General features: G+C 40.2%; 3 protein-coding genes across 7 annotated transcripts; all 3 read right to left on the bottom strand.

Annotated features, from left to right (window-relative positions):
* Positions 1 to 4,728: 4,728 nt before the first annotated feature.
* On the bottom strand, positions 4,729 to 13,572 carry LOC124116529 (heparanase-like). Of its 4 annotated transcripts, none has more exons than XM_048394542.1 (9): positions 13,434 to 13,572; positions 10,679 to 11,645; positions 10,048 to 10,207; positions 9,749 to 9,799; positions 9,191 to 9,388; positions 8,560 to 8,671; positions 8,169 to 8,278; positions 6,841 to 6,984; positions 4,729 to 4,919 (listed from the first exon to the last, which is right to left on the bottom strand). In XM_048394542.1, exons 2-9 carry the CDS (start codon positions 10,932 to 10,934, stop codon positions 4,745 to 4,747), a joined length of 1,206 nt encoding a protein of 401 aa, XP_048250499.1. In that variant the 5' UTR covers positions 10,935 to 11,645; positions 13,434 to 13,572; the 3' UTR covers positions 4,729 to 4,744. The 4 variants fall into 4 exon arrangements, with proteins under 4 accessions (XP_048250499.1, XP_048250500.1, XP_048250501.1 ...); XM_048394543.1 differs by having other exon boundaries at positions 13,458 to 13,556; XM_048394544.1 differs by lacking the exon at positions 13,434 to 13,572 and having other exon boundaries at positions 10,679 to 10,852; positions 11,515 to 12,689.
* A 28,272-nt stretch (positions 13,573 to 41,844) lies between these two features.
* On the bottom strand, positions 41,845 to 49,024 carry LOC124116527 (heparanase-like). 2 transcript variants are annotated; one of them, XM_048394539.1, is made up of 10 exons: positions 48,804 to 49,024; positions 47,240 to 47,370; positions 46,547 to 46,720; positions 45,993 to 46,152; positions 45,556 to 45,606; positions 44,713 to 44,910; positions 44,007 to 44,118; positions 43,573 to 43,682; positions 42,463 to 42,606; positions 41,845 to 42,076 (listed from the first exon to the last, which is right to left on the bottom strand). In XM_048394539.1, exons 1-10 carry the CDS (start codon positions 48,989 to 48,991, stop codon positions 41,896 to 41,898), a joined length of 1,449 nt encoding a protein of 482 aa, XP_048250496.1. In that variant the 5' UTR covers positions 48,992 to 49,024; the 3' UTR covers positions 41,845 to 41,895. The 2 variants fall into 2 exon arrangements, with proteins under 2 accessions (XP_048250496.1, XP_048250497.1); XM_048394540.1 differs by having other exon boundaries at positions 48,881 to 48,992.
* Positions 49,025 to 59,765: 10,741 nt separating this feature from the next.
* LOC124125350 (heparanase-like) lies at positions 59,766 to 66,968 on the bottom strand. Its single transcript, XM_046488653.2, has 10 exons — positions 66,753 to 66,968; positions 65,759 to 65,889; positions 65,114 to 65,287; positions 64,354 to 64,513; positions 63,530 to 63,580; positions 62,825 to 63,022; positions 62,042 to 62,153; positions 61,510 to 61,619; positions 60,429 to 60,572; positions 59,766 to 60,000 (listed from the first exon to the last, which is right to left on the bottom strand). Exons 1-10 carry the CDS (start codon positions 66,938 to 66,940, stop codon positions 59,820 to 59,822), a joined length of 1,449 nt encoding a protein of 482 aa, XP_046344609.1. The 5' UTR covers positions 66,941 to 66,968; the 3' UTR covers positions 59,766 to 59,819.
* Between the last annotated feature and the right edge of the window lie 5,121 nt (positions 66,969 to 72,089).

Below are 72,089 nucleotides of genomic sequence, written 5' to 3'. Positions count from 1 at the left end.
ATGTTTCCATGTAGTGTCATATGCTTTTTCTAGATCGAAAAAGATAGACACTGCATGTTGTTTATTTATTATTGCATTTTTTACAAATGATTCTAAGCGAACCAAATGGTCGATGGTACTTCTGTTTTTCCGGAAACCACATTGTATATTAGTAATAAGATTATTGGATTCCAGGTACCATACGAGACGATTGTTTATCATGCGTTCCATGGTTTTGCAAACGCAGCTTGTCAATGATATTGGTCGGTAATTTGATGGGTCAGTATGATCTCGACCGGGCTTGGGTATCGGGACAACAATAGCATCACGCCACGAAGGAGGGAACTTCCCTGAGGTCCAAATGACATCAAAAATATTCAATAGTGTTTCTAAGGAAGATTCGGGTAAGTGCTTCAGGAGTTGATAATGTATGTTATCAGCTCCTGTAGCAGTATCGTGAGCTTGTTCAAGGGCAGTATGGAGTTCATGAATAGAGAATAGTTCATTATAATCTTCCCCATTATCTGAATTAAAATTAATAGGTTTCTTTTCTTGCTGTTTTTGATACTTTTGGAATTGAGGTACATAGTTTAATGAGGAAGAGTGTTTTGCCAAAGTTTCACCAATTTTATTAGCAATATCTGATTTATGAGTTAGGAGTTGGTCCCCATCTTTAAGATGGTGAATACTAGATTTAGTGCCCTTACCTTTGATTTTTTGGACCATGTTCCATACCTTGGACATGGGCGTCCGAGAATTTATTTTTGACACATAATGTCGCCAAGATTGGCGTTTACTTTGTTTAAATGTTCGCCTTGCCTTAGCATTTAATATTTTAAATTTGTTTAAGTTATGGACCATAGGATGGCGACGGAAATAACGCTCAGCCTTTTTCCTCGCCTTCCTAGCTTGCTTGCAGTCATCGGTAAACCATGGTTTACGTATGTGGGGAATTCCAGAGGACTTAGGAACACATTTTTCAGCTATATTGATAAGTTCATCAGAAAAACATTGTATTGAGTCAGTAACGTCAGTGAAATGATCAGGTGTTAGTTTTTCTGTACAGAGAATGGCATATAGAGGCCAGTTGGCTTTTGTAAAGTTCCATCGAGATGATGGAGGAACATCAGATGGGGTAATAGGATTTAATATGGTTGGAAAGTGGTCACTTCCACAGAGGTCATCGTGGACCAGCCACTCAAATTCATTCAACAGTTTTGAATCAGTAATAGACAAATCCAAAGAAGAGTAAGTGCCTGTACCAGGATGTAAATATGTGTTGGAATTATCGTTAAAAAGGCATGGATTATTGTTGGAAATAAAATCTTCTAAGAGCTTGCCTTTACTACTTGTACGATCACTACCCCAAAGTGGATTATGACCGTTCATATCGCCCATGATAATACAGGGCTTAGGAAGCTGGTCATAGAGAGCTTGAAGATCGGTTTGCTGAAGAGATGTAGATGGAGGAATGTAAAGAGAGCACAGAGTAAAAACAATGTGCATAGTGATACGAACTGCGGTAGCTTGTAGAGGGGTATTGAGAGGAACAGGGCTATGAATAACACCCTGCCTCACCAAGATTGAAGAACCTCCAGTGGCTTTAGCCCCTGGAGGTGAAAAGAAATGATAGGAGTCGTAGTGTCTAATGTTTAGTTGATCAGTAGTTTTAAAGTACGTTTCCTGCAAACAAAAGGCTGATGGCTTGAAATCTTGTGTTAATAGCTGCAAATCATTAAAATTGTTTTTTAGTCCCCTGCAATTCCATTGTATTATCAGGTTAGAACAGGTCATGGTGGTTCTACTGGGGTTCTGGAGCGGGAGGGAGGTCCACTCCCATGGCCTGTTGGAGAAGGAGTGACCTCCATCGCCAAAGGTTCAAATTGATTTTGAACCTTAACAGGTGTAGGCTCAGAAGAAGGCACCTCCAAGTGTTGGAGGGCCCTGGCCGTTTTTTTCAGTTTCTTTTTTTCAGTTTTAGTTAAAGGTATGTCTTCAATAATTGTAGATGATTTTGGGTCTGTTCTGCTGGATTCCACTAGCTCCGTCTGTGAAGCTGAAGTTGCTCGTGTTGTTGCACTTGAAGATGTTTGAGCTGTATTGTCCTGTAGCATCTGCTGATTACAAACCCAAGAGATGGTTGTTTGGCATCCTACAGATACTGTTGTAGCCTTGACAACAGGAGTGACAGTTGCTGCTGCTGAGTATGATTTTGTTGAGTTATTCGGAGATTGTGACTGAACTAGCTTTTTAGCATCATAAAAAGAGATATTGTTGGTGTGTTTAATTTTTAGTATTTGAGATTGAAGGTGAAAGTGTGGACAATTTTTGGATGAGGCCAAGTGGTCCCCATCGCAATTTGCACACTTAATGGCATCAGTGCACTCAGTGTTCTCATGAGAGCCACTGCAGCGCACACAGACAGTTCTGAGAGTACAGGTCTTGGCACCATGTCCAAAATGTTGACATTTATAACATCGGAGTGGGTTTGGAACATAAACTTCCACTCCGATATTAAAGTACCCAGCTTTGATAGATTTTGGAATTGTTGAAAGGGAAAAAGTAAAAAGATAGGTGTTTGTCTGGATGATGTTATTATCCTGTTTTCTGGTGAAACGCTTGACAGCTGTAACACCTTGTTTGGTTAGTTCGGTCACAATCTCATCTTCGTTCATGTCAGCTAAACATCGGGCTCTGTCTCTCACGATGCCTCGACACGAGTTCAATGTTCTATGTGCTGAAACAGCAACCTCTACATTTGCAAACTGGCTGATGGACAAAAGGTTTAGAGATTGCTGTTTCCTGGCACATTCCACAAGAATGGAGCCATTACGGAGGCGGGTAACATTGTCAACCGTACCACAACAACCATTGATGGCCTTAGAAATAGCAAATGGGTTCAATTTCAAAGGCTGATGATCAGAAGCCTCGATTACAATGAACCGAGCCCAGGAATCTAATTGCAGATCAGTTTCGTCATCAGATGAGCTAGCATCTAGATGTTTTCTTTTCGAACCAGAGTGTTTTTTTGACATAATGAAAGGAAGTGGTTCTGCACCCCTGCTCCCCACCCACCAGCGAGTGTCAACAAGGACAGTGTCTTATTGCATTGGATATCCAAAATGCAAACACCAGGGCTACAGGGGTGTTATACTCCAGCAAATATGACATAAATAGCTATATTTGTCTACTAAATTTATTGCCAAGCTGGTTCTGCGAATAACAATAATTTAGAGACATACAGAATTCAGCGGTCAACATTACCAGATTGGCCCATGAGCCACCGCCTTCTGGCGTAAGACTCTAGGCAATTTATTTCATCCAAAAGTGTTAATTCATACAAAGTATGCATGGCCAAGACCAAAATACACATTATAATACAACACAGGTGTGCATACACAATATTACGCACAGGGCCCGGCATGACCAGCCGATTGATAAGACCGGGCCCATCTTACCACCCGTCTAGGCGAAGTAAGGGTCGAAGTAGTGTGTTGGGCAAAGGAACACAGTTCCAGGAACCAGTGCCCTCAACTACCAGACTCCCGTCCTCCGCCGACACAGGGACGCAGCCCACGGCAAACAGGTTGCCCATTTTAGTCGCCTCATACGACCAGCAATGGGAGGCTGTGGAAATATTCTGCCCCGGTTCCACACGGGGGAAGAGCGATTAGCATTACCCAGCACTCACCACGAGGAGGTTGCTCTTCACGAGTGCCCGCCTTAGTTGAAACCGGAAAAGTGTTGGATGCCCGCAGGTTTCTGGTGTTTTGAGTTAGGTATTCCTTCTGCACTGTGCAAGTAGATGCATGTCGTTAAAGGCCTCAAATCGCCCGCATCATGCCGGCCAGACTTTTAGAATATGTCTCGTCACAAAACCCCTCGAACTTTCAAGTGCTGTCCTCAACAACTAATCACATTTCCGGGTACATCTTCACTGCAGCTGTTGATATTATATGAGCGCCTCAGTCGTTTGCTGCAACTGACAATGCCCAGGAATTAACCAACAACAATCTCTACTGCCACAAAACACTATGATTAATATGTGTCTATGCATTTCTTACATAAGCCTTTTGTGACTATTTCTTAATTTTCAGGTTTGCATTTTTGTCCAGAGTGTTTTATTTTCTTCTTTAATTTATTAAGTAAAAAGTATTGATCTGTCATCTATTGGCTGTTACCCTTTTACCTATATTTCACAAAATGTGAAACAAGAATTAAATTTCGAGCACAGTCTTTTTTCAAACTGTGTTTGCCTGATTAGTACAACAATTGGAAGCACACCAAACAACTGGTGTTTCAAAATATATATCCATGTTTTCTTTATTTTACGCCACCAACAACATTATTAAGCTTAATTTTAACATTTTAGTTTTAGATGACATCCGTCCCCATGTAGTTTCAAATAACATTCCCTAGAGCGTCAAACGACTCTTGCTCAAAAGTTGTTTAATCAAGGTAACAGCTTTCAGAGTGAATGAAACATTTGATAACGATTAATAAGCACAGGGTTATTGGATCCGCCCATCACGCAGCCTGTGAAATATGGAGGTAAACAACCGTCTTATGTCTTCTTTGAAACAGGAGATTTGTTTTGGAAAACCTTTTGTTCCGTAAATGTCAGCTATTCATTGGTTTGCTCAGTTTGCTATGTTTTTTGTCTAACATATTTCAACACACGCCTACATTTTAAAAACACAAACATCATGGCGTTTCTGAAAAAAACGTTTATTAAAACGTTGAGGAAAACAGAATGCTGGTTCAATTATCCGATAATGGGACCATGGCTTTGTGGGCGGCATGCCGCTATGTTGGCGTCGGGAATAACGATGAACCCAAATCCAGGTGCTCTCATTGTCCCAGTTCCCAAAGTTTTTGGTGTCATGTGTGGTATGTGGTTGTGGACAAGTTCCAGTGTCTTGCCATTGAGCTGTACTTTTCTGGAAAAAATAAATCAAAACTGTTTTATTTGTCAGCACATTATGCATTGATCATATTTCTGTTCTTTCAGTCGCCGCGATTCGCTGTGCAGAGTTGCGTCTCTTGGGCACGCAAGAAACCTGTGATTGTGGGTTCGAATCCCGATTTCTAGGTTTGTCAGCACCATACACATGCTCGTCGGTTTCACCAAAGTGGCAAACGTCTGAGACCTGCATCACTTCGGGCTTCCCTCCCACATTAAGCTGACACACCGTTATATAACTGGAATACTGTTAAAAGCGGCGTTAAACCCAACTCACTCACTCACTCATATCGTACTCCAAAGCCTAGCCAAGGGGAAGTTGCACATTATATCAATTATTTGTTTCATATGGACCTGCAGTTTGTCCTGTCTCCATGGTGTGTGTGTGTGCTCAGATAAACTTCAGCAACTCAACATACACTCACCCATGTGGTTTAAACATATGTATTTTCACAAAAATGTGAAAATGGATTGGAAAACAAGGGAAGCGCTTATGTTTATACCGCTCCATTACACATAGGACATATTACAATAAATACTTCAATGAAGGTTAGATGTAACAAATGAATTGTACATGTCAAGCTGGATGTGTATATACAAGTCTATTTGCAGTTTATATTAAGCAATTCATTTAACTGAACAGTTTTTAATATGACGTTTTGAAAAGAATCTAATATCAGAATTTGCTCTCCCTTATTCAAATACGAATTTCCGCATAGCACTGTTTGTAAAAAAAAACAATGTTGGTAAAAATACATTTCATTTCGAAGAACATAGTAATGTGTACACACAAAAAGTAAGTGTAAAGTATCTTCGGTATGATATCCATAGGGACAAGTTTTTGTGTCAAAGATATATCTATCATACTGATTTGCGATAAGATCGCTGCAGCCAAGCCTGAGGCGACTGTGAATAATTTGACATAATCTGCTTCCATACTTTAAATCCCAGTGTATACCATTATCTCCCATTACGTGAAGCAAATTCTTAAATTGTGTAACGGCCCCCGTCAGGTTTTCTGGTAACATCTTCCAAAGTTGTGTTGTAACTGGTATAAATGCATCTGTATAAGCTTTTGTTTTTTACACTTCGCTGTTTGAAGATTAGTTTTATCCCTTCAGTCATAATTTGTGTTTTCCGAAACTGTATTAGGAATAAGTCTACAAAGATATTCCGGGGAGAAATGGTTATTCATTTTGTAAAATATAACCACTTTTGAACTGTATCTTCTGTCTTTTAATTACTTTCATTGTAAATCTCCTGATGACTCGTACTTTTGACAGCGCCAAATATGGTTCTGAGAGCATGTACTTTTTCCAATACGTAAGCTTGTTCATTGGTACAGTTGTAACAATAATAAAAAATTGGTAAATTAAATGATTTGTACATAGTTTCTAAGGTAGTTCGTAATAGACGATATTTATAACTTCTTAAACAATTAACCAGAGGATAACATTTCCTAACAATATCATCAATGTGCATTTTCCATGTACAATTGCTTTGTAAAGTAATACCAATGTGCTTATGACTTTGCACATCATCGATTTGTGTACCTTTCATATATAAATTAGGTTTGCGACTTGGGTTTACTTTAAGGGTAAATTGAATAGATTAAGATTTGTCGGGACTAAATGTAACTTGCCATCTAGCAGCCCATTCCGAAATTCTGTCCAAGTCATTATTTAGACCATGAGCAGCTATACCAGGATCTCCTATGATCACATACAAAGATGTGTCATCAGCAAATGGTCTTATATTACTCACCTATGTCTGTGCCTCTTATCATTATCCTCGGCATTTGACAACATTCACAAAGAAATATTTTCTGACTGATGAGTTTGTGATACTTGAAAAATCATTAAGCTAAATGGTTGAAAGAAAACAAATTATATACAAACTGTGATTTCAAATCTCCTCCCTCTGGAGTCAGCCAGAATATGTCCACGCTTTTGATGTTGAGATCCGATATGGTAAGGATTACGGGGTCACTATTTAGGTTAAGGGCATACACTGTTATACTGCCAGGCATGTAGTTGTACACGCTGAAACATAACCGATGATGTCATAACAAATGTCAGTATATATGATTTTTAACATTACGTTCGTGAATTCCAGTTATTTGTTTTGCCAGCCGCTGTTTTGTTTACCGTCCATGCAAATGACGGACATGACGTCATTTTGTGTGATCTGACGTCATTTGTTTGTTAGGTCACAATCGCTCTGTTCACTTGCATAGTCACTATACGTAGATTCTGCTGGCAACCACAGGATTGTCACATGAAATAAAAACATTACATGGAAAAAGGGCTTTGTGGCTTGTGAACTCGAATGAAATGTATTCAGGACATATGCATATCCAAGAAATCTAGCCATTTGATTTGCCAAATTGCCATTTTGTGAACTTTCTGTACAATTCAGTTGGCGACATGTAAGGATATCATAAGAGTCAATGAGCTGAGAGCTTTTTGCAAAGGTGTAATTGTGTTGTTAATTTCAATGTTTGTGTCCATCTTAACTTTGATATAATGTTGTTGTTGTTGTGTTAAACATACATTTATTGCATGTAGAACATTCACACAATTAGATGAAATGCGTACCAGATCTATGAAGTTTACCTTGAATATTTTGGAATGTTGACTTTGTTTGAAAAGTATTTTGAAGTAGTGCTACGGAGGAGTTAGAATATTGCTTTTCTGGGATCATCATTATTTGTCTCTGAAAAACCAAATAGTACATTTACTTTAATTAAATGTATCCATGTCTTCCAAGCATGTCCATGCACTACTTTTCAGTGGAGGTACGGGTCTCGTGTAGGGCACGACAATTCTCTGTGCAGAGTTTCATCCCTTGGTCTCGCAATAAACCAATGATCGTGGGTTCAAATCCCGAATTCACCCCAATTTGTTTCTAGGTTTGTCAGGGCTATACCGGTGCTCGTGGGTTTCACAAGAGGTTTTAAACCTGCATCACTTTGTGCTTTGCTTCCATACCATAACACGCCGTGATATAACTTGAATAGTGTTCAAATTCGGCGTTGAACTGAACTCGATCACTCACTCTAATTCCTTGCTATAATGTTGGTTGTGTCTGTGATTTCTACTGTGATGTCATGGGTATTTCGTAAATTGTTTGAAGGTTGGAAAATGTCTGTGTGCAATTTAGGTGAACGCTTGCTAGTAAACTATTTCAAGAGGTTTAGAATAAAGTGTGTGACTAAACAACTCACTTGTTAAGGTTCGTGCAGTGGGCATACAGACGGAGGTTGTTAGATGAAGATGGAACATCAAATACCTTGTTGCCAACAAGTCTCTTGTAAAGAAGCGTCAACCAGTAGTCCTGTCAAAAGGCATTATGGTGTGCGTCACTATAAGAGAGGCAATGTTGTACTTTAAGCTGTCAAATGTGTCTTGACATGTAAACCAGCAGTTGATGCTGTGATAGGATGATGCAAGTCAAACAGCCTGCTCACCCAAAACCCAATGCAGTCGGCCTTTGCACACAGTAGGTGCAGTTGAATTTTTATGATGCGGAATTCCGACAACGGAGCACCGACACAATGACATTGGCGATCGTTAACGTGACCTAAGGACATGTTTACAGTACATACGTATACTCACGGGGGTAGGGTCGTTGTTATTGTCAATAAGTGAATAATGCCCTCCGAAGAGTGACTGGCGAAGGACTCTTTTTAAGCCGTATTTTGCTGATACACCAAGTTTATCAAGCCACCTGGAATAAGGATATGACAGTCAACATTTTTATATTACATACACACACAGTGATCCTTTCAAAACATGCCACTTTTTGCATCATAATAAAACGAAATATAATTGTTTACAGTGAGTGAGTGAGTGAGTGAGTGAGTGAGTGAGTCAAGATTTAACGTCACATCGGCAATATTTCAGCCATATAGAATTGTTTTGCAGAGGCGCTTCAGACATCAGCAGCAGCGTCATGTAATACCCGTGTAAACGTGAACTTCTACACGTCAAATCGACACGATTTACAATTATTTTTCATTATTTCGAGTTTCAACGGACATAAGAACACCAATCATTACCACCTATCAAGCATAAATTGACAATCTGCATCTACATCAACGTATGCTTGCACTCCCTCGAAGATGTTCCCGCTGACATCCGTATGCTGTATTCGATCTTTGATAGTTTTGTGTGAGCCAGAAAAAGTTTCAATCGAAATCAGAAAGAAATATAACTCGAAAATCAGTAGGATAACTAAAATGCTCACAGATTGCCAGCCACATATCTGTTGCCTATGCCAGGTGTGCCACCCCCATAGCCGGACGATGTCTCTCCTAACCACGCCACCAGACCATTATAGCTTCGGATCGTACTCATCACTGTCTGTAGTTCAGGTATAAGATGATCCATTATAGAATAGTTAGAAAAGTCTTTCAGTTTGGCGGTGTGTCCATCAAAGTAGTAACTGAAAAGATTAATAATTCATACAGCAAATCTCCACCGCGTTTCTGTACATGCAACAATCAGCTGTACAAATGCTCATTTCTGTCTTCATCCCTCTCATTATTTAGTCATTAACACATTCCTGTTCTTGATGATATAGAAGTTACACAGAGTGATCAATTTAATCTTTTCAATCCATCTTCCTAGAATTCTACCAACATGTACAGCAGTTACTATCCCATTGCTACCTCTACCTATTATTTCGGAATATATATGTTGTCATCTGCAATGTGCTGACTATGTAAGTTGACCCTCAATTGTTACACGTGACATTGAAACTGTATTGTAGTCAATGTCCCTGAAGTCCCTGAAGTACACTCACTGATTGATGGTCAATACGTCTATGACACTGGCTCCACCATGGGACAGGAAGCTGGAAATGCACGGCCACATTGGAGAGTTGGTATGGACAAAGAAAGTACTTTAGCATTGCCGTCGTTAGCATTTGTGCAAATAGCACATCTGATGTGTGATGTTTTTTCTAACATAGAGAATGCTAATAAGAGTACAAACTAGTCATAGATATGGCAACAACAAGATTAACAACAACAATCTAGCCCTGATCACCATGCAGCTTATTCCCTCGTTGTACAGGGTGTGCAACGTGGATTTGGTACACACGTTTTAATGTACTTGTCTTTATAACCGGCTATGTCAGGTCCAAGGATGAGACTGTCCTTATAGGCCGTTCCTTGAAGGACTTGTTTTAGTTCCTTGTAGTCGCTTCCCAGCTGAACATCACTGACAGTAGTATTCCAGTGACGATAGTACAAGTTTGGTTCTCAATGAAAAATATGTACAGTGATAATAAATACATCAAGCATGACAGGAAAACCTGTATCAATTGTGGTACATTTGTCGCGAAGTGAATAAATATACAAAATACAGTCAAACACTGTTGTACTCGAAGTATCAACGTACGCCCCTTTAACCTGTACACAACGGTATTTGACTGTATATTAAATCGTTCTTCAAGTATTAACACTGATGACAATATGCATGAAGCAGATAATCCTCTATTTATACGTTGTGTTTGTCTATTATCCAAAGCCGCAACTTTACAGCAATATTACAGTGGGATGAAGGTAATCGGATCAGACAGGCTAGGCTGTTGGAGTACGATATGAACGCTCGCAGATGAACAACCTGACCACCGATCTTTCTTGGTCATCTCATACAGGTCTAAGTTGTTGCCCACAGGGATATTATTTAGGTGTGGTTGATGCGACATACACATGGCTTCAAAACCTACCATTTCCCAGTTCAATCCCTGCAAAAGTGTATCCTTTGTCAGAGGAATACTTGAGCAACTGCTTAGCATTTGATGGGTTCCACTTAGTTCCATCGCGGAGCATCAGGTTGAGACCAATCACCAGTTTTAGCCCAATCTTGTGAACATACATGTTGAGATCATCCCAGGTGTTTACTGAAAATATGTGTTTCTCAATTTGCGTATGTTCTAAAAATACGTTGTTCACGTTCATAAGTTTCAATAATGAGTCAGGCATACTTGCTCATATCTGAATCTTAAAGAGTGACGGATGGAATAAGATTATGTAAATAAAGAAATACATCAGTCACATGGTTATTTGATACAGTGTCAACCAGCAACCTCGGCAAAGTTCTCTGTCAAGCAATGTCCGGATTAACTAATTGTGGGAACAAAGTACTGTTCCTTTCTATACATGTGAGCATCTTCAGCTGCGATGTTCGGAAAACGCGATTTCAATATTACCACGGTCCGCACAAATTAGGTTTCAATGTACAGCAAAATATATAACTTTTATTGTAAGTCAGATGTCCCTACAGGTATAATTCAATCCAACCTTCAGAACCCACTGTGCATAAAACTTCGGTCAAATTTCCATTTGTACAGAGAAAACCAACAGCTGTGGTAGTTTGATAGAATGACCAAAAAGCTTATTCAAAATGAATCGACTCTTGTTGGAGATTGATTATATATTTAGTTGGTATCAGGTAGCCCGGTGTAGCCATTATGGCCTCTGTAGTACCTTTGGGAAGTAGAGTGAAAGTCATTTTTATAAGCTTTTTTTCTAGGAAGATATAACGATTTTATACAGCTATCACCTGGGAGTTGGAACTGCTACCCAGTGGCTATATTGTGAGTCGGGTCAAACACCATGGCGTCCACTGATGAGCCTCCGATTCTCAGATACCCCGGTGCTAAAGCTTTTCCTAGAGCCAGCAGTTTTGGAGAGCTGTTAAAACAGGGAAGTTCTTGAAAATATACTGATGTTCAAATTATAGTGCCTTAGTGAGTTATATTTTATGCGTCTTTAAGCAATACTCTTGCAACATCACGACGGGGACACCAGAAATAAGTTTCACACATGGTACCCATGTTTCGAAACAAACCGGGACCTTCAGCATGACTCTTTAACTTACCACCAGCCTACCCGACAGCCCGGTCAAATAAGAAGCTGTAAATATCGTGAAGAAACAATTGCTATACCGATAATAGCATCCGTAGCTTTGCTATGGCACTAGACACCGATGAGTAAGTACATACTTTAGTGTATAACCAGTCTACTTTGATACATCACTTTTACCCATTACTTATGTCGCATGCATGATGGCTATCTCAACGCCATGTACAGTAGAATACGCTTATAACGAACTCACGGATATTACGAACATAATTTTTGGTCCCCAGCGTTTACTGCCTAGATGTATGTATGTTTTTAACGAAAGACGGTTATAACGAACTTAAAGTTGTGGTCCATTTGAGTTTGTTATAACTGTAGGTTACGGTATCCTGAATCGGGCTCCGAACAAACATGTGACAGTGAAATGGTCCAGGTTCTTCTACGAGATTAGGCATTTTCTGGGCTGGATAAGCTAGGATACTGATTACAATGTTTGGTGTATGTGTTGTGTTCTACGCGAACATTGCAACAATTGTTCGACCGTTTTGCTATATCATGAAAATAACTAAATATATATAAGGTGTCAGCTTGATGTGGAATGGATACTCTTTCAAACATAAAGCTACAGAGTGACAAAAATATATCCACAAGACTTCAACTGTCCAGCCAACAACTTGTCCTACATTTCGAGCAATATTCCAACAACTTCAGCCTTCGGTATCGACTTTTCTCAACTTTAGAGGTACAATCCCAGATTTCACCCATATTTTAAAGAGCGTCATTGGATTCAAAATTTGTTCTATTCGTTCAATGTTGCAACATTCAAGACCTAAGTTTGTTGGTTTGTTGTTGTTTGTAACGCCGCACACACCAATATTCCAGCTGTATGACAGGGGCCTCTGAATAATCGAGTCTAGACCAGACAAGCCAGTGACCGACATCATGAGCATCGATCTACTAAATTGGGTTAAGATGGCATGCATCAAACCAAGTCAGCGAGCCTGACAACCCGATCCCGTTAGTCACCTCTTACGACAAGCATAGTCGGCTTTTATGGCAAGCAATGATTGCTGAAGATCCATTCTACCCTAATCTTCACGGGTCAAAGGTCTCAAAACGTTTTATGGAAGACGTGTGGAGGACATTTCAAACTTTTGACGCATCAGTAACAAAAACTTCGCTATTTTGACATATGTCCCCGTGTTTTTCAGGGAAACAACTGACTTGACTTTGCATGTGTTTGTGACGGGTGCCACCGATGGGGCAGGGTACGCTCACCTTCTTGCGAACACCTTGTATCATCACCATCTGATATTGACTCTTAAACACATACTCATGATATAGCCGGAATCGTAAAATCGAGATTATTGGTGGCTATGGAAACGGTTTATTGCTTTATGTATTCCGATGATCCTAAAAAGTGCATTCTCTGTTTATTTTCGTTCCAACCGACCAACCAGGATCCGCGAACACGCCCGTAAACCACGTTACATACTTCATGCAACAAACCGATCAGACGTAGTTGTACATATGTTATGTGTACCTGACATTGTGATACTTCAGATTGGACCTTAGTTGACTGCCGGCGATGGTGACGCCAACAAACATGTCATCAATTACCTGTAACACATGGTCAGTTTTTACCCTGATATGTTCTGTGTGCAGGGACGCAGTGAATTGCTGTATCCACGCCAATCCAATCAAACACAAGATGATCATATCCTGGAACATGCCGACTGTTACTTCATGTAGAAGTATATTATCTCTAATATCGGCCGAGGTGCTGGAAGACAGCAGGTGCTGCCAAGCCTTGACAACAGATAAGGAAAGTTGTGTATTTCGCAACCTGGAACAATTCTAATGAATATCTTGATAATGCTCAGACTATCTGTCAAGAATAGGGCGTGTGTGTATCTCTTTTGGTATCTAGTCTTAGCTTTATCACGCACTTTTGGAACTGAGTAAATTAGGGCTATACTACATGTTGAATATTCTGGAATTATATAGACACATCCCTTGTCGTTAATCTCATAGACTCACACCTTACACAGACGAGACCAAGGCGAAATTAATACAAACTTAGTAATTTACTCTCAACGTTTCATTTCACCAAGACCAGCTTTCGTGTGATGAGCACTCATCACATCTCTTGACCACTGTCGCTGCTGGGTGGATATATTATTATCACTGAGTTTTGTTATCGTCACTCTGTTTTGGTATTTGATACTGACCAATGCCATCATATTATATACTGTCACTGAATAGTGTACCACCACTCTATGGTATACTGCCATTGTAACTGCTTTGCAGTAATTTGTAAACCTAGTTAATTTTGTAATACATTTGTTGACTGTATACTACTTGTTGGTTGTTTGTTGGTTTCACACTTTTACGTACAGATTCTGGGTCAACAAACTGTTTCAGTTTGGGAATCAACGCTTAACAATATGTTGCGGCGAAACTATTTGAGAATATGCCACGACTGTGCAGGAAGAATGTAGTCCAAGATTATAGCAACATTGACACTTCCTAACAAGCGAAAAAGAAACAGTGCTTGAAAGAAAAAACGCACAGTGACATTGATTAATTCCATGGTAATTACTGAAGTAATAATGTACTTGTTGAAAGAAAGTAATTCAATTACATATTGACCTACAACTTCAACAGCCAGGTAATTATGATGTACCGTTTGGACAAATGGTTTGTTTCTTTGCTTAGGAAATAAATAAAATCGTTTGTAATTATAAATATGTGAATGTGAAAATGGAGTTACAATACACCATATTCTCAAACTATCTTCAGTAATGATGTTTTCTTCAATTCTGTGTGTCTTTGAGCAAGCGCAGAGACTGCAGCATCAACCTTCTGTTGTGTCAAGGCCAGCCTCTTCTGTTCCAGAGCCAAAGGATTCCCGACATGGGTACACAATGTGTGAAGCCCATTTCTGGTGTCCCCCGCCGTGATATTGCTGGAATATTTCTAAAACCATACTCACTCACTAACTCACTCACTCACTCACTCACTCCGGAGCCAAAGACCTGCCGCCCTTGCCACGTCATCGATCTGACATCCGTCTTGCCTTGTCCTACCCGCAGACTTCAAGTAATGATGATTTTCCCTGCATTACGTGTGTCCCAGTCGTCTGAGGCGTCGCAAGTCGCTGTGCAGAGTTGCGTCCCTTGGGCACGCCAGAAACCTATGATTGTTGGTTCGAATCCCGGTTCGCCCCGATTATGTTTCATGCTCGTGGGTTTTACCGAAGTGGTAAACGTCTAACCTGCATCATTTAGGGCTTTCCTCCCACATTAAGCTGACACGGCGTGATTATAAGTTGAATAATGTAAAAACCGGCGTTCAACTAACTCACTCCTCCAGATGATGATATTTGCAACCAATATTAACCGCATAAGGTCCTCCAAATATCTGTGTTAATAAATATATTTTTACACATTAATTTGACTCAGTATTTGTTTCGCTTAATACATATTCGTTTAATAACGTGCCAGAGACTGCATCCTTTGGCTTCTTTAAATATAATTTTTAATTACATGTGATAAAAGGTTAAATGTTTCTTATTTAATGATACAGATTTTGGAATCAATACATGTTTTTTTCATAGATTTATTAAGACCTGCGTATTCTCAGAAAATTTATTTTAAAGTATATTCCTTTCCTTTCCTAGTCATTTCTTTAATGTAACTTATGTACGTCAACTTTTGTCAGATCATTTATATTTGCGTTTAAGTAGTGTTTGCATATTATTGCTTCATGTCCAATCAGGATATCTTCCTTTCCCTATATATACAGTTTTGGTAATTCTGCGTTGTAGTTTGTTTGCCGCGACTGTGCTTTAGACCATGATTCATAGACATCTTTCCAAAAATAATTTTTGATATTAGGTGAGACATTTTTGCTTAAATATTTAGATCCCATTTCTGTTGGATACAAGTTGTATGATAGGTTTATTAGCTCAATGAGTGTGCAAAGTTTTTTTTATTTTTGTAAAGGTTCTTCATATCCAAGATACCTTTCAGCTTGTATTGTTTCTAATATAAGTGGTACCTTCACTTCTCCATATTCATATGTTTGAATAATAGTGGTACGTTTTATCTTCTCAGGTTGGCCTTCCAAATACATTTTATGTTTTTGGTTCATATTAGTAATAGTGTTGTAAAACGATGATTTAGAGGGTTAAGCTAATGATTGTGACTTATGCGAACAGTTATTCTAACAAAAGGGGGAGTTGGGACCACAGTGTCTATATTCATTTTTTTGATAATTGGCAAAGTAGAAGAAATCAAAGGAAGGTTCTACAAACCTCTATTCAACTGAATCAAAAGCTTTTTCGAAATCAATCAATATGGTATATTCTTGCATTCTGTATTATCCATAATTGCGTATACAAATCTGGAGTATTGATCGATGTATGTATCTTCCTTTCATAAAAACGCTTTATATAACTGCAATAATGATAAAAGCGGCGCTAAACCCAACTCACACACTCCTTTCATAAAACCTTTTTGATCGTCACTACTTATATAATGAAGGTCGAAGTATTATTTTATGCGTGGTGCTATTGCTGCTGATACTATCTTATAAGGCAAGTTCAGGGGGGATATAGGGTGGTATTTTTCATTTACTCTCTTGATTGATCTTTCTAAGGTATACATGCTAGGAATTTGTTAATATTTTTCAACATTGTTTTTGAAGAATTCTGCCGTGAATCCGGATGGGCCGGAACTTTTGTAATTTTTCATTTCTTTCAAAGTCCGAAGCACTTGTTTGAACATATCTTCTAAATAAACATCTGTTGTGTCTTTAGTTGTTTATAAACTGTGCTTCATTTGTTTATGAACTGTGTGATGGTATTTCTGAACATGATCAATAATATCTTTGACATCTGTGAAAAGTTTATTATTGCTTTCAAGTTTAGTAATACCCTCATTAAGGAACTTTTGTTTTTCAAATGATAGAAAGACTTAGCATTTCTCCTGCCAATTTGCATTAGCTCTCACTATAATTCCGTCAGTTTTAATTTTATGTTCCATTTGTTATTATATTTTTTTCAATCTCTTCTGGATTTTTCTGTCTTCGTCATTTTCCTCATCTCTTTCAAACTTTCACATTAGTTTCTTTTTCTTCATTAATTTTATCCCATTTTTTTATTTGTGAGTATTTTATCGTGCATCCTCATACATTGCATAGCAAAGCTTCCTAAAATAGTTTTTTTTTTTGATAGTTAGATGTTTTTCACCATTATTTCTTATTTTGTAGTATTGTTTAACTGTTTGACATATATTACATACTCTGGATCGTAGGGCAGACTATTATTGAATTTCCAAAAGGCTTTCCCCCTTTCAAGATTATATATATATATATACCACTGAATGATCTGTGCGGTAACCCGTTGTCATGTCAGTTGAAACAATTAATTTGTCAAGACTTCTACTCACTAGGAAGACGTCTGGCTTGTTTTAATGTTGTTGTTTTTTGTTTTGACCAAATATACACATGCACAAAAGTTAAGCGCCACCATATTCGTAGTCTCTGGATTTCACGTGTGGAAATCAGAAATCAGAAATACGCCTCTTCAGATATATGACTGAATAAGGCTTCCATAGTTTTATGAACCCAAATTTGTCCAGATACCACATGGAAAGCGTGCTTAACGTGTTGCTGCAGTTCCCCTACCCTGTAAATAGTGAAATTCAAGTTTCAGACACGTGTTTGCATTTTGCCCCTGTGTGAGATTCCCCTTCCAATAGAGGTTGAAAATCAGCCATGGCGAGGAGAAAGGTAACGAACGCTGAAAGATGGGAAGTGATAGGCATAAAAAATGCTGGCATGTCATGCAGGGCTATTGCAAGACAAATGGGTCGTCATCACAGTGTTATCACTCGTTTGATTGTCAAACATGGTCAAACCAATGATGTCAATGACAGACATAGGTCTCGTAGGCCAAGAAAGTACTCTTACAGAGAGGATAGACGTCTTTTCAGGATAGTCAGACGAAAACCATTTGCCACTTCAACAGATTTAAGACTGCAGTGGATTACCCATCAGAGACTCTAGACGATGACCGTAAGGCGTCGCCTCAGAGTGGCTGGTTATAACGCCAGAAGACCAGTAAAACGTCCTCAACTGACAGAGAGGCACATGTTGAATCGTCTGATATGGTGTCGTGCCCGTAGTCGATGGAATTTGGCCAACTGGAGAAGCATTCAATGGTCTGACGAGTGTCGAATGCTGCCACGAACTGTTGGTGGTCGAATACGTGTTTGGAGGCAAGGTAACACTCGTTGTGCACCAAGGAACATCCAGAAGACCTTAGCATGTGGCGGGGGCCTGTCATGATATGGGGTTGTGTTTCCTACGGCTGCAGACTTCCGCTGACAATTCGTGGAAACCTGAATGGCCAACAATACCACGATGCCATTCTTCGTCCAGTGGTAGTCCCCCATTTCGACAACCATCCTTTTCAGACAAGACCTGTTTACATGGACGACAATGCTAGACCATACAGATCTCGGGCAGTGTTGCATCAAGAAGCTGTTGCCACTCTTCCTTGGCCGGCCTGTAGTCTGGATCTTAATCCGATTGAGCATCTCTGGGACATTCTTGACCGGAAAGTCAGACATCGTGATCCCCCAGTTCTAAATCTTGCTGGACTTGAAGCCGCACTTCATGAAGAAGTTTCTAGGTTTGTCAGGACCATACCCGTGCTCGTGGGTTTCACCGAAGTGGTAAACGTCTGAGACCTTCGAGCATCACTTCGAGCTTTCCTCCTACATTAAGCTGACACGCCGTGATATAACTGAAATACTGTTGAAACTCATTGGCCTCCCATCACAAGGTCAACTAACACATACTGATAACATTCTCATACTTCCTTCCTTACACATAGTCATGTGCCACTTAACGGACAACTAATAGCTACTTTAGATTATAAATAGTGATGATACCAATGTTCCATTCTGAATGTTGCACTGAGGCCTTGAACGTTGTAGCCTTGATCAAACAGCTTTTAAGCAAGAGTCGTATAAGAAACTGCATATGTCAGGTGGACAATACAAAATTAAAATGAGAGAGGGAAAGAGAAAGTGGGATTCTTTATTTCCTCCAGATGCCATTTCGACAATTACAATGAAAAAATACTAACACAACAAAAAAAGTCATAACATATTTACAATTACACACATTTTATCAAATTCAGATACCTAAACGAAGACAGATATTCACTAAAAGATGTTGGTGTTGAAAAAAAACATGAACATATTTCGACACATTACTTGGCTGGTTCACTTCCAATAGTATTACATTGCAATAACCTGGCACACACGGGTTGATAAAAGACTGTTGTCTAAAATTCATTTTTGTTTCACATTTGTGAAATTTAGGCAAAGAGAAACTGTTCAACACATACTAAAGAATAGTTTAAAGAAGCAAAGAAAACACTCCAGCAAAAATGCAATTAGATCTATGCACAAAGCGTTTATGTAATAAATGCTAAGACATGTACCAATCATACTGTTATGTAGAGATGCCTGTGGATTAATTTCTGGTCATTGTCAGTATCAGCAAACGAACGAGACGCTCATAAACTATTGAAACCAGCAATCGCCGAGTTGCACCGTAATTGTGATTTATTGTTAACAAACATGATAGACTTCAAAGTTTGAGAGGTTCCGAACGTGACAGATGCTAAACGTCTGGCTGGCAAGGCGAGGGCAATTTCAGGCCTTTCACGAGCGCCTTTTATGACTGTCTCATCTATAGTGCAGACTGGATACCTATAAAAATCACCGAATTCCTGCCAATCTCCAACACATTTTCGGCGCACGTTCCTCTTCTGAACATTCGAGTGCACTGATTAATTTTATGAAACCTGAATCTTCTGGCTCTGCTACTTCATCCATCATATGATCTTTTGTAATTGTAAACATACGATAATGTAATTCTTTAATTAATCATTGGTCTTGTGTGGTCTTTAGCTGATTTCACATTTCAGTTTTGTACGAACCGATTTGCCTTTTGACGCCATTTATCCTCGTAATGGTTCCTTACCTGCAATATGTACAGCTTGTGACACCAGCCACAATAACCCCAAATTGTTGCTGAAACAGCCAGTGCTGCAATCTTATTACGTTATATTTCTCTCTAAATATACATGTTTGTTTGTTCGTTTGTTTGTTTGTTTGTTTGTTTGTTTGCACTCAGCAATAGTCCAGCTATATGGCGGCTAAATATACATGTATACCACTTTGTGTACAATACAGTCTGTGTGCATGTTCTGATGGGAAATAACTAGAAACTTCACCAATAACGTGTTCCCCATTCAGAAACTAACGCTTTAATCACAATAACGAAGTTGGTACGAAACCCATCCAGTTTCGGACGTCAAAGTGAATGATGACATGTCTCTATTGTAGAGGGTGCAGATAGCCTGTTTTTTCTGGTAGCTGTACATGTGACAGTTCCCGTGTGCCTGACACTGCGTGGCACAGTGTACCCCACTCCAGGCCTTGCACTCGTACAGCAGCCCGTCGGAGTATCTCCCACTCAGGCTCGCTACACCATAATGGGACTCATAGCCTTCACCTGCAAAGACAAATGTATCTCAGTGTGCGAGGTTAAGATAGCTAAATATTGCAAGACACTGCCATTGAACATGCTTATTATTCCCCTAAAGTGTTTTTTCTTTTCACTGGAATTTTCCAATATATCTAGTTTCGAGAGTCTTTATTAAAAATTGGATCACAGCTAAAAGTTCTCGTAATTGTCATTTGAGATAAGTGCAATGCAATTATGCATTACCCAAGTGGTTAGAATTAACAGAGTTCATAAAAATCTACTGATATGCTCTGTTGCAAATATCACTTCACCATTGTTTGGTTACGCCACCTGGGCGGCATTATTGACGTCACACTAGAAAAGACGCCATAGCTCAAGATTGTTGACGTCTTTCTACAATCGTGGTTTTGTGAGACAGCGCTCGTGATCAGTGAACATTTCTGAAGAGGAGTTTAAAGGGATTAAGAAATAATAGGTAATAAAGAAATTATAACAGTCGCACGTATATCATATTTATTTAAAGAAACTCGTTTAAGAATTCTGCACCCGGTTGGTAAAATCTCTATTGCACCCATGCTCGCAGAATAGTCTCTATATCCCGTCATGAATTGCGACCAATATAGTCAATACTGCAGTGTTACCGAGGTGGTTGTACCTCGAAATTTACATAGGAATTAGCCTTGCATTTAGGGACAGGTAAAAGTACAAAAGCGTGGGGTAAGCAAGCACCAGGTGTTGAGGTCTGATCCCGCTAGTGATCAGGTTGTTATTTCGCCATATACACCAAAACCCCAAGTGTCAAAAAGATGTCATCCTGGGCAAGTGGCTTTGTTCAACCGAGCATCTCTTCACCCAACAGGGAACGAGTATCCGATATGTGAGGTGGATGTAGAAACCCTCCAGGACTATAGGCACCTCCGGGAAGTTGAGAATGATACCTGGAATGCATACTGAGCCACTGATCGGGAAACAAATAAAACCCCATTTGAGCAGAGATGTCTGTATAAGCGCAGTATATACATGTACACTATGATAATACAATGTGAATTATTTACGGGTCACGAGTACTTGTCTGCGCTGTAAGACTCAAGTGTAAATTTTTATTCCAATAAAGTACTGGCACTCATTCTACATCTACTACTTCAACATAGACAACCAATTCAAAACCCGAATCACACTTTTCTGGTTGCTGTTTCATTACGATCTGTGCACACCAGTAGAATGATCAGGAAAATACACTCCCGCCCGAAAATATGGGAAATGATGCAATCACAGTGAGGGTGTACCGACGATAAATTTCTTGTAAATTATTTTCGGGCGTGTAGATCCATTTCTGGCGATCCATGAACGACATGTACATCTTGATGGCATCAGAGTGCGTATTTTTTTTTTTTTAATTTTATAGCCGCGCTCAGCAATACTCCAGCTATATGACGGCAGTCTATTCAGTGGCTGACTTCATGGGCAGCGATCTACGCAACTGAGGTAAGATGACATGCATCAACCAAGCCAGCGAGCCTGACCACCCGATCCCGTTAGTCGCCTTTTACGGCAAGCATGGGTTGCTGAAGACCTATTCTATCCCGGTAGGTTTGCCCGTGGTATTGGCCGTTATTCCACTTGTAGAGAAACCCCTACACGTGTACTTAGCTCTTTGCATTAGTGACTTTGAGTTTCCTATAGGTGCACACACTTTGGTTTCTATGTGCACGTGAACAATGTCCAGTACATGCGTGATGTGAAATTTCATATCTCACATCTACGCTTTTCAATATATTCTATGAGATAATAGCATTACAATGCAACACCAAGAACAATAACTGATCTGTTGGTAAATACATGAAGCCGATTGTATTGATCAGCCATTATGCGTGAAATAATAACGTCCCCAATTACTTGCTACCATAAGCCCCGAGGTGGATATTCTTGTTTTATTACACTGGATCTGTTCACAACAGAACAAAGTGGATCAATTTTGCGTATTGGAAAGAAAATGTTCAGAACACAGGGTGACTTGTGTAAATAAATGCAGTTTACTTAGTCATAAGGTAATGACGTACGGTGAATTGAAATTCGCCAGTAATAAAAAGGTGCCTACAGGTATTTCTAAAGTAATGTGTGAGACACTATGTGTCAATAAGATGTCACATTTAACTGTGTAGTCTGATGCTGAATTGCTTATTTGTTTCAGTGCTTTAGAAGCACTGAGGGACTCGCCTTTCAATATCCCCCTCAATGTTTGTATGTATGTATGCTTGTGTTTGTGTGTGTGTTTTGGCAGGGTGTGGGGTGTGTGTGTGTGTTGGGATGGGTGATGCTTACAATAGCACTAACATACCCAGAATGTACTCGACCGTGTATACATATGATGCCACCCTGAACTCTTCAATGGGTCTGTTGATTGGTTCATCAAACACAAGCTGCAAGCCAGCAATTCGACCTTCACCAAACTCCAGACGACCTTCACACCACCGGAACCAGAACCACCTGAAAACATCAATTGTAACACAACAAAAAAAGAATACGGAATTGAGACAAGTTTGTTCTTAGTTGTTTCGAAACCACTTCCTAAAGCGCCGAGTATCAAATGAAGTTGAAAACTCCTTTATATTTCACACTTTGGTAACGTTCAAACAAAACAAAAAAATTCCCATTTGTTCCTATAGTGTGCCTTGTCCATTCGTAAGTGGCAGTTACGTTTGCTATAAAAGATCAGGTTTGGTTTGGTTTGTTTGTTGTTTAACGCCGCACTCAGCAATATTCAAGCTTTATGACGGCGGTCGGTAAATAATCGAGTCTGGACCAGACAATCCAGTGATTGATATCATGAGCATCGAGCCACGCAATTGGGATCGATGACATGCATAAACGAAGTAAGCGAGCCTGACCACCCGATCCCGTTAGTCACCTTTTAAGACAAGCATAGTCGCCTTTTATGGCAAGCATGGGTTGCTGAAGACCTATTCTACCCCGGAATCTTCACAGGTCATAAAAGATAAGGAACAGGAAAATACGACATTAAAGTTGGTTCTGCCTAACTTACTTCCTTCTTCAACAAGTAACGTCACTAGTAAAGGCCTAAATCGTCACTGATGGATAGTGATTCATAAACACTTGCGTAAAATATAATCGGAATCGTACAATGGATTTCATATATTTAGAATAAGATGGTTCTATGGCTTGTGTTTACCTACATGTACCGTACAACTTACTGGACTCTTTGAAATCATTAACCATAAGTGTACATAAGACATTTTAGAACACTTGTGACGCAGATAAGTTTGAGAGTCACACTGAATGACGACTGCTTGAGATAATATGCATTTGTTTGTGCGTGATAAAGTAAATACTTTATTTAAACAGTTTGGTTCTTATGTGTATCAACTGTATTTCATAAGTATTTTGGGGAACTGGGTTCTTCCAAGACAATACAATTCAACAAAGTATGTATAATGTAATCCTAAGTATTGAACATGTCCACGTACCCACAATTCACTATTATGTGCACGGTGCTCCAGAAAACACATGGCTAAAGTGTGGTGATGAAATGATCTACAGATAACGTATATGTAAATTGTCCAGTTGCACAAACAAACACGCAGATAAATGTACTATGTTGCAAAACGAACAATTTTTAAACTTATCCTATCTCACACTATGCATTCTTCTTTCTTCTTTCGATTCTGAGTGGAAACGTGTCTGAAATAAAGGTTTCCAGCTTCTATAAAGTTATTCAACCCTGTCGTACCTCACATCGCCACGGTCACCTCCCAGATCTGGATCATGCACGCTATGCATGCTTGTTGTCCCTCTCACATTGATCACGTGTCTATCCCAGTCAACTCATTCTCTTTCAAATCGCCACGTAGTGGTGACGTGTTGTTATTACAGGAATACATTTTGGTGTTTTTTTCCATTGCAAGATAGCTTCATATTTTTGTTGTCTTCTTGCCTGCAAGTTTACCTTAATCCCTTCTTCATTATGGACGAGCAGTCCACTCGGAGATCTGTCTGCACTTTGTGCCGACGTGTTTTCTCTCCGTCTGACCCTCATTCTCAGTGTTTGGATTGTAGAGGATTATGCAGCTTTTTAGAGCGTTGCGAACTATGCTCATCTATCAGATGAATCATTCCAACTGTACCTGCATAAATGTCGGAGTCGGGTGTCAGATTGTATCTCTAAGACTGCAGAAAAATCCACGGAAACCAAGAAAACACCTGTCAAGAAAGCTAGATCGGGCCGATCACCCTCATCGGCGGGCCAGGATACTAGGGATCTCACTGGTCCCATGATCTCGTTAGACGATTAGGGAGTCTCTGACTCTTTTCTCACAGACGACGTGTCTAAAGTCTCCACGAATCCACCTTCAAAGCCGAATTTAACGTCCACATCCCGAGACTTGGACATTCGACGAGTCCACTCGTTAGACACGAGTGTGTATGACCGGCTTACGTCAGCCAACGTATCGAGCCGGACCGAGGTTCGTACTTTCGTCTCGTCGTGTTCTATGACTAACATGGAGCTCGCTCCTGTCATACATTCGGAGGTTACACATAGTACTGGTATTGCTGTCAACTCTACAAGTTCGGTCCGTCGTTCGAATCTCCCATTCGACGATCAAGAGTGGTATGACGACTTATCGGATCAAGGCTCCCGAACCTCCCATCCCCGAGAGTATTCACAAGACAATAGAAATAGTGAGCGACTAGCATCGACAGTCAGTGCACTTTATTCCGTGCAATCATCAGGGGGTCGGCATTCAGACCGGAACCAATGGACTTCTCACTCTCGACACCGAGATGATTCACCGGGCGACCCACCACGTACTTCCGAACACCAAACCTCCGAACTTGGACCCTCGAAACTCCGAACCTCCGAACCTCGAACCTACGAACATAGGGCCTCCGAACCTCGAACCTTGCACCCCGAACCTTGAACCTCCGAACATCATGGAACCTCCAAACATCGCCGTACTCGAAACATACATCTTCAGACAAAAAAACAACAACAGAACCTCGTCGAACCACTGAGGTTCAACGAACATAATCTGACTGAACCTCGAAGGACATACGGACTCCTAAGTATCGACACACTTCAAAGGAGGTTCAACGGGACACGAGAGATCATAAAACCTCCAAGGATCGGAGACATTCGAGAGATTCCCCTCAGATGCATCGTTCACTTACAGATCATTACTCGTCTTATGAAAAGGCGAGCAGATTATCACTCATCCACTTATTTTGTCTCACACTGAGACTAGTCAGACACATTACGTCTAGGCTCGGAGGATGAACGCTACAATGAGTCTATTAGTCATCCATCCTACATGTCTCGATCTCTCCTTCACTCATCAATCCGGATTTTCGACCAAGAGAGTACCCTCACATTTTTATATTTTCATCAACGTGATTACCCTTGGAACCCTACTTCATATAGTGCGTACGTACATGAGTTGGAACGATACCCACACTACAGGATCCCCAACCTCCAAGGCATGGGTATCCTCTTGATCCCGCTTTTCTGGATTACAGACCTTCTCAGTCAATCCATTTTTCCTCTTCTCGTCATAAGGATTCTCCTCGGCGAATAGAGATAGACCACTCCCATCAGCTACCGTTAGTAGATGCCCTTCACCTAAAGATAGGCAGAGTTCTACTTCAACTACTCATCGTTCCTGCTCCCCATCACCATCTCCGTTTCGATGCCCTCCTGTTTTTGTTGAATCAGAGACTCCTGATACATCACAAGCTCCACCTCAAGCTATCCCTATATCATGGATCCCTCGCGAGCTTCCACAACCGGCACCTGCTGTACCAACTACGGTACCTCAATCTGCATTGACAGCCACTAGATCCCTTTCAGTGGACCAACCACCAAAAGCAGAGTCATCAGACCACTATAGCTCCCTAGCTTCGTCACCTGGGAGCAACATTAGCTCCTAAGCGTCCGTACTCTGCTTCTTCAGTGGATGATAGGGACCTCGTTCACCTCGACACCACTGTTCAAAGGACCCTCCCGTTGGTCTCCGCTATTTTATCAGCAACTTAAGCACTCTCATTGGCTTTAACTCGTGCATCTTCCTCGGAAGAATCCTGTTTTCGAAGTACTGTGACCCTCATCCAGGATAAAACGACAGCTATACTAGGGCTCTTTGCTCACCATGAGGGATCTATCCCTACTCTTTGTAGACGTGGGGTGTTACAGCATTGCTCATGGGATGATCAATTTCAGAACCGGCTGTACCAGCTGCCATGGTCAACAGCCTCCCTTTTCGCTGGGCGCATACAGGAGGTCACCCATGAAGTCCAAAGAGACACTTCCCTGCATGTCACTGTTGACTTACTTAATCTCCAGCAAAATCAACTAGAAGAGCAAAGGAAAGTCCGAAGGCGACCAAACTTTACTCCCTCTCAACAAGACCTTAGAGAGGTTTTTAGTAATAGGTCTACTTCTTTTCGTGGCCGTGGCCTGGGATGCCAACATCAGCAAGGAAGGAAATCAGGCGGACGCACCGTCGCCTTTTCAGGCAATTAAGGAAACACCAACCCCAAATGACTCACTACAGAAGAACGACTGGGACTTTCCGACTTCAGCCATTCCAATTTTTTCGTCTCCTGTAGGCGGAAGACTAGGCACGTTCCCTTTAAACTGGACCATCCTAGACGACCCATATGTGTCTCGTCTCCTATAAACAGGTTAACCTCTACCTCTTGCCACGACACCTCCGACGACGTGCAAACCGCCTCAACATCTGTTACCGGCCAAACAACTTGCAGTTCTCATAGACGCCATAAGCTTGTTACTTGTAAACAATGCAATAGAATGTCTGGGTACTTGGCCAATGACATCACGGTTCTATTCTCCATTTTTTCTGTTCCCCAAGAAGGACAGTCCTCAACTACATCTCATCTTCAACATGAAAACCTTCAACAAACTATATCTGGAGACTCCTCAACACTTTCGCATGACATCAATCGCCCTACTACGAACGATTATTCATCCCACGACTTCAGGATCCGCCTAGCTCTACAAGACGCGTACTTCAAGACCCTATCATGCCAGGGCACCGCCATTTTCGAATTGTGTTCCTAGGCCAACACTTCCAATGGCAAGTGCTCCCATTTGGAATTTCCTCACCCCCGTGGCTATTCACTCGCCTCACAAGACCTATCGTCAAGTTCACTCGTGGCATCGTCTTCGAAACCTACATTTACGACTGTATTCAAGCAAACAAGGATTTGAACACTCTACTTCGTCACCGTGATTTCTCTCAACGCCTACTTCACCAACTAGGTTGGATCATCAACACAAAAAAGTGCGAAACGATTTCCAGTTCATCAGAGCTCTCTTTGACAGTTTGTATCATTAATCTCAGACCCACTAGACTGGGACCACGATGCGTTAGCAATCTACATGTTTACACTTTTCCCTCAACCAGCATTCTACATCGGGTTCTACAGAAGATAACAACGACCAATCGCCTCACTCTACTTTTGGTTGCGCCCTACTGGCCAACACGCAGTATTGCAGACAGGAAATTTTACCATCTACCTCTAGGGACGATCTTCTGCATAACCACACTCTCAGCTCTGTCATCCATCGCCAACAACTCTCAATCTATGCGTTTGGCACATTTACAGAAATCATTGATAGCTAAGTGTTATTATGAACGAGTGGCCAAGACCATTCCGGAGGCTCACAGATCATCTATGAAAGCACTATATGACCATAAATGGAAGGCATTTGAATTGTATTGTCATTCACATGACATTTCCACTACTGCCACGGCATCCCCGCAACAAATTGCTGAATACCTTCACTATCTTCAATCATCTCATAAACTAAAAGGTTCTGTCATCACAACTACAACTGGCACTAAGATTTCTACAATCACCGGATTAAATCATGATCAGATTGTACAAGTTTGCGGACCAAACATCATGTTTTCGACACACAACTTAGGATCTAAATATCATATTTCGCCATCTCACTTAAGCCGAGTACGAACCTCTCACCAAGAAAGATTTCAAACACATTTCTTTGAAGACAGTTTTTCTCCTGGCCCTTGCAACGGCGGCTCGAGTGAGTGAAATTCACGCTTTAGGCGTCACACAGAGTGCGTTTCGAACGAACCACACATGGGAAAGTATTTACGATAGAATTTCATCGCCAATAATCAATTTCCTGGTCAACCCGATCGACTATTCAGCATCCCACCTTTGACCACCATCTTACACCCTGACGAAGACATATCGATGTGTCTGGAAGCGGCGAAACCACTTCGTCGATTACGTAAGAAGTTATTCATCCCACTCTCTGTGGCAGCTACAACAGAAGTATCTCGTACCACAATCTCTTTTTGCATACGCTAAGTGATCCTTCAAGCCTACACCTTTGCTGGCCTGCTACAGTCGCATCAAATCCTTACGAAACCTGTGCTGTCGCTTCCACTAGTGATTGCTCCTTGACCGCAATTATGGAGGGATGTTTTTGGAAATCCGATACAGTGTTCGCATCCCATTACCATCTCAGTGACGGACGTTCAAGGCCTTCACCAGTTTGGACCCTTGGTACTCGCGCAACAGATCTCGAAGACACACCTGTGCAGGTAGGGATATGCATATCACATTACACCCTTCTCTCTTTATGATAAACATTTGTCTTGATTATTTGTGTTTACTGTATTCATTCGGGCTTCCGAGACTGAGCAGCCGGTTGGAGGAGATAATCACTCGTCTGTAGAGAACTTGGTCTTCAACTTAAAGTCGTGATTAGACGCGGCGATCCCTTATTTCACACACCTCTACTTTAGTTATGTGTGTTGAATAACGGATCGATTTTCCTTTTGTGGATATTGTCGATCTTTTTCTCTTCTCGTTATTTATCCATCGATTCAATCACTGAGATGGTTGAAGGCTTAACGAAGTGATAAAAGAGATGCCGAGCGGGTGCAACTTACTGTCCTCTGGAAATAGGAATACCCCGTCTTGTAGATTCGACGACTGGATACATACTCTCTCAAATATAAGTCGTACTCGTTCGTTAAAACAGACGATTACGCTTCCTTACGTTTGAACATGTTACACATATTGTACCCGACTTTTTGTGTTTCAGTTGTTTGCGTACCAGGATCTCAACATTCTTTGAGAGTGTTCTTCTTATCCTGTCTACATGTTTGTTTGTTTTTGTCTTACGACACTTAACTGTGTTACTGTATTAAGTATTATACCACTGTTTAGTTCCAGCTTCCTCGTACATATCCTACGATTGTGATCTATAGTCAAGGGAGTTGCGCACCACCATCCAACCGTGGGATAAAATGCATAGTGTGAGATTGAGTGTTGAAAATGTTGTTGTAAATTGTATATTTATATACTTATCCTATCTCACACGTTATATGCCCACCCGTCCATCCCCGCATGGCAATTCCTTGGTCTATATGCCTTGAAATGAGTTGAGTGGGATAGACACGTGATCAGTGCAAGGATAGGATACGTATATAAATATACAATTTATAATACAATTTTCAACATTTCCTAAACGTTTTTTTTTTAATGAAAAATTAACATCGCAGCAAAATGTAATACAGTATCCGTTTTCCAGATCCCTTCCGGATACCTCCCTATAGTTACCCAAAACGCATCCGGGTTTACAGTGACAGATACCCTGCGATACGTTGTATCTGGCATTCGACACCTCAGTGGAAAGCATGCCTACTGGAATTCGGGTATCTGGCACTGGATACATCACAGGATACCTCAATATGGGTGTCCAAGGATCCGGTACCGGACACCCTACTGGATACCTCATTCTGAGTATCCAAGCACAGCAAATAAAGTGTAGGCTAAAATTAAAATGTCACAATTTGTGTGTGTGTGTGTGTGTGTGTGGGGGGGGGGGGGGGGGGGGGGGTGTAAATATACTCTTGGAGCTGAAATCTCTGGGCATGTACTTTTGGAGAAAATATATTTCAATTTCATATGTATTTCTGTTTAGATGTTAAGCATATTAAATGAACAACTATGAGTCCAGGTATGATGATATCCTTAAATATCCTCTTCATATTCCCAGTTTGTTCTAGCATAGTCGTTGAAGCGTTTGATTCGCCACATTGGTACAAGGTGTGAAGCCCATTGCTTGGTGTCACCCATCATAATATTGTTGGAATATTGCTACTCACTCGGACAAAAAAATGAAAGTCATTGGGCTCACTTGGGCCTTTGTTCCTGGTAAGATTAAATAATTAATATTTGGAACGGTATCAGTAGACAGACGAATTTTATCGAAGTTCGAAACAGAATAAATCTGCCCAAAATAGTTGCATAAGTGAGTGAATGATTTGGGTTTAACGTTGCTTTTTACAGTATTCCAGTTATATGATGGCGTGTCAGCTTAATATGGGAGGAAAGCCCGAAGTGATGCATGTCTCAGACGTTTACCACTTCGGTGAAACCCATGAGCACGGGTATGGTGCCGACAAACCTAGAAACATAATCGGGGCGAACCGGGATTCGAACCCACATCATAGGTTTCTGGCGTGCCCAAGGGACGCAACTCTGCATAGCGAATCGCGGCGCCTTAGACGACTGGGCAACCCGTGCCCACCATAGGTGCATAAGACTAATGGTATCCACAGAAAACACATAATCGAGTACAGGTACATAAAAATATCATTGTAAGTTTTTTACTGACAGGGAAGTAAAAGCTTTGTTCAGTGAGCTGTATTAATTGTGGGAAAACATTCAGTGCATGAGTATATTTTATATATGTTCACCACCTATGCTATGGCTGATTAAACTTATATTTCTTTGTCGCTTTTAGTTTCAACAAAATCAGTAAATGCACTATCGCGTCCCTGGTCCATCACTTGATTTTTGGTTCATCTAAAGGTTGCCGTCGCATAACAAGAATGTTGCTGGGCGACTTCGGGCAACAAACTCTTACATTTATCAATATCGATTTTGAAATATACACATGTATTCCTAAGAATAAAGTAACCCATGATTAATGATACTCAGATAGGTACATATTTACACAACTCAAGTAAGTCAAAGTATTTGTAACATAATCATTTACGTCTTGATAATTAATACAATTTGAACCCATGCGGGGATCTTACCTGAATTCATCGCAGTGTATGCCTCGCGGGTTTGAGTAGAATTTCTCAGTGCTGTAACATTCACTACACTGTCTGAACCCGGTCTCTCCCCTCTTCCAGGTACCAATCTCATAGGAGTTGGTGGGTGTGCCGTCCCCAAACCACATGTGTGGATGGTCACAAGCCTTGATCTGTAGTGGCATCGTTGTGCAAGACCTGATGTCGACGCCGTACAGGGAGGTGTTGATGAACACCCAGTCTCCAGGTGACGTTATCCGCAGGGAAGCTAAACACATATGAAGATATATAAGTCAGTAAGACCTATCCTTAGTGAACTATCTCGTTCCGAACACCTTACCACCTTTCGAAATTTATATTACGTATTGATACAAACTGCACAATTCCTAAACAATCCAAAATCAGCCCAAAGCAAGTGTTTGACAACCATCGCACACAAACACAAACCATATTTTGAAATATTTGCAAACATTGCATGTTCTGTCCACTCTTATAATGAGAATGCTCTCCTACAATGTCATATGTTCACCTTCGGTGTTATGTAAGGTGAGACTGACCAAGAGTAGACACACAATCCCTTTGGACGTCATAACAGGAGGCCAACCCAGTTTGTGTGCTTCGCTGCAGAAGACCACAGAAATGTGAACAATCCTAACTGGACGCCAATGTTACAGATCAATATGCATTAAGTTATATATTTTTCAGCAAGTACACATTACTTCAATTAGTGCCATAAATCAATAAGTGTAAACTGTAAGCTATATCTTAAGATTGCTTATAGTAAATAACTGTCAGACAGTTGGATTAGTACATAACAAATCAAGTATTTAGGCTGTAAATTCATATTCAAACAAGGTAGTTTTACTTGTCCTCTGTTGCACGAAGCTTTGCAAATATAGCATCCCAACCGCCGTCATGAAGCAGGAATGTTGCTGAAATGGAATTAAATCAGAGCATCTCAGTGATGAGAGTACCTGGAACCTGACACACAAACTGATCTATATTACTTTTACAAAGCCAGTTGACATTTCAGCTGTAGAGAGAAAAGTCAACAAAGCGCCATCAAGTCAATACACACATATGATTGTGTTGATTTCATTTTCTGAGTATGTGCTTCTGCGGTCGTGGTGTGTATACACGTTTCTTTTGTAGAGGTGGCTATTTCAGCCTGTAAGCTTCATCTGTAAACCCACGCAGCCATTAGTTCATTAGCCTTTTTTCCATCCTTAATGCTGGGCCGCTATTTTTTCATCGATTGTCTGAGGTTTTACAGTTGGATCACTCTTTCCGGATTGCTAAGAGGGTATGTAAGTCCCACATCGGAGAATTTTTTTGTCATTTTAATATTCGGCTTCACTGGTAAAATATCGCCAGTGACTGAAGGGATGATATAAATCCAGCCAGTGTCCATGCAGGAAGCAAAGGGACTGTAAGTCCCGTTGGTCCCTGGTATGGTGATCTCCCTTTAGTTACTGACGATCTCTAGCCCATTTTTATATTGTGTTGTTCACTTATACTTATGACTTTTATATATTCTCAACTAGTTTTAAATAGACTCTGTGATATTCTAGTTAGTGTACTATCCATCGTTACAGCTTTTTATATTGTCTAAATATGTGTATTATTAATGTACTTCTCGTCACGATATGGCTGAAATACTGCCGATGTGACGTTAAATCTTAACTCACTCACTCACTCACTTTCCTGAAATGAAATATTCTTAGAAAGTACCTCAAACGAAAGAAATCTGGATTTTTTTTGGAATAATAAGCGGTTCCTCTACACAAGGGTAAAGGCATGGGCATTTATTAATGAGCTGTGTCTCACATGACTTTCATATATATTGACCAGATGATGCCTAGATAATGTGAACAATATAAAGAAAAATGTATGCGTATCTGGCAAATGTTATTTGGGTCTATTCACTAGGCCAAAACACTTGCGTGATGTAATTAACAGCCATTTTTATTCAGCTAATTGAGTGAGTGAGTGAGTGAGTGAGTGAGTTAATATTTAAAGTCACATCGGCAATATTTCAGCCATATCGTAACTAAAGCGAGTTATACATTAAGAAAAACAACATTAATTTCAGCTAATTTAGACTTGAGAAGCCGGTCAAATCATTCATGTTAGTTGAGGGTTCAACCTTGTGAGCACACCTTTGGGGTCACTGTTCTTTTGCTCATATAACCTCTGACATTGTTACCTCTGATCTGATCTTTGACCCGTGAAGATCCGGGATGAAAAAGGTCTTCAGCGACCCATGCTTGCCGTAAAAGGTGACTATGCTTGTCGTAAAAGGCGACTAACGGGATCGGGTGGTCAGGCTCGCTGACTTGGTTGATGCTTGTCATCGATCCCAATTGAGTGGATCGATGCTCATGATATCAATGACTGGACTGTCTGGTCCAGACTCGGCTATTTACAGACCGCCGTCATATAGCTGAATATTGCTGAGAGCGGCGTTAAACAACAAACCAACCAACCAACCAAATCCTCTGATCTTTTGGGGCCATGTCGTCTAAGGCACCGCGATTCGCTTTGCAGAGTTGCGTCCCTTGGGCACGCCAGAAACCTATGATTGTGGGTTCGAATCCCGGTTCGCCCCGATTATGTTTCTAGGTTTGTCAGCAGCATATCCGTGCTCGTGGGTTTCACCGTAGTGGTAAACGTCTGAGACCTGCATCACTTCGGGCTTTCCTCCCACATAAAGCTGACACGCTGTGATATAACTGGAATACTGTTAAAAGCGGCGTTAAACCCAACTCAATCACTCATTCACTCCTCTGACCTGTGCACATTGACCTCATTTTGTGACATCACGCAGCGTAGGGAATGTAATATTTAGACTGAATTTGTAACATCTTTATTTGTGTTCATCGAAAGGTTCAATGGTTGTGTATAAACGTTCAGTTTATAACATCTCGCATATCTCCCCCTATCGACACGAGAGGGTCTCAATTTCGGGGAAATATGTGTGTGTCACTGTTTTATCTAATTATAATTTAGTAACGAAGTGACGACAAGGTCAAGGATTTCGTGTCAAGCAAGTGACGACACACATTAAGTGACGTCATGTTGCCAGTCAACTTTTATGTGTTTGTACAATCGATAGCTGGCAAAGCCAATGGCAAAGCAAATGGCTAGGCTTTAAAACGCATAAGGGTCAGAACATTTCCTTGATTACAAGGAATTAGTGTTATTGATGTCATTTTGAAAACAAACTGATAAGCATGCCTTAGGCCGAAAGCTCCATATTTAAGTACATGCATCAGGTGGTCGCTAAGTGGTCCAACGGAAATAAGACTTATGAATGACAAACATGGTCTTGATGTAACTGAGCATGAAATGCATTAAAACACGTGAGGGGAAATTTTCCCATGGGTCGCAATGTCGCGTTGTCGCATTGTCGCGCTTTAAATACTTGTGCTACTTTATATTTTACCAAAGGGCAACAACGTGACAAAATGACATTTCTCAAGGTCAAAATATGTTGCGTTGTCGCATTGTCGCCCCATCTAAAAATGTATAAACAGAGCCTTTAATTGCGCGACAACGTGACAATGTGACAATCTTAAATATTGCTAACGTCTTGTTGTCGCATTGTGGCCCTTTTCGATAAATGGTGCGCATGCCTAGTAGGTGAATTATTCTACGCATAAGTAGAAATGGTTATACTACGTTTCAAACTACAGTGGTCTTTTGTAAGCTGAAATGGTTCTAAAACCAAACTACCCATGGCTATGTTGGGTGCTTTTCTCAAAATGAAAACAATCCGTCATTGGTGCTTCAGAAATTATTTCATATATCGTTGTTGTCGGTGTCGTTTTTTTAATAGAATTTTATAAAAATTTACTCTCGATTTTCACCGCTATTTTTCCTTTTACACCTTATGGAATCTGTTTCGTCGCATTATCGTGACGGGTTATTATCTGGAGTTGACGTTTTATATTTACTCAAATTGTTTACCAGTATACAAGTCCTCTACCAAATGGCATTACATGCTTAGGCTAAATAAACCAGTGATTGTTATTATGATCGAGCCCCCCCGCCGTCGTGGTACGATGACAAGGCAATGAGTCATATCGTATCGTTATATGGTATCGTTAGGTATAGTGAAATCTTTTATGGCTGTATACTAGTTTTAAATAATATTCTGTGATATTCTAGTTATTTTACTGTCCTTTGTTGACAGGCTTTTGTTGTTTAAATGTATATATTATGTATAACTTTTTGTTAGTCACGATATGGCTGAAATACTGCCGATGTGACTATAAATTTTAACTCACTCACTCCAGGGAGCTAACTCTAACCAGGAATAATTCATTCACGTTTAACCTCGAGGCTCAAAAGAGGATTTATTTTACGCATTAAGCATTTCCCTAAATGACATAATTACGTGGATGCAGATAATAATGCAATCCGCATGACATCACACATCCATTTCAGAAACACACTCCTTGTGGGTAAGGGGCCGTCGGGTAGCCTAGTGGTTAAAGCGTTCGCTCGTCATTCCGAAGACCCGGGTTCGATTCCCGTTGCTCAGGCAGGGATAATTTGTAAATAAGAAAACAAAGGACTTTATTCAAATAATTGAATCATTAAAAGTGTGACAATAAAGATCAGTGTCCCCACTGTTTGTGCAGTTGTCTCCAGTGTATCCTGCCCCACTGGTGGCAACCGTCACAAACACATGCAAGGGCAAGTCAATTGTTCACCTAGAAAAAACACAGGAACATGAGGTACAAGTCAAAATATGGAATTGCATCTGACATCATTTTTTGTCACTGATGCGTCAGCCACATGTCTACCATAAAACATTTTGAAGAGAGGGCTGGATCAAACAACTTCTGAGCAAGAGTTGTGTGACGCTCTTTGAAATATTGATAGACACAACCTGCTCGATTGTACCTTAAAACTGGCAACCCCAAGGGCTGGAGATGCAGGAATATTGCTCGATACAAGGGGAAGGTTAACTATTGGACATCTGAAGTCCACCCACTGGTCATTCAGTTTTGTCACAACTTCTTGGTGCTTTAGAATAAGTCAAATATTCTTTCCAGTCAGCATACCTCACCGACACAACAAAACAACACAAATCACATCAAAATAGTGATTTGAATGTTTGTTCGATATATAGTTGATTTATAGACACATGTTTATGATAGAGTCGGAATCGTACAATGGACATTGGTGGAATTTTTTATTTTTTTATGATTATAGAATGGTGTTTGTCGTTTTTTATTTAATAGAATCACAATGATTTGACACGCAAATCCCCAAAGGACATAACGTAAATACAGCATGAATGGACTTGAACAGAAAGTGACAGTACCTCAAGGACTTCAGCTGATCAAGTCACGAACACTCAGTAAAGACATGATCGGAGTGCAAGAACTCCCGCTGATAAAGTCCTTGACACACAGTTAATGACATGGCCGAAGCTCAAAGTGGGTTGGTTTGTTTGTTTGTCGGGTAGCCTAGTGGTTAAAGCGTTCGCTCGTCACCCTGAAGACCCAAGTTCGATTTTCGACATGGCTACAGTGTGTGAAGCCCATTGCTGCTGTCCCTCGTCGTGGTATTGCTGGAATATTGTTTAAAGCGGCGTAAAACCATACTCACTCACTCACTCACTGCCCCGGCCTGTATTCAGTCTTTGATAGCTGGCTTTTCTTAAAAAGGAGTCTAATTTGAGACAGAAACCGTTTAAAAACTCTTAAACGAAATTCATTTGGATAGGTAAAACGTAGAAATACTCGCAGAGTGCCTGCCACATATCTATCGCCGATGCCAGGAGTGCCACCCCCATAGCCAGACGATGTCTCCCCTAGCCACGCCACCAGATCATGATGGTTGGTTGGTTTGTTGTTTAACGCCGCACTCAGCAATATTCCAGCTGTATGACGGCGGTCTGTAAATAATCGAGTCTTGACCAGACAATCCAGTAATTAATATCATGAGCATCGATCCACGCAATTGGGGTCGATGACATGCATCAACCAAGTCAGCGAGCCTGACCGCCCGATCCCGTTAGTCGCCTCTTACGACAAGTATAGTCGCCTTTTCCGGCAAGCATGGGTCGCTGAAGACCTATTCTATCCCGGAATTTTCACGGGTCCCGAAGCTCAAGGACTACAGCTGATAAAGTCTGGCTCACCCAGTTTGTGACCGATGTACCGAAGCTGTCACGAGTGACAACCACCTACATTCATCGCCACCTGGGGCGGTCGGGTAGCCCAGTGGTTAAAGCGTTGGCTCGTCACGCCGAAGACCCGGGTTTGATTCCCGACATGGGTACAATGTGTGAAGCCCATTTCTGCTGAAATATTGCTAAAAGCGGCGTAAAACCTTACTCACTCACTCACTCATCGCCACCTAGTTTGTTTTAACTTTCGCTCACGTGATTATCTCGTAACGTTTCCATCATATGCATGTTGTTAAGTCACCATATCAGAGGGTGAGTGAGTGAGTTAAGATTTTAAGTCACATCGGCAATATTTCAGCCATATCGTGACTTTCAATGGTTATACATAATAAATACGTGTTAACTACACTATCCTGTCAACAAGGGAGAGTAAAATAACAAGACTTATCACAGATTATTATTTAAAACTAGCATGGAACCATAAAAATGCATCACTAGACAGGACAATACATTATAAAAAAGAGAGCTATAGATCGCCAGCAACTGAAGGGCCATACTTGGAACCATGGGGATTTACAGTACCTTTGCTACCTGCATTGACCCCAGCAGGATTTACATCATCCCTTCAGTTGTTGGCGACGATTAGGGAAAGTCACCATATCAAACTATCATATATACCACAACAAATGATCTAGATAACGAAAATCTGACATGTGTCAATGTTTTAACTTCTGCTAGCGGTAGTATTCGACTGTAAACCTGAGATTCAGTTGAATGTAACTCGTTGGATTTATGAAAATATGTATCACAATGGGGTAACCTCTTCTTACTTCTGCTTGTGTTATCACAAATTAGTCCCCGTGCATGTCGTGCGGGCGAAACCATCTATTTTTCTTAATGCACTGATTGGTATTTGGTTAAGGCTAAGTATGAATCAGAGATACCGATTGTTGATTCATTTCAGAAGGAAACCATCACAGATTTCATTTCTGTTAAGCAGAACTGGACATGGTCTGTGATGCCTCACCTCCGACATACAGAACAAGAACATCTTTACACGAAAGTCCAATTCTCTTTGACATGTTGGAAGAATAGTTTGAAAATATGTGTTTATCGTTAACTTGTACTATCATGCACGTAATGTACATGCACACAGTCAGCACAAAACAGAGCGTGAGAAGTATGCACATTGTGATTACATGTACCTGCTTTTTTGCCGCTTTGAAACCATTTGCGTCTTACTACTTTGAGGTATGTAACACGCCTCGGAGACGTGTGGGCTCCAAACTCGAGACCATTCATTGTCTATGTTTAAGATTGTTACGATGTGACACTACAGGGTCGTTATAACCGCTTGAATTCAACAAGTGATAAAGATCGTTGGTGTGGGATTAAATGTCCCTGAAAATACTGGGAACAGAGTTTCACGAAAATGAACATATTTCACTGTATATGTTCTTAATAGTCATTGTTTTGTGTAAAGAGAATAGTTCTGATCCTTCTTTCAGAGACACAAATTGCATGTTTTGAGGATCCCAGCACTTGTGACAAGCATGACACCCAGAATCACCACAGAGGAAGGATAAAGAATAACATCCATTTGGGTGAGCTAGATCTTTGGTGGGCGTATAGTTATAACAGGCCTTAAATCAGATAATCCCGAGATCGTATATTTCTCGATTTCCCATTAACTGACTGTCCATTCCCGGTTCGGTTCGGCATCGGGACACAGGTGGCCAGGCGAAACCTACATGAGGAAAGTCACCAGGGTAATACTCTCTTCACCGTTTGATGTCATTTTTAAATTGTTTTAATTTTTTGACGTAATTTCACTCAATGAAGAAGCTTCAGAAATCACTGAAATTATGAAAGAAATGTTTGAGTGCACCGGCCAATTTACCATATAGTACCAAATGATTTGTAGCGCTGTTTGTAACCATGTTACGGCGATAAATTGGACACCACTATTTAAGTATATTGGGAACTTTAGTCAATATTATTTTGAGAAAGAAGCATCTTACTAAAGAAAATCTTGATGTTTCTTGAAGAGAATGATTTAACACAGAAGGGAGGGGTGTCGTTATTTTTTTTAAGCATGGTGTATAGTCTTCGCACATGAAGGATAAAAGTACTGTCACTGATGGGTACACACGTCGATACATCACACATGCGTACAATGTGTGAAGCTCATTACTGGTGTTACGGTCCCCATCGTCCCTAGTATGGTGATCTACCTTCGGCTGCTGGCGATCTATAGCCTGTTTTTATACTGTGATGTTATGTTTAGTGCTATCAATTTTATTATTCCATACTAGTTTTAAGTCTACTTCTGTGATAAGTCTAGTTATTTTACTGTCCTTCGTTGACAGGTTTTTATATAAATTTGAATTATGCATTATATTTAACTATATATAGTCACGATATGGCTGAAATATTGCCGATGTGACTTAAATTTTAACTCACTCACTCACTCTGGTGCTACGGGCTGTGACATGTACAGGAAACATATTTACACTGTCGTTGTCTTCTGCTATCATGACACACCCTAGACACAATAAATGAACAGGCTGGTACGTCCAGGACAGTTACTTTTGCACTAATCGATCGTAGCAGTATCTCCATACTTATCTTCACGTTGTACAAATTGATCTTGATCACGTCTGTTTGGAGTGTACTCATATAATTTCCGATTATCTAACATGTTATCGACCCTATTTTTTTCATCTGTTGTCAAGCTTGGCAGAATCTGCTGTTTTCCAGTACCACAGCCGATATAAGAGATATGTTAGGGACACAACACATGTGTAGCACTATGTCTGATCGGTTTATTTCATAAAGGTATGTTACTTAGTTTACGGCTTTGTTCTCAAATCCACGTTGGTAAGCCAGGAAGAAAATAAACAAAGAAAACAGTTATAAGGTTCAGTAAAATCTGTAAACCAATCTTCCGCGAATTACCTTTGTGTTTAGCCTTATCCTTTACAACTGAATGATATTACATCAAATAACGACATTCATCTTCATTGAAGACTCGATTGTTTATGGGTTGTGCAGATATATCCGGAATATAATTAAAGCGACAAAACTCTTTCCATATCCAATAGAAATCTCTTGCATAAATGTCATGAGCAAGTGTGGATGAATCACTATAAAATAGGCCGTCATATAGGTGGAATATTGCTGAGTGCGGCGTCAAACAGCAAACCACTCTCAAATAGTGATGATACCAGGTGTTCGCTAAAAGGTGAGCATATCCTGCCCAAAACGGTGACACCCTTTACAACCACATGCAAAGGCAAGTCAATTATTCACCTGACAAAACACGGGAACATATTGTACAAGTGAAAATAGAAATTGCATCGGACATCGTTTTTGTCACTGATGTGTCAAAATTGGAAATGTCCTCCGCATGTATACCATAAAACGTTTTGGAAGCTTTGCTGATGTCTTGAATGTTGTAACCTTGATAAAAAAACTTATGAGTAGAAAGTAGAGAGTAGCAAGAGTACAAAGAGCATGCTCGATTGTATCTCAAAAGTTGTGAAATGTAAACACCAAAGGCTGGAGCTGCTGGAATATTGCTCGACATGAAGGGGAGTTGAAGTCATACCTCTTGTCATACAGTCTCGTGGAGAGTGTTTTGTCACTCAGAATTTTATGCATAGATCTAAATATGAAACAGATGAGGCTATCTCTCTGGTCACCTTTATTTCTAGTTCAGGTGGGTAAGTCAGTGTAAGGGAATTTGCTATTTGAATATTATTATTCGATATCACACCCTCGATACCAGGGGGCACGGGTGGCCCAGTCTTCTAAGGCGCCGCGATTCACTGTGCAGACTTGCGTCCCTTGGGCACGCCAGACACCTATGATTGTGAGTTCGAATCCCGGTTCGCCCCGATTATGTTTCTAGGTTGGTCAGCACCATACCCGTGCTCGTGGGTTTCACCAAAGTGGTAAACGTCTGAGACCTGCATCACTTCGGGGTTTCCTTCCACAGTAAGCTGACACGCCGTGATATAACTGGAATAATGTTAAAAGCAGCGTTAAACCCAACTCACTCACTCTCTCCAAAAGGATTTACTTTGGAAAACATTTTGTTCGGTAAGTGTCAGTTATTCATTGTTTTACACAATTTCCTTAGTCAAACATATTTCAATATATATATACCGTCTATATCCTCAAAACACAAACATCATAGCGTTTTGGCGTTTATTGAAACGTTTAGGAAAACAGACTGCTGGTTCAGTTATCCGATAATGGGACCGTGGCTTTGTGAACGGCATGCCGCTATGTTGGCGTTGGGGATGACGATGAACCCAAAGGAGTTTCCAGGTGCTGTCATCGTCCCAGTTCCCAAAGCTTTTGGCGTCATGTGTGGTATTTGGTTGTTGACAAGTTGCAGTGTTTTGCCATTGAGCTGTACTTTTCTGATAACAAATACATAAAAAATGTCTATTGGTCTCCATGTTATACATTGATTAATTATTCCTCCTTTCAATCGTTGTCTCATCTGTCTATTTTAAATGTGTACGTCTTCAGTCACTTCGTCTGATCCTGCAGTTAGTTCTGTTGGCCATAGTGTGCGTTCTCCCTGATCATGGACAATTGCTCATGTCTGGCACAGATTGACTGCAGCAAATCAACACACACTCACCCATTTCTGTTATAGCTGCTGTTTCACAGTCAAATGTGTCTCAGAACTATCCTCAGCGTTCACAAGGAACCATTGATTTATGAAGTTAATGCAACATATTGTGAAACTTGAACCAAGGACAAAACCCTTTGGTTGAAAGAAAACATATTATATACAAACTGTGACTTCAAATCTCCTCCCTCTGGAGTCAGCCAGAATGTGTCCACACCTTTGGTGTTCAGATCCGATATGCTTAGGATTACGGGGTCACTATTTAGGTTAAGAGCATACACTGTGATACTGCCAGGCATGTAGTTATACACGCTGAAACATGAATCGATGATGTCACAACAAATGTCGGAATCAGAATATAAATTATGATTGTTAGCATTACGTTCGTGAACTCTAGCCATTTGTTTTGCCAGTAGCCATTTTGTGTAAATCCCACGAATTTACGGGTCTGTAAGGACATCGTTACGTCATAATGTTTGATGTGACGCCATGTGTTTGTAACGTCACGCATAGTTTCATTACCGAGATTCAACTGGGATTATCACATGGACACATTACATCGAAGTATGGCTTTGTAGCTCGTGAACTCGAGTGAAATATATTCATGACATATGCCAATAGCGACAGGGTACATAACATTCAGCTCGTAAATTCATTACTTAGGTCTGGGCTGTTTTTTCAATGTTTGTGAGGATATTGACTTTGATAAAATGTTATTGTTATGTTTTCTTATTGTGTTAAACATATATTTATTGCATGTTGCACACTCACATGATTAGATGATATGACATGATGCCTGGCCCTCAACGATAAATTGAATATTTTGGAATATTTGTTAAAACTTCTATTTTGGGTATCATTGTTTCTTTCTTTCTGTATTTGATATAATGTTGATTGCTAGTGATTTGTAAGGTGATGTCATGGTAGGCCAAGACATATTTCGTACATTGTTTGCCACTTGTTAATGTTTGAGTGTAATTAAGGTAAAACGTTGCTAGCAGACTCTTTAAACAGGTTGAGAAAAAAATGGACAACTAACCAAGTATGTTCACAGTGAACGTACATGTTTCTATTCCCCAAACACATGTGGTTTAGTTTCTAATTCAATATTTGCTATAAGGTTGATTGTTAGTGATTTCTGATGTGACGTCATGGTTGGCCAAGTCATATTCCGTACATTGTTTGCAAGTTGGAAAGGTTTGTATATACGTAATGTGAAAGGTTTTATTAGCAGACTCTTTAAACAGATTATGAATAGCGTGTGACTAAACAACTCACTTGTTGAGCTTCGTACAGTGGGCATACAGTCGGAGATTGTTAGATGAAGACGGAACATCAAACACTTTGTTACCAACAAGTCTCTTGTAAAGAAGCGTCAACCAGTAGTCCTGCCCAAAGAGAGCTTCCATACAGAAAGACAATATTGGCATTCATGTGTGTTGTTTTGTGCCATTGTCAGCAACATTAAAAATGAAAAACATATCTGGGTATGCAAACCAATGGTTGATGTTGTGATAGTCGAAATAAGATGATGCATAATTAGACAAGTCAAAGAGCCTGGTCACCCAATACCCAATGCAGCCGGGCTTTACAAGCAGGAGGTTCTGTGACATATGATGATGTGGAATTCCGACAAAGGAGCATCGACGCAATGACATTGTTGAACGACAGTGTGACATTATGACATGTTTACGATACATGCGTGTACGCACAGGATTGGGGTCGTTGTTTCTGTCAAGAAGTGAATGGTACCCTCCGAAGAGTGACTGGCGCAGGACCCCTTTTAGGCCATATTTTGCTGATGCACCTAGTTTATCAAGCCACCTGGAATTAGGATATAGCAATCAACACTATCAAATTTCATGTACGTACAATGATCTTTCGTAATGCGCCGTTTATGTAACAGGGAAAACAAAGCGAAATTTAATTGTTCACACATGTACTGCAGACATTATCAACGGTATATCATATCAATGTATACTTGAACTTCTACACGTCAGAACGAGACGATTTACAATAGCTTCACAGCATATCGAGTTCCAACCGACAATTAAGATCACAACCATCTGACAAGCGTGTATGGGCAATCTGCATCTACATCAACGTATGCTTCACCCACTCGAGGGGCGGTCGGGTAGCCTAGTGGTTAAAGCGTTCACTCGTCGCCCGGAAGACCTAGGTTTGATTCCCGACATGGGTACAGTGTGTGAAGCCCATTTCTACTGTCCCCGCCGTGATATTGCTGGAATATTGTTTAAAGCGACGTAAAACCATACTCACTCGCTCACTAACTGCTCCGGCCTGTATTCAATCTTTGATTGCTGGCTTTTCCTAAAAAGATCCTAATTTGAGACAGAAACCGTTTAAAAACCTTTGAAACCAAATTCATTTGGATAGCTAAAACGTAGAAATACTCACAGATTGCCTGCCACATATCTATCACCTATGCCAGGAGTGCCTCCCCCATAGCCGGACGAGGTCTCCCCTAGCCACGCCACCAGACCATGATGGCTTCGGACCGTACTCATCACTGTCTGTAGTTCAGATATAAGATGATCCATTGTAGAATACTTAGAAAAGTCTTCCAGCTTGGCGGTTTGTCCATTAAAGTAGTAACTGAAAATAGGAAGGTGATGTTTTCACCGAAATGCTAAGCGTGTTACTGTATACACAACAATGAGCTATGATACTATTGTTTGTTTGTTTGTTTGTTGTTTAACGCCGCACTCAGCAATATTCCAGCTATATGACGGCGGTCTGTAAATAATCGAGTCTGGACCAGACAATCCAGTGATTGATAACATGAGCGTCGATCCTCACATTGGGATCGTTGACATGCATCAACCAAGTCAGCGAACCTGACTACCCGATCCCGTTAGTCGCCTTTTACGACAAGCATAGTCGCCTTTTACGGCAAGCATGGGTTGCTGAAGACCTATTCTACCCCGGATCTTCACGGGTCTATGATACTATTGGTGTCTTTGGTCCTCTCTATATGTTTCATTCAAAATTCCTGTTCTTGTTGATATAGAAGTCCTACACAGTGGTTAGTGATCTGTGTAATCTATTAAATCGATCCATCTGGAAATGTAGGTTACTATCAGTTGTTAGCATTTACTGTCCCATTGATACTTCTACCTATCATTTCAGCATATATGTGTTGTCATCTTCAATTTGTTGTTTTTACTCTATGGCCTTTAATTGTTGTGCGTGACATGAAAACTTCATCGTGGTCCTTCACCCGGAAGAAAGTATACTCACTGATGGATGGTCAAGACGTCTATGACACTGGCTCCCCCATGGGACAGGAAGCTGGAAATACATTGGGCAGATATTAACTATTATGTATGAAACTTGTTTGAACAGTCGTTCACGGTGTGACAGCTTGATGTGAGAGTAAAAGCACGAAATGATGCAGGTCGCAGATGTGAAACCCACAAGCACGGACAAGGTGCTCATAAACGTAAGGGGCAGATGTCTGCACTGTGGTTTGTAGCCGCTAAGGCGACTGGATCACCGGTGCTCCCTTGTATGCTATTGAATCAAGGCCTTGCTTAAATTCTTAGCTGTAGCGTGCGAATAACAGCAGGCGTTTGGCATAGCTACGGCTCAATCTAAAAACAAGCTAACTCTCGGTTGGTGACCACAATGAAGCTTATTCCCTTGCATTGGTGATGCAGTGTTTATTTTGTTCGTACTTTTTAATAAACGTGTCTTTATAACCAGCTATGTCAGGTCCAAGGATGAGACTGGACTTATAGGCCGTTCCTTGGAGAACTTGCTTCAACTCCTTGTAGTCGCTTCCCAGCTGAACATCACTGACAGTAGTATTCCAATTTCGGTATAACAAGTTCGGTTCTCCATGAAAAATACGTACGATGATAATAAATAAATTATGATACATTTATCGTGAAGTGAACAAATATACGGAGCATATTAATATCGTTCTGAATGTATTAACAGTGATGACACTATCCTGTTGCATTTAATGTCAATGTAAAAATACGCAGACAATCCTGTATTAATATATCGGGTTTCAGAAAATAATCGGACCAGACAAACACAGAACTATGTGCAACTTCCCATGGCCAGGCCGTGGGGTACGATGGCAAGCAATGAACCAGTCTGACCACCGATCTATTTAGTCACATTATACAAGTACAGGTTGTTGGGCGCCTCTATAACTCGGGGTGCCTACAGGGATATTATTTATGTGTAGTTGATGCGACATACACATGGCTTCAAAACCTACCATTTCCCAGTTCAATCCCTGCAAAAGTGTATCCTTTGTCAGAGGAATATTTAAGCAACTGCTTAGCGTTTGATGGGTTCCACTTTGTTCCATCGCGGAGCATCAGATTGAGACCAAGCACTAATTTCAGTCCGGTCTTGTGAACAAACTTGTTGAAATCATCCCAGGTGTTTGCTGAAAATAGATGTTTTTAAATCGGATTTGCCTACATTCTAATAACATATTGTTTCAGTTGTATATGTTTTTAGAATGAGTCAAACCACGCTTGTGGATATCTGTATCTTAAATTGTGACGGATGGAATGAAATTACGTAAATAAAGAAATTCAGTAGTCACAGGGTCATTAGATACAATGACAACCAATATCACCCAGTACTGTTCGTCGTGCAGCAAAGTCCGGATTAACGAATTTGGGGAACAAAGTAATGTTCCTTTCTTCACATGTGAACGTCTTAATTCTTTTAATTTCTAATTAGTAGAGAGAAAACGAAAGCAATGTAAGTGTCATAAAATTACATTTAATTTCAAACCAGTAATTCCAAATGAGAAGACTTTTGTTGGATATGGATTAGTTTATATTGAGTAACCCAGAATAACCATTATGACCTATGTAGTACCGTTTGGAGGTAGACTGGAAATCTTATGATTAAATTATTTTTCTTGGACGATGTAACAATTTAAAACAGCTATCACCTTGGAGTTGAAACTGTTGGCCAGTAGCTATGTTGTGAGTCGGGTCAAACACCATGAAGTCCCCTGATGTGCCTCCGACTCTCAGATACCCAGGTGCTAAAGCTTTTCCAAGAGTCACAAGTTTGGGAGAGCTGTTAAAACAGACAAGCTTTCTAAGGTTTTGATAGTATATACTAAAAGTCAGTTTGAAGTGCCCGAGTCAGTTCGATTCTACATCCTTGATTGTGTTGATTTTTCCATTACAAGCGATAAAAATTTCCAGGTCAAAACTTTAAAGGATCTTTTTAATACTATCAGTACTCATTTAGTTATTGGTTTTTTAAAAGAAATTAAATTGTATCATAAATTTTGTTAATATGTTTTGTGTATAATAACTTTTTAAAATTAGTAGATTGAATTTATATCTGAGATTGTTAGTGGCAGTATCCTCGAAGGGGGTTAAAGTACTGTAAAATTATTGTCCCCCTGAGAGGGTATCGTAAGTCCCTGTCATTCAAAGAATATTTACATTTACTACGCTTTTAAACGTAGAATATCTGTCATTTTAATTGTGGCTAAAATTATGGACAATCGCCAGCGACGGAAGGGATGAGATTTCTGTGATAAGTCTAGTTATTTTACTGTCCCTCGTTGGCAGGTTTTTTACGTAAGTCCCTTTGTATTTATATGTTTAACCCTTAATAGTCACGATATGGCTGAAATATTGCCGATGTGACTTTAAATTCTAATTCACTCACTCACTCACTCACCCACTCGATTCTACATCGCTTTTAGCAATATCTTGCTACATCAGGGCGGGGAATCCTATATAGGCGTCACACATTATACTCATGTTTGTAATCAAACCTTGGCCTTCGACGTGAATTTTTCACTTAAAACACTTAAAATTGGAAACTGAAGAAATATTAAATTTGGTCCCGCTAACTGATGACACCAGGTGTCTTCAGCAACCCATGTTTGCCGAACAGAGGCGACTATGCTTGCCAGTTCAACTTTTTCCAGTGATGTCATAAAATTAACTGCATTAATCATGCATGTCTTAGACTCCTACCACTTTGATGAAAGCAACCAGCATGGGTACACTGTTAGCACACATAGAAACAGTATCAGGACGACTATGGGAATCGAAACCACAACCATATGTTTCAGACACACGTAGGTGACACAACTCTGCACAGCGAATTCGGGGCCTTTGACGATTTGTCCATAAAAGTCCATAGTGGGTAAGTGAGTGAATGTATACTCTCCACACCACACTCACTAATATTCCTGATAGATCTTCATAATCCATATACAATCGAGTTTTCAGGAAGGTAAATGTGGAAATTGAAAATAATTTGCAGTATAATCATTCAGTTGGCAAGGATAAAGCTAGACAAAAAAGTAAATCTGTGAGACGTAACTAAATTGACTTCAAACTGGTTGACAGACCCTCCCAGAAATGTATTCTATATTTTATATTTTTTCCATCCTACCGACAAGGATTTTCGCACAAACCCGTGAACCAAAAACATAATTTAGATAACATACCGATCGGACATATTTCTACATATGTTATATGTACCTGACATTGTGATACTTCAGATTGTACTTCAGTTGACCGCTGTCGATGGTGACGCCAACAAACATATCATCAATTACCTGTAACACATGGTCAGTTTTTACCCTGATATGTTCTGTGTGCAGGGACGCAGTGAACGGCTGTATCCACGCCAATCCAAATAAACACAAGACGATCCTATCCTTGAACATGCTGACTGGTACTTAATGAAGAAGTTTATTATCTCTTATATTGGCTGAGGTGCTGGAAAACTGCAGGTGCTACCAAGCCTTGAGGACAGATAAGGAACCCAGACACGCGTATTTCATAATCTGAATGAATTCCAATGAATATCTATATTATGCTCACACTGTAGGCACTAATGAAGGGCAGCCTACCTAAAGTGAGTGCTGGGTAACGCTTATCACTCTTCCCCCCGTGTGGATCCATGAGAGAATGTGTCTTCAGCACGCCTTTGCTTGTCATATGAGGCGACTATATTGGGCAACTCATTTGTCATGAAACATATATAAATTTCAACGGGGCTATGTTGGTATATTTCAGTGATGAGGTCAATACATCATTAAATGTATATTGAGTTTGTAAAAAAATTCCTCACCTATGAACATGCATGAACTTGTGTGAATGAGTGAGTGAGTTAAGATTTAACGTCACATCGGCAGTATTTCAGCCATATCGTGACGAGAACTACATTAGTAAGACATATATCGAGACGAAATAAAAACCTGTCAACGATGGACAGTACAATAACAGGTATATCACACATTTGATTTAAAACTAGTGGAGAATATTAAAAGTTAGTAAGTATTAGAGAACAACACAATGTAAAAATGGGCTAGAGAACGTCAGTCACTGAAGGGTGATCATCATACTAGGGACCATGGGGACCTATAGTACCTTAGCTTCCTGCATGGAGCATGAACTTCAGAGAAAAGGTGTTACTAATTTTATATGACATTTTATCCAGACGTAAACATGAGAAAAAAGTCGATTATTTCTTATCGAACAACTTCAGCCTTAATGGAATTGTTTGTTTAAATAAATTACAGATCTATGTTTGAAACATGCGCTGGTACACATATATAGCTGATTTCTAAATTGAAACTAGAAGGTTAAGCCCAAAATAGGTTCGTACAAAACTAATACACAAGATCAATGAATAATAAACAAATTTTAATTGTTTTAAGTTTAAGTTTACAATCACAAAAGGTAATACGATTGATGATGTCAGTGGCAAGAGCAACAATAAACAGGCCCTATAACAAAAGTCGGTGCACTAGAATGTCCAGAATCTGTCACTGTTCATTGTCTTGAAAGAGGCATGTGCATGTGCTCCGTTCTTGAAACCGGAAAAGTGTTGGAAGCTGGCAGGAATCTGGTCAGTTTAGATAGATATCTGTCTGCAGTTTGCAAGTAGGTAAGACATAAATTAAGTTATAAAGGGACTCGAATTGCCCTCGTGTTGCCAGCCATACTTTCAGAATCTGTCACGTCACGAACCCTCCCCACCCCAAATGTTGACCTGTCAAACTATTGACCTTTTCATTTTACCTAAATTTTACAAATGTGAAACATAATTGAAAATTTTACATTAATTTGTACATTTATATACTTATCCTATCTCACACAATGCATTTCTTCCTTCTTCTTTTGGTCCTTGGGTGGACACGTCCTAAAAGTTTTCCAGCTCTTAAAACCATTTCACCCACACACACCTCGCATCACCATTGTCACTACCCAAACAAATGCGTCACACATTACAATCCTGTGCATCGTGACGTAAGCAATTTGATCACCTGACATCCTGTGCCATATCATTCTCTTTCTTGCATTGAAATATGAGACAACCCCTTTATGTTACTAGGATACAAAGTCATAACTCGGGTACCACATGTGTTAAGGTGGTAAGGTTTGAAGTAAGGAACCTATTCAACCATGACCAATTCGGTAGGGGTCTCCATTCAATTAGTTCTACAAGACTAACACCCACTGGCTCTAAGACATAAGGCTGATCAGCTTGGCATCTCTTTGAAGATATGATTCCCACTGTGGGATTGAAGTATGCGAGACTAACAACCACACAGGCTCTAAGACATAAGGCTGATCAGCTTGGCATCTCTTTGAAGATATGAATCCCACTGTGGGATTGAAGTATGCGAAGGGATAAAAAAAAATCCAAAAGAGGATCTTTAATTACTGAGACATCACATGCATAAGACAGAGGTGTGCAGGTAAGTGTTTCGGACACCACCGAAACCGCCGCAACTTGCGACAACTCCATTTATAGACACTCGATCTGGGACCCCGAACATACAAACCATAATAAACAAGGGTGTGGCAACTTCATTTATAAAGACCAATGTCTTTCCAGACACTCGATCGGGGAATCTGAACATACAAACCATAATAAACAAGAGTGTGGCCACTTCATTGATAAAGACCAACGTCTTTACAGACACTCGATCTGGGAACCCGAACTTACAAACCATAATAAACAAAGGTGTGGGTCTCAATCCTTTCGATACGAAGTACGAGTCTGTTGTAGCAGGAACGTGTATCAGTTATCTGCGTTGGTGAGCCTGTGTTAGTTGCTGTGCCAGGACAAGCAGATCAAATTGATGGAGGCCAAGTACGTCAGTAACAGGGAGATATGAGGTAAGTATTCGACTTCCAAAACATCCCAACATGATGGCGTTGAGGGTGCAGTTACCGTGCGGTGCAATTGTTGATGCGACAGCTCTCGTCTCGTGTGGGTAAGACGTCTGAGGAAGGAGGTAAGTCGTACAGACACAGAGTATTGTCAAATGCAACCAAAAGCAGACCGTTGTACGGGAAACCTCTGAGTTGGCCACTGAGGGAACATGGATAAAGAGCCTCTCCTGAGATCTGGGGCACGGGTGGTCCAGTCGTCTAAGGTGCTGCGATTCGCTGTGCAGAGTTGCGTCCCTTGGGAACGCCAGAACCCTATGATTGTAGGTTCGAATCCCGGTTCACCTCGATTTTGTCTCTAGGTTTGTCAGCACTATACCCGTATTCGTGGGTTTCATCGAAGGGGTGAACGTCTGAGACCTGCATCACCTCAGGCTTTCCTCCCGACGATATAACTGCATTACTGTTAAAAGCAGCGTTAAACCCAACTCGTTCACTCTTCTGGGATCAGTGGAGACGAAGCCTGAAGGTAGATGCCTAAAGCTGTGACCGACCACAAGGAGATGTGCTCACGATCCTCAGGTTGTAACACGGAGGCCAGGGATGGGATGGAAGCTGGTACTTAGAGATGCAGTTCCAGCAGAGACCAAGATGTACCTTGCATCTCAAAACAAATTGCGTTGACGTCCAAGGCATGTATCTCGGGTCATACGACATGCTCAAAAGTTGTTTGATCAAGGTAGGCACTCGTGAAGAGCAACCTACCCGTGGTGAGTGCTGGGTAATGCTAATAGTTCTTCCCCCGTGTGGAACCGGGGTAGAATATGTAAACAGCACCCCATTGCTTGTCGTAAAAGGCGACCAAATTGGACAACCCGTTTGTCCTGGGTTTTCACCCCTGTGTCGGTGGAGGACGAGATTCTGGTGGTTGGAACTGGAGCCAGGAACAGGTGTTTCTTTTGCCCAACACACCACTTTGACCCTTATTTCACCTAGACGGGTGGTAGAATTTGCCCGATTCTATCAATCGGATGCTCACCGCATGCCCTGTGCATGGAAAACTTGTATTTACAAATATCAAAGGAAATAAATTGTTTATCATGAAATATGATGATGTTATTAATGCCAATTTATATTTTGCCTAGAGCCCTATGCCAGTGGCTCATGGGCCAATCTGGTGATACGGACCGTTGAATTCTGTGTTTTAATAGAAAGAAGCCTGACATTTGTCCTTTTATTAACAACAGCTTTTCATCTCTTTTCATCTCTTTATTTCTGGAGTATAACACCCCTGTAACTCTGGTGTTCCAGACTGGTTTCCACTGTGGCACTGACTGTCCTTGTTGACACTCGATGACGGGTGGGGAGCAGGGGTTCTGAAATATTTTCTTACAACATGGCTTTCAATCATCATGCTGGTTCATCTTAAACAAACAAATGCAGGCATATAGATTCTCTTTCATCTGATGAAGATGTCTCTTCACAGGTACTGACTCATTGCCAAGGTTCATTGTCATCTCATCCGCTGATGGCAATCCCCTAAAACGGAACCCTTTTGCAATCTCAAAGGAAATACAAAGTATTTGTGGGGAAGTAAAGAACGTCACACGTTTACGATCTGGCTCAGTCCTTGTGGAATGTGATCGGAGGCAGCAATCTGTTAATCTGCTGGGTCTCCAGCAGTTTGTTAAAACAAAGGTTGTCGTTTCTGAACACTGAATACACATCACTGAATTCAAGCAGAGGCATTGTCAAAGATCGTGCTCGCTGTCTCGCAGACATGACAGAGAAAGACATTGCAGCTGAATTGAAACACCAAGGTGTCACTACAGTCAAACGTTTTACTAGAAAAACTGAAGATGAAAATATTGTAAATACTCACACCTACCTTTTCACGTTTTCACTTTCAACTCTCCCCAAATCAATCAAAGCTGGTTACTTTTCCATCGGAGTGGAGGTTTATGTTCCAAATCCACTCCGGTGTTACAAGTGTCAGAAATTCGGTCACGGGGCTAAAGTTTGCACTGCCAAGACAAGATGCTTCCGTTGTAGCGGAACTCATGAAAGTTCTGATTGCACAAATGACATCAAATGTGCCAACTGTGATGAAAAGGACTTGTCTTCATCCAAATCCTGTCTGGTTTTTGAACGCGAAACTAAAATACTAAAACTTAAATGTACAAACAATATTTCTTACACAGAAGCAAAAAAGTTACTTTTTCCATTCCTGACTCCAAACAATAAAACCTATTCAGCTGCTGTGTCTTCCACAAAACCAGCTCCCACAATGTCAATGGCATCCACTCAAACATACATCTCTTGGGTACAGGCTGACCTCATAAACCTTTGGTGACCAATGGACAACGGCTTCCCAAACAGAGAGTCTGACCCCATCTAAGCCATCAGAACCAGACAAGATACATGACATTGAAAATGTTCAGGGTAAAGCCAATTTGTCCAAAGAAACAAACAAAAAAGCAAATGAGAAGGGCCAGGGCACTTCAGCACTTGGAGGTGCCTTCTCCTACAAATACCCCTGTAGAGGTTCATAACCCTTTTGAACCTTTGGCGATGGATGTTGTTCCCTAAGCCCCAGTCCATGGGAAAGGGTCTTCATCTCGCTCACGATATCCAGTTGAGCCACCATGAACGGCTCCAATAAAACTATTCAGTGGAATTGCAGGGGGCTAGAGAATAATGATTTACAGTTATTAATACAAGATTTTGAACCATCAGCATTTTGTTCACAGGAGACTTATTTTAAAGATACCGATCAACTCCAGATAAGACAATATAATTAATATGACTATTTTTCTCCTCCAGGACCTAGAGCCACTGGAGGATCTTCCGTATTGGTGAGGCAGGGTGTTATACATAGCCCTGTTCCTCTAAATACACCCCTTCAAGCTGTTGCTGTCCGGTTAACTCTAAACATTGTATTAACATTATGCTCACTTTCTGTTCCTCCATCTTCTCTCTTCAACAAACATGTGAAGTTAAATCTTACCTCACTCACTCACTCCTCAACAAACTGACCTTCAAGCACTATATGACCAGCTCCCCAAGCCCTGTATCATTATGGGCGACTTAAATGGACATACTCCACTTTGGGGAAGTGCTGATTCCAACCAGAAAGGGAAGCTACTAGAAGATTTCATTTCTGATAACGCTTTATGCATTTTTAATGATAACTCTAAAACCTATTTACATCCTGGTACAGGCACCTATTCCTCACTTTGCTAAATGAAATCGAATGGTCAGTCCACGACGACCTCTGTGGAAGTGACCATTTTCCAACTTTTCTTCAAACAATAGCTCCTACTGGTGTTCCTCCACGTATGTTTTGGCAAGCTTACATTTCAAAAATACATTCACGAACGCCGATGTCCAAGGTATGGAATATGATCCAGAAAATAAAAGGTAAGGGATCTAAATCTGGCATTCACCATCTTAAGAATGGGAATGAGTTGTTAACTGATAAATCTGATATTGCAAATAAACTGGGTGAAACTTTGGCCAAACATTCTTCCTCTTTCCATTATGTGCCTCAATTTAAAAAATACCAAAAGCAGCAGGAAAAGAAAACTATTAATTTTAATTCAGATAATGGGGAAGATTACAATATAATATTTTTCTTTTCATGAACTACATGCTGCCCTCGGACAGTCTCACGATACTGGTACTGCAGCTGATAACATACATTATCAACTCCTGAAGCACTTACCAGAATCATGTTTACAATCACTGTTAAATATTTTTAATGAAATTTGGACGTCAGGACGATTTCCACCGTCTTGGCGTGATGCTATTGTTGTTCCAATACCTAAACCAGGACGTGATCACACAGATCCATCAAATTATCGACGAATTTCATTGACAGGCTGCATTTGCAAAACCATGTAATGCATGATAAATAATCGACTTGTTTGGTACTTAGAAACCAATAATCTCATTACAAATATACAGTGTGGTTTCCGTAAGAAAAGAAGTACTATCGATCATTTAGTACGTTTAGAATCATTTGTTAAAAATTCCAAACTAAACAAACAACATGCAGTGTCTATCTTTTTCGATCTCGAAAAAGCATATGACACTACATGGAAACATGGTATTTAAAAAGATTTACATAACTTTGGATTGCAGGGTCGTTTGCCTCAGTTGGTATCCATCTTTTTAACAGACAGACAATTTCAAGTCCGCGTGGGTACTACCCTGTCTGATCATTATAATCAGCATCAGGGCGTCCCACAGGTCAGTATTTTGTCTGTTACATTATTCGGGGCGGTCGGGTAGCCTAGTGGTTCAAGTGTTCGATCGTCACGCCGAAGACCCGGGTTCGATTCCCAACAACTGCAGCTATGTTTAAATAAAATCCAGAAATGGTCCTTGGAAAATGGATTTAAATTCTCAAAATCTGAAACAAACTGCATTCATTTTTGTGGAAAAAATAACCGCACAAAGATCCGGAACTTATTTTAGATAACACTCCTATTAAAGTTGTAAAAGAAGCCAAGTTCCTGGGTATAATTTTCGATCATCAGTTGACTTTTCTGCCTTAAATATTTGAAGAATAGATGTCTGAAGGCCCTGGATTTACTGAAAGTTGTCTCAAATTCTAAGTGGGGAGGAGATCAGAAAACCCTCCTTCAACTTTACAGAGCACTTATCCGCTCCAAATTAGATTATGGCTCCATCATTTATGGTGGAGCTGGTAAAAGTAATTTAAAAATTCTAGATCCTATTCAAGGCCTGAGGCTTTGCCTTGGGACCTTCCGAACTTCGCCAATACAAAGTCTGTTTGTGGAGGCTGATGAGCCGTCCCTGGAACAACGTCGCATTTAATTGTCTTTGCAATATATATCTAAATTACATTCTTTGAAATCCAACCCAGCTTATGATTGTGTTTTGAATCCTCTATACGAAAATCTCTACCAAACAAAGTCATCTCTTCTTTCACCGCTTGGAATAAGAATACAATCTCATATTTCTGCTGCACAAATACAGCTTGAAAACATTGCCCCCACTCAGCCTTTCTCTTCTCCACCATGGCAGTTTGAGAAGCCAGAGGTGAACCTAACATTAACCAAACTAAAGAAATCTGACACAAATCAACTAATTTATCAACAACAATATCATGAATTACGTAACACATATGCTTACATATGCTTACATACTTACACATCTATATTTACAGATCGATCCAAAGATTGTGACGCTGTCGTTTGATCCAGGACTATTTCATCCCGCTTACTACCTAACTGGGGGGCACGGGTGGCCCCGTCGTCTATGGCGCCGCAATTCGCTGTGCAGAGTTGCGTCCCTTAGGCACGCCAGAAACCTATGATTGTGGGTTCGAAACCCGGTTGGCCAGATTATGTTTCTAGGTTTGTCAGCACCATATCCGTGCTCGTGGGTTTAACCGAAGTGGTAAACGTCTGAGACCTGCATCACTTCGGGCTTTCCTCCCATATTAGGCTGACACGCCGCGATATAACTGGAATACTGTTAAAAGCGGCGTTAAACCCCACTCACTCACTCACTCACTACTACTTAACTGTTCTATTTTTACAGCAAAAGCAAATGCTATATTAATAGAACTTAATACAACAAAGGCCAATCTAAACATAAACAGTTCATAATTTGTTCAAATTCTCTTTCTTGCTTCCAGGCTATTAAAAACATGATATCCACGCATCCACTTATAATTGAAACTATTGAATTGTTTAATGATCTTGCTACAGGTCAATGCGACATCGTTTTCTGTTGGTTACCCAGCCATGTTGGAATCACTGGTAACACAATGGCCGATGCTGCTGCAAAAGCAGCACTCAACAAATCTGTGACACAACCTCGTATCCCATACACCGATATCAAACCTCTTATCAGATGTTACATCCGAGATCTGATGCAAAAGAAGTGGGACACCCAAGTAGGTATCAATAAATTACATGAAATTCAACCAACTATCGGCTACACCTACTTGGGTTGTCAGTCCAGATTTGAAGAGGTCGTAATGCGACGATGTCGTATTGGCCACATCAGATATACGTTTGAACATTTATTGAAGGGTGAAGAACATCCATTTTGTATCCCTTGTGATGAGAGAATCACGGTCAAGCATGTCCTGCTTGTCTGTATTGATTTTGATCACAAGGGATAAATATTTCAAATCTTCATCTGTCAAGGAACTTTTAATGATATTAATTCTCTTTTAATCATTGGTTTTATAAAGAAATATAATTTGTTTGAACGTTTTTGATTAATCTGTTTTGCAAAATAAATAAATGTTGTTTTAAATTGGTAGATTAAATAAGTAACTGAGATTGTCAGTGGCTGTATCCTCGAAGGGGAGCACAGTAAAATTATTGTCCCCCAGAGAGGATACGTAAGTTCCACATCACTCGAAATAAATTTAGGCCTACCAAGATTTTAATCGTAGTATATTTGTTAGTTTTAATTAATGGCTAAACTTGCATACAGTCGCCAGTGACTGAAGGGATGGTGTAAATCCTGCTGGGGTCCATGCAGGTAGCAAAAGTACTGTAAGTCCCCATGGTCCCTAGTATGGTGATCTCCCTTCAATTCCTGGCGATCTATAGCCCGTTTTTACAATGCATTGTTATGTTTAGTGATAGCTTTTTATGGTCACATACTAGTTTTAAAAACTGATATCTGTGATAAGTCTAGTACTTTAACTGTCCTTTGCTGACAGGTTTTTATATAGTCTAAATTAATGTTTTCTAAATGTATTAATTGCTTTAGTCACGAAATGGCTGAAATATTGCCGATGTGACTTTAAATATTAACTCACTCACTTGATCAAGGTAACAGCTTTCAAGGCTAGAGTGAAGGGAACATCTGGTTGCTTCCCTGTTGGATAATGATTAATAAACACGTGTACATGATATAGTCAGAATTGTACAAAGAACTCACTGGATTTTTCATGATCACTGAGAGGGTTTGTTCGTTTTTATTTTGATACAGGTTTTAAAATTTAGTAATTAAGTGAGTAAGTGAATGAATTGGGTTTAACGCCACTTTTAACTGAATTCCAGTTATATCACGACGTGTCAGCTTAATGTGGGAGGAAAGCCCGAAGTGATTCAGGTCTCAGACGTTTGTCACTTCGGTGAAACCCACGAGCACGGGTATGGTGCTGACAAACCTAGAAACATAATCGGGGTGAACAGGGATTCGAACCCACAATCATAGGTTTCTGGCGTTCCCAAGGGACGCAACTCTGCACAGCGAATCGTGGCGCCATAGACGACTGGGCCACCCATGCCCCCTCAAATAATTAAGAAATAGGCCTTAAGATCTAGCTTATAAAATCCTTTTCATTATTCATCATTGTTAGCACGGGTGATCTAATGGTCCGCTTATTGCACACATATATTCAATCCCAGATATCCCTCTATCCCTCAACCCTCTATCCGAGCTCAAATTGGTAAACGTCTACATCGTGTACATGTCACATTGTGTCAATGTTATAATGTAGAAAAAAATGTATCTTATATGGCTAAATTGTTGTTAGACAAGTGGCATATAACGATGTATAAGAACGAGTGTATGAAAATATTCCAGAAGTAAGTTGGCCTTCTGACCGAAGGGTTGGTTAGCTTGTTGTTTCACATTAGAGGTGATTTTTACAATTGCCCAAATGATAGGTTGGTAGGGGTGTTGTTTTACGCCGCACTCAGCACTATTCCAGCTATATGACGGGGGTCTGTAAATAATCGAGTCAGGACCAGACAATCCAGTGATTAATATCATGAGCATCGATCCACGCAATTGGGATCAATGACATGCATCAACCAAGTCAGCGAGCCTGACCACCCGATCCCGTTGGTCGCCTTTTACGACAAGCATAGTCGCCTTTTACGGCAAGCATGGGTTGCTGAAGACCTATTCTACCCCGGATCTTCACGGGTCCAGTGATTGTGAGAACATGGAGAATTTGGGAAATTAAATATAACAGACTTTTTGTTTCATATTTAAGGTTTATTTCATCGGATAGAGAACATTCATTCACTCTCTTAGTCCTTAATTCAAGAACATATGATTGTGTTTGCATTATTTGACTGCAAATGTTTAATTATGTCACCCTGTGTCTTTTCTGTAGAATTTCACTTTGGGAAATATGTGGGTTAACGTCTTTACATATATAACTGTTCACTTTCAAAGATGAGATCCTTTTAGGTAAAACCTTTGTTCCGTAAATGTCAGTTACTCGTTGATTTGATCAGTTGCATCAGACTAACTTACATCAGCGGACGTCTAACACGCCTACATTTAGAAAACACAAACATCATGGCGTTTCTTTGAAACGTTGTTTATGAAAACGTTTAAGAAAACAGAATGTTGGTTTAGTTATCCGATAATGGAACCGTGGCTTTGTGACCGGCATGCCGCTATGTTGGCGTTGGGAATGACGATGAACCCAAAGGAGTGTCCAGGTACTGTCATCGTCCCTGTTCCCAAAGCTTTTGGCATCATGTGTGGTATTTGGTTGTTGACAAGATTCAGTGTTTTGCCATTGAGCTGTACTTTTCTGATAAAAAAACATCAAAACTGTTTTTTTGGTCTCCATATTATACATTGAATAATTATTCATCAAACAATATTTGCCTCATCTCTCTATTAGATATGTGTACAAGTTTGTATGTTCAAGTTCGTCTTCAGTTACTTTGTATGGTCCTGCAGTTAGTTGGGTTTGCCACAGTGTCTGTTCCAACCGATCATGGACAATTGCTCATGTCTGGCTCAGATTGAATGCAACAAGTCAACATACACTCACCCATATTCTGTTATAGCTGCTGCTTCAGAAACAAATGTGTCTCAGCACTATCCTCAGCATTTGACAACATTCACAAGGAACCATTATATCCCTGATGAAGTGATGGCAAAATATTGTGACACTTGAACCACAGGCAAAATATTTAAGTTCAATGGTTGAAAGAAAACATATCATATACAAACTGTGATTTCAAATCTCCTCCCTCTGGAGTCAGCCAGAATGTGTCCACGCCTTTGGTGTCCAGATCCGATATGCTTAGGATTACGGGATTACTTTTTAGGTTAAGAGCATACACTGTGATACTGCCAGGCTTGTAGTTGTACACGCTGAAACATAAACCAATGATGTCAAAACAAATGTCAGGAAATATGATTATGAGCTGTACTCTCCATCAAATATAGCCATTTGATTTGCCAGTCGCTGTTTTGTGTACATTCCATACAACTGACGCACCTGTAAGTACATCACTACGTCATAATGTTTGATGTGACGGCATTTTCATGTAAGGTCACATCGCTGTGTTCACACGCATAATTACTATACTGAGATTCACCTGGCAGCCACAGGATTGCCACATAAAAAAACATAACATGGAAATAGGGCTTTCCAGCTTCTAAACTCAAATATATACAAGACATATGCTATTTACGACAAGTAAAGAACATTCAGCTCGCAGAATCATTTACACCTTTCTACTGTTCCGTATAATAACTTAACAGTATTGTGCTTAGGTCTAAACTTTTTTTATTTCAATGTTTGGGTGGTATTGACATGGTTATAATGTTATACTTGTTTGTTATTGTGTTATTTATTGCTTGTGGAACATTCACACAATTAGATGAAATGACATAGATGACCAGAACTCTAAAGTTTAATTTGAATATTTTGGAATGGTATGAGATACGATAGTACGAGAGTATGAAAATGTTATTGACAGTATCATTATTTCTTTCTTCAAAACCGAATAGTATATTTATTATAATTAAACGTGTTGCTTTTCCACTTTTTCGAGAGGCCAACTAACCAAGTATGTTCACAGTGAACGTACTTCTTTCTATTCCCCAAACACATGTGGTTTAGTTTCTAATTCAATATTTGCTATAATGTTGATTATTAGTGATTTCTGATGTGACGTCATGGTTGGCCAAGTCATATTCCGTACATTGTTTGCAAGTTGTAAAGGTTTGTATATACGTAAAGTAAAAGGTTTTATTAGCAGACTCTTTAAAAAGATTATGAATAACGTGTGACTAAACCACTCACTTGTTCAGCTTCGTACAGTGGGCATACAGTCGGAGGTTGTTAGATGAAGATGGAACATCAAATACCTTGTTGCCAACAAGTCTCTTGTAAAGAAGCGTCAACCAGTAGTCCTGTCAAAAGGCATAATGGTGTGCGTCACTATAAGAGAGGCAATGTTGTCATTTAAGCTGTAAAATGTGTCTTTACATGTAAACCAGCAGTTGATGCTGTGATAGGATGATGCAAGTCAAAGAGCCTGCACACCCAATACCCATTGCAGTCGGCCTTTACACACAGTAGGTACAGTAGTCCTGCCAAAAGGCATAATGGTGTGTGTCCATATACGAAAGGCAATATTGGCATTCATGTGTGTTGCATTGTGCCATTGTCAGCTGAAAACGTGTCTGGACGTGCAAATCAGTGGTTGATGGCGTGATAGTCTAAATAGGATGATGCATAATAAGACAAGTTAATGAGACTGGTCACCCAAAGCCCATTGCAGCCGGACTTAACAGGCAGGAGGTACTGGTGACATTGTTATAGTGTAACGCACAGGATTAGGGTCGCTGTTGTTGTCAAGAAGTGAATAGTGCCCTCCAAAGAGTGACTGGCGCAGGACACCTTTTAGGCCATATTTTGCTGATACACCTAGTTTGTCAAGCCACCTGGAATAAAGATATAACAATCAACACTATTATATTACATGCACACACAGTGATCCTTTCTTAATGCTACCCGTGACGATCCAGGGGAAAAATAGGTCTTCAGCAACCCATGCTTGCCATAAAAGGCGACTACGCTTGTCAAAAAAGGCGACTAACGGGATCGGGTGGTCAGGCTCGCTGACTTGGTTGATGCAGGTCATTTGCGTGGATCGATGTTCATGACGTCAATCACTTGATTGTCCAGACTCGATTATTTACAGACCGCCGTTAAATAGCTGGAATATTGCTGAGTGCGGAGTTAAACATCAAACCAACCAACCAACCTTTCTTAATGCGCCGTTTATGTAACAGGGAAAACCAAGCGAAAAATACTTGTGTTACACAGTCCTCATGGATATTATTAACGCTATATCATATCCATGTAAACTTGAACTTCTGCACGATTTACATTTGATTCTCGTTATATTGAGTTTCAACGGATCATAAACAATCAATCGTCACAATTTGACAAGTATAGGCAATATGCATCTACATCAACGTAAGCTTCACCAACTCGAGATGCTCCAGCTGACATTCGTATGCTGTATTAAATCTTTGATTGCTGGTCATTTAAGAAGTCAGAAACTTTTAAAGCAAGTTGATTTAGTTAACTTAAACGTAGAAATACTCACAGATTTCCGGCTATATATCTATCACCTATGCCAGGAGTGCCAGACCCATAGCCGGACGATGTCTCTCCTAACCACGCCACCAGACCATGATGGCTTCGGGTCGTATTCATCACTGTGTGTATTTCATGTACAAGAGTATCCATTATAGAATACTTCGAAAAGTCTTCCAGCTTGGCGGTTTGTCCATTAAAGTAATACCTGAAAAATGTAAGCTAATTCGTACGGAATTTTTTAACCACGCGTATAAAAAAAGATATGACATCCAGCTATACCAAATGTTCCTTTCAGTTTTTGATCCACTCATTTGAAATTGAAAATGAAATGAAAGTAATTTATGTGGAGTGGAACTCAAACTAGAAAGATGATGTTTTCGCTAAACCGTTTTACTGTATTGACAACAATCAGCTATTATATAAATATTCCTTTATATGTTTTCAGCTCTCATTATTGTTTCATTAATACATTTCTGTTCTTGTTGGTATAGAAGTTCTACACAGAGGTTAGTCATCTATTTAATCCATAATCCATCCATATAGAAATCTAGGTAACTATCAGTTTTTAGCATTTACTATCCTATTTCCACTTCTACCTATCACTTCGGCATATATGTGTTATTATCTGCAATGTGTTGACTTTGTTCGGTGACCATTAAAACGTCATTGTAGCCTAGTCCCTGATACTTCACCCGGAAGGAAGTATACTCACTGATGAATGGTCAAGACGTCTATGACACTGGCTCCCCCATGGGACAGGAAGCTGAAATACACATTGGACAGATAGTAACTCTTTTAGAAATAAACGACCAATGGGAGTTGTTTATCCTACAATATAACACTGTAGGGAGAATAAATCATGAGATCCGAATATTCGAATCTCCAAAAAATAAAGTCATGATAGAACAAGGTTCTATCGTGAAATAAACCACGCTTTGTTCTTCATTGTTCTTTGCGATTTATGGCGTAGCTATCTCATATCAGGTAATATTAGCTGTTAAGCTATTGAGTTGTTCACGGTGTGACGGCTTGATGTGAGAGGAAAACCGGAAGTGATGCAGGTCGCAGAGGTTTACTGCTTTGGTGAAACCCACAAGCACGGGCAAGGTGCTGACAAACCTAAGGGACACAACTCTGCATAGTGGTTTGCAACGCCTTAGACAACTTGGTCGACCGTTCTCCCTTGTGCGCTATTGAATCAATTATTCGTTTAGGTTCTGACATATAGCGTGAGAATAACAGTGCACGCTTTGCAAAAATATGGCTAAAACTGAAAAAATACAACCTAACGCTCGGTCTGTAGTGAGTGAGTGTGTATGGTTTTACGCCGCTTTTAGCAATATTCAGGCAATATCACTGCGGAGGAGACCAGAAATGGGCTTCACACATTGTACCCATGTTGGGAATCGAACCCGGGTCTTCGGCGTGATGAGCGAACGCTTTAACCGCTTGGCTACCCGACTGCCCCACTTGGTCTGTAACCACAATGAAGCTTATTCCCTTGTTTAGGGGATGCAATGTGTAATATGTACATACTTATTAATAAACGTGTCTTTATAACCGGCTATGTCAGGTCCAAGGATGAGGCTGTCCTTATAGGTCGTTCCGTGGAGAACTTGTTTCAACTCCTTGTAGTCGCTTCCAATCTGAACATCGCTGATAGTAGTTTTCCAATTTCGGAAATACCAGTTCGGTTCTCCATGAAAAATACGTACGACGATAATAAAAACATCAAGCATGACAGAAAAAAACTATCTATATACAAAAGTATATCAATTATGGCCCATTTAACACGAAGTGAGGTGAAATGGGGTTTAACGTCGCGTCCAAGATTATTGCACTTATATAACGACGTGCATGTACGTGTGTGTGTTTGTGTCGCTGCTTGTACTAGTCCGGACTGAAGCCGATTTATAGTGCTAGCTCACTGAGATACCATGCCGCAGTTTCATTTAACGCGAAGTGAATACATATACGGAGCATATTAATGTCGTCCTTCATTTCTTATCACTGACACTACCCTGTTGCATTTAATGTCAAAGTAAGAAGCAGATAACCCTGTATTTATATATCGCGTTTGCCTATTGTTTAACGACTCACAATTCTACACAATAATCGAACCAGACAAACAAATCATTAATACAATGTGCAACATCCGATGGCCTGGTCGTTGGGTCTGACCACATTTAGTCTTCTCATACACGTACAGGTTGTTGGGGACCCCTTCTGATCGGATTCCGTACTTGGATATTATTTATGTGTGATAGATGTGACTTATACATGGCTTCATACCTACCATTTCCTAGTTCAATCCCTGCAAAATGATACCCTTTGTCAGAGGAATATTTGAGCAACTTCTTAGCATTTGATGGGTCCCACTTTCTTCCATCGCGGAGCATTAGGTTGAGACCAATCACCAGTTTCAGTCCGGTCTTGTGAACAAACTTGTTGAACTCATCCCAGGTGTTTGCTGAAAATAGGAGTTTCTAAATCGGATTTGCATACATTCAAACAACATATTGTTCCAGTTGTATATATTTTGATAATGAGTCAAACCTCACTTGCACGTGTCTGTATCCTGAATCGTGACGAATGGAATAATTCGTCAATCACAAGGTTATTACATACAGTGGCAAACCGTATCACCCGGTACTGTTTCCCGTGAAGCAAAGTCCAGATTAGCGATTTTAGGGGAACAAAAATGTTCCTTTCTTCACATATGAGCATCTTCAAAAGTAATGCTCGGAAGATTTGGCTTCCACATTAACGAGAATATTTCGTTCCAAACCGGTATTTCCAAATGTTGTTAGATATGGATTCGTTTGTATTTAGTAGCTCGGAATAGCCGTTATAACCTCTGTAGTAGAGTTTGGAAGTAGATTGGAAGTCTTTTTAATTATTTCTTTTCTTGGAAGACATAACAATCTTATTCAGCTGTCACCTTGGAGTTGAAACTGCTTCCCAGTAGCTATGTTGTGAGTCGGGTCAAACACCATTAGGTCCTGATATGTGCCTCCGACTCTCAGATATCCAGGTGCTAAAGCTTTTCCAAGAGTCACAAGTTTGTGAGAGCTGTTAAAACAGACAAGCTTTCTAAGGTTTTGATAGTATATACTAAAAGTCAGTTTGAAGTCCCTGGGTGAGTTGGATTTTACGCCGCTTTTAGCAATAATCATACAACATCCATGGACCCTGGCGTGGTGATCTACCTTCAGTTGTTGGTGATCTATAGCCTGCTTTTATGTTGTGTTGTAAAATGTTAATATTAATGTTAACAAGAATAGGCATTTTTAGCACTTGCAAAGGTATATGTCATGTGTTCTGCAGGAAAGTGCAACATCAGTTCAACCTCTTGCAGTTATACAGTAAAATCAGCTTGTATTACGGTTATATCACGGTGTGTCAGTGTGATGTCATGTCACTTTGGTGAAAGCAACGAGTACGTGTATGATGTTAACACGCCAAACATTATCAGGGCGAAGCTAGGAATCGAACCCACAACGATATGTTTCAGACACACGTAGGTGACACAACTCTGCACAGCGAAATAGCGGCGCCTTTGACGATTGATCCATAAAAGTCCATGGTGAGTAAGTGGGCGAATGTATACTCAACACCACACTCACTGATATTGATGATATATTTTCACAACCCATAAACAATCGAGTCTTCAATAAAAGTGAACGTGGTAATTAAATACAATTTGCAGTATAATCATTCAGGTTTCAGGGATAAACCTAGACAAAAAGTAAATCAGTGAGACGAAGGTGAATTGATTTTAAAACTGGGTTACGGACCCTCCAAAATATGTATTGAATTTCTATATTTATTTTTTTCCCGCCTACCTACAAGGATTTGAGCACAAACCCGTGAACCAATAAACATAATTTAGATAACATACCGATCAGACATATTTCTACATATGGTATATGTACCTGACGTTGTGATACTTCAGATTGTACTTCAGTTGACTGCTGTCGATGGTGACGCCAACAAACTTGTTATCAATTACCTGTAACACATGGTCAGTTTTTACCCTGATATGTTCTGTGTGCAGGGACACAGTGAATGGCTGTATCCATGCCAATCCAAATAAACACAAGACGATCCTATCCTGGAACATGCTGACTGTTACTTCATGTAGAAGTATATTATCTCTTATATCTGGCTGAGGTGCTGGAAGACAGCAGGTGCTGCCAAGCCTTGACAACAGATAAGGAAACCCATGCCAGACACGTCTATTTTGCAACCTGGATGAATTCCAAAGAATATATAGATCATGCTCAGACTATTTGTCCAGAAATGGGGCTTGTGTGTATCTGTTTATTGCATTTGTACCTTTTGTCACGGGGCACGGGTTGTCGAGTCGTCTAAGGCGCACGGGCACGCCACATATGAGTGTTGGTTCGAATCCCGGTTCGCCCCGATTATGTTTCTAGGTCTGTCAACACCATATCGTGCTCGTGGGTTTCATAAAAGTGGCAAACGTCTAAGACCTTCATCACTTCGGGCTTGCCATTAAGCTGAAACGACGTGATATTACTGGAATAAACTACTGCCTAAAAGTTCATTCCCCTAACACGCGTTGAGAACGCGTGTAACACGCATGTGACACGGGTGTGCAACGGGTGTGCAGCGCGTGTGCAACCCGTTGAGCACGCGTGAGTCACTCGTTGCACATGCATGTGCCTTGCGTGTAACACGGGACCGGGTTTCAGTGGAAGTTGGAAAATATATCAAATGAATAGTGAGATAAATCAAAACAGTGAGATGTGAATCATGAGTTAACGAGCCGCCATTGACCTGTGTTCACCAGACCATGAACACAAGTTCGGCCCGTCTTAATTAGTGTTCCGTTTCTGGACTTTTATTGCATGAACCATTCCACAAGGGTCCAGTCTGGCCATTGTGCCTACCCGACAGTAGAACAGTAGTGAGTTTATTGCTTGGGGAATCCCCGAGTTGACACGGTTGTCGTGGGTTGGTTAATGCTCGCCATTAGTGAAGTGATTGTTTGTGGATTGCGGACATATTCGTTTTAGGTTTTGCCCACGTGAGTCATTGAGGGTGACTATAAATATTATGTTTTTCGTTCGCCAAATGTATGCTTTAGATTTAGTACAATTATGATAGAACAGTCATCACTACTTATGTCTTATTATTTCACGTAGGAATATGTCCCATTTTCCCACACCCCACTTTCTGTTTGGTATTTTGTAAGAATTATTAAGAGAATGTTTAGTGTGGGACTTAACATTTATCACTAATTCTAAGAGGATATTGGAAAGGAATATGAACAGCCATGTTGTCTCACTGTTGATAGAATTTTAGATCTTCACAATGACCGGGTGTGACCATGCAGACAGAATCTCGTTAGGGTTTGTGATTTTTACATTTGCCCATTGACCATGGTGAATATTGTTTGGGATACCAAAGGTGATAGTTTACTATTAGAGGAAATGGGTTGTGAGTACGTATACCATTTGGATAGGATATCTTTATGATTTCAGTCCTTTCTTTCTCTGTGAGTAATCTTGTCACGTTGATGGGAGGAAGTCACTCAATCAACTCATGACAAAGGTTATGCGCAAAGCGCGGAATCGCGAAAAGATCACGAGTGGTGTTGATGGAGGCTGGACATGCAGCATACAGCATTTCCAGTGTAGGCTGGCACCTCGTCTTTGTTTCACTCGGTATTAAAACCTTGACCATTCACAGGTGCATTTGTCTATTTACAATGAAGTTGTTTGGTGTTCCCAGTATTTATATACTATCTCACTAATTACTTGTTAACTGGTCACTGCAAGTGCCTTAATTATTTAACTTTCAGTGAACTGAGTTAATTCACATGTTAGCTTTCAAAGGTTGTGATAGATACTTGTAAAATCCTCAGTTGAATGTTCTCACTAACTACTGTGAGTGTTTTTGGCATGACTTCTGTGCTTGTATAAACACAGTAACTGCTAAAAGCGGCGTAAAACCATGCTCACTCACAGTAACTGTTAATCCTCTGCATTGTGCTGGCAAATTAGGGATAAACCTGTGACGATCAAACTTAGTTAGAATACTTGTTTATCTGTGACATCTCCCAACAGGTGACATTATAGTAAACTTGAAAAGTGAAGATGAAGTTTAATATTCATATTATTATAGTTTTTTAAATTGTAAATAAAACTTTGATAAAATTGTGCTACACTCTCTGGAAAAATGTATTGTCTGTGGGTATATGTCACTTCACATCAGCATTTGTTTCAGTTATATTGCGGCGAAATTATTGCCAGCTTTTGGGACTACATGTAACATGGCTGCTTTTATATTTCTTATACAGGTGTTTGACTGCCTCAGTAGTGCATGATAAATTAGAATTTTTATTGTGTAAACAAATCAGTCAAGATTGCAACAATGTATGACATAGAGACAGGCAGTCGATATATAACAAACGTTATGGTCCTGTTAAGACGATTGACAGTTAGAACGTTGGAGTAAATGACCCTATATTGTAGGGTCAATCACTTTTGACATGTTTAAACTGGCCGCCCTTATTACGTTCTTATGTTTGACAGATGTGATGTTTTACCTTGATGTTATTCTAATAAGCGAAAATGTCTTCCAAGTCCACAGTTTGTTTAATCGTACAAATATAAGTGTGTTAAAAATCAACGTTTTCTTTTATTGAACACAATATTTGAACTGTATTGCTGTAAATAATCTAGCCTGCTGCCTACGTAACTTACTTACTGATTTATGTATGATCTTCATATGCCACGGGGGGCACGGGGGGCACGGGTGGCCAAGTCGCCTAAGGCGCCGCGAATCGCTGTGCAGAGTTGCGTCCCTTGGGCACGCCAGAAACCTATGATTGTGGGTTCGAATCCCGGTTCGCCCCAATTATGTTTCTAGGTTGGTCAGCACCATAACCGTGCTCGTGGGTTTCACCGAAGTGGTAAACGTCTAAGACCTGCATCACTTCGGGCTTTCCTCCCACATTAAGCTGACACGCCGTGATATAACTGGAATACAGTTAAAAGCGGCGTTAAACCCAACTCACTCACTCACTCATATGCCACGTCTTATGACCACTCCACATGGACCCTAGTATGGTGATATCCCTTTAGTTACTGACGATCTCTAGCCCATTTTTATCTTGTGATGTTCAATAATACTTATGACTTTTATATATTCTCAACTAGTTATAAATAGTCTCCTGTGATATTCTAGTTTTTGTACTATCCATAGTTGACAGCTTTTTCTTTACTCTAAATATATGTATTATTATTATACTTCTCGTCACGATGTGGCTGAAATACTGCCGATGTGACGTTAAATCTTAACTCACTCTTATGACCTCTTTTAACCCTGCTGACGCTATCATAATGTTCAATTTCAGTCTGGCACACCAAGCGTGAAAAAGCATTATACATGTGTTGATAAACCACCTGAAGCATATACATTTTTGTAGATATGAAACATTCTAGTTAATTGTGGATACACTGGGCACATATACATAAGAAAATACCGTGACAGATGAATTGGTACCTTGATATTCAACAAGAAAGAATCTTGTTTATTTCCAGGCCATTCTCATCATTACTCCTACTTCATGCATGGTTAGAGGCAAGATCAAAGGCGCCGCCCAGCATTTATTAGGCAACAGACAGGGTTGTCCGTTTCGCGTTGAACGAAAATCCCCCACCTGTCGGTAGGGGTTATCTAATCGGTGAGCACATAACTGTGTCCAGTCTACCGCGGGGTTTGATGCGGTGTCAGTGTCGAATGGTTTTGTGATAGTTGTGCAAAGACATATGTAAGACAGTACAGACTATGAAGCCGAAAGGTAATATGTCCAGAACGCATCTGCTATGTATAAGAGGATGTCTATGACCTGAAATGTTATAACGTTAGATCGCGAGGGCGAAACATAAATGTAGATACACGAGAGTTGGGACACTGGCTGTATAACACCAAGACATGCGGTGTGAAATCAGTCACCGACATAAGAGATTATGTTAATAAAACACACAATTTTGCTTTCATATGAAGCATTATGAGAACTGGGGAGCCAATATGCAAGTATTACACGCATTCACACACGGTAGGAAATTATAGTTGATATTGTATATATTTCAATCAATCTGAACACATGTATAGCAAAATAGCAAAAAAACAAGACCATGGAAAATGCTTTGTTGCACGTTAATGGGTTTTTTTTGCTTTCACTTAGACATTATACATGTATATCATAACAGAGAAAGAGAAGATTTGGGATTCCTCGTGCAAGTACTAAAATAACAACTGTTGTTTGCTGAACAGAGAGTTTTTATGAAAAAAACATTGATAATAAATTTCTTCTCTCATTTTCCAATCTAGTTCACTTCAAATATCTTCTCTTTTTCTAAACTGTTAAGAAAAAATGTTAACATGATCCGAAGGTAATGAGCCTGTTGAATGTTACCTTGCGAGATCTGTCAAATCCATCACGGATTTGACGCTATCTACAGGTTCAGCCATTTCCAATTTCCTCCACTAGTTATTGGAAACGTTCAGGAAAATATTTCCTTTCTCCCTTAATCCCATCTGTCATGCATGTAAAACATATACTAAGTGAGAACTTTATATAATCCATACAATAAACTAATGTTCATTCATTATGATATTGACTGGTGTAGGGAACATTCCCTATGAATTGTATGATTTAAAACACACACATTTATGCTAAGTTTGACAGATTATAATAATATGAATATAAAAAATCATCACCACTTCCCAAGTTTACTACCATGTGACCAGTGGGAAGTTGTCGCAGATTAACACGGATTCTGACCAAGTCTGATCTTTTTGTACCATGGAATGCATGAACTGGTTGAGTGACTTCTTTCCATCAGAATTACACACAGAGAAGGAAAGGGCTAAAAGTCCTGAAGATATCTTGTATAGATGGTATTAAGTTTTCACTACCAATTTTCTCTAATAATAAAATGTTCCATTTGACATCACTAAGCACCAATACTCAGCAGGATCATTTGGGCAAGACCCGTTAAGATCCGGGGTAGAATAGGACTTCAGCAACTCATGCTTGCCGTAAAAGTCAACATTGCTTGTCCTTAAAGGCGACTAACGGGATCGGGTGGTCAGGCTCGCTGACTTGGTTGATGCATGTCATCGATCCCAATTGCGTGTATCGATGCTCATGATGTTAATCACTGGATTGTCTGGTCCAGACTCGATTATTTACAGATCACCGTCATATAGCTGGAATATTGCTGAGTGTGGTG

Source organism: Haliotis rufescens, unplaced genomic scaffold, assembly GCF_023055435.1.
Source record: "Haliotis rufescens isolate VD_foot unplaced genomic scaffold, xgHalRufe1.0.p SCAF_13, whole genome shotgun sequence".
In the NCBI taxonomy this organism is placed as follows: domain Eukaryota; kingdom Metazoa; phylum Mollusca; class Gastropoda; order Lepetellida; family Haliotidae; genus Haliotis; species Haliotis rufescens.
This window is presented reverse-complemented; position numbering and strand designations above follow the sequence as displayed.

Bases quoted from the DNA above. Each gene is read 5' to 3' on its own strand.
- LOC124116529 (XM_048394542.1), bottom strand. From the start codon at position 10,934: ATGCCTGACTCATTATTGAAACTTATGAACGTGAACAACGTATTTTTA. The intron at 6,985-8,168 runs GTGAGTTGTTTA...GTTATGTTTCAG, and splicing joins CACTGCACGAACCTTAACAA to CGTGTACAACTACATGCCTG. The intron at 4,920-6,840 runs GTTTGTATATAA...TATTTTTTCCAG, and splicing joins GGAGGAGATTTGAAATCACA to AAAAGTACAGCTCAATGGCA.
- LOC124116527 (XM_048394539.1), bottom strand. From the start codon at position 48,991: ATGTTCAAGGATAGGATCGTCTTGTGTTTATTTGGATTGGCGTGGATA. The intron at 42,607-43,572 runs GTGAGTTGTTTA...TTCATGTTTCAG, and splicing joins CACTGTACGAAGCTCAACAA to CGTGTATAACTACATGCCTG. The intron at 42,077-42,462 runs GTTTGTATATAA...ATTTGTTATCAG, and splicing joins GGAGGAGATTTGAAGTCACA to AAAAGTACAGCTCAATGGCA.
- LOC124125350 (XM_046488653.2), bottom strand. From the start codon at position 66,940: ATGTTCCAGGATAGGATCGTCTTGTGTTTATTTGGATTGGCATGGATA. The intron at 63,023-63,529 runs GTGAGTATACTT...TACATTTTTCAG, and splicing joins GACGTCTTGACCATTCATCA to GTATTACTTTAATGGACAAA. The intron at 60,001-60,428 runs GTTTGTATATGA...TTTTTTTATCAG, and splicing joins GGAGGAGATTTGAAATCACA to AAAAGTACAGCTCAATGGCA.